General features: G+C 40.7%; 1 protein-coding gene across 1 annotated transcript; it reads right to left on the reverse strand.

Annotated features, from left to right (window-relative positions):
• Positions 1–44849: 44849 nt before the first annotated feature.
• Positions 44850–59721, reverse strand: Tsen15 (tRNA splicing endonuclease subunit 15). Its single transcript, XM_051185967.1, has 5 exons — positions 59534–59721; positions 56813–56894; positions 56406–56541; positions 45880–46021; positions 44850–45405 (listed from the first exon to the last, which is right to left on the reverse strand). Exons 1-5 carry the CDS (start codon positions 59660–59662, stop codon positions 45385–45387), a joined length of 510 nt encoding a protein of 169 aa, XP_051041924.1. The 5' UTR covers positions 59663–59721; the 3' UTR covers positions 44850–45384.
• Between the last annotated feature and the right edge of the window lie 8836 nt (positions 59722–68557).

Below are 68557 nucleotides of genomic sequence, written 5' to 3' on the forward strand. Positions count from 1 at the left end.
TCCAGAAGCAGAGAGAGGAGGAAGCTTCATGCTAGCCAGTGCTCATCTTGATTTCTCTGCTATAGACACTCCAAGATCCCCAAACCATAGCATGGTACCACACACCACAGGCAAGTCATGTTTTGGGGATATTAGAGTTTACACACCACGAAACAGATTCTAGAGTGAACAGCAGACCCCTGCCTCCATCCTTACCTGAGCTTCAAGGCTACCATGAGGATCTCAATACGCCATGAGGATCTCAATACGAGAATCAGGTTACTTTGCTATAGTAATGGGAAAGGTTGTCTCTGTGGGTTGAATCTGAGCATTCTATCTCTTTGCAATGAGGTTGAGATAGAAAAATTTCACACTTTATGGGACTTGATATTATGAGTGTTGCTGTCTTATTAACTAACAAGTTCATCTGTCACCTGTGGTGATATTTCACTTATTATATAACAAATAAAGCTTACCTGAAGATCAGAGAAGCAAAGTGGCCAGAGTTCTCACCTCTACCAATGATCAGACCAAAGGGGTGATCCACCGAACCTCAGATTACATTTCCAGACTGCATTGCTTCTCACCAAATCTCAAACTACAATGTGTGTGTTCCTATCTCTTCCTACCTTATATTGCTCTCTGCACCCAACCATATCACTCCTTTCTCCACCTTCCTAGTGCCGAGATTAAAGGTGTGGCATCCAAGTTGTGGGATCAAAGGTACGAGCTCTGTTTCTCTTTTAGACTGACTTACTCTCATGTAGCCCAGGTTGGTCTTGAACTCACAGAGATCCATCTGCCTCTTGTCTCCTTAGTGCTGGGATTAAAGGGGTGTACCACAACTGCCAGGCCTCTATGGCTGTGGCTAACTTTGCACTCTTAATCTTCAGGCAAGCTTTACTTATTAGATCATAAACAAAGTATCACCACAGCCACCTGTGTTAGCTTCCCATCGCTGTGACAAGGAGATGGAAATGGTGGTTTTTATTTTGGCTAAGAGTGTCAGAGAAGTCAGTCAATGATTCCTTGATCCTATTACGTTTGGGCCTGTGGCATTTGTGGCAGAATCACATTGCAGGGACAGCTTCTCACCTCAGCATGGCAAGTGGGGAAGAGAGCGATGGGGTTGGAAACCAAGGAAAGAAGCACCAAAGTATTCTTAAAATATGTGCTCCTAGTGAATCACTACCCCCAACCACGCCACCAGCTGGAGACAAGGCCTGCCACATGGGAGACTTTGGGGAACAATCCAAATCCAAACTAGGACACACTCTATTTGTAATGTTAGCACAAGGTTGATCATAGATGAGTATATTCATGTACAGTGCCTGCTTTAGATGAATGTTGCTCTGACTTTTATGGCGGAACCCTCAGTGCAGCTCTTCCCTCATCTACTCTTCTGTGTCTCTGAATATGAAAATCATAAATTCTCTGCATAAAATCACTTGAAGAACTTTTGAATATAGATTCTTGTTCCCTACCTTAGACCCATGGAATTAATAACCATCTCTTGGAATAGGGACCAGAAAGCTCCACTTGGTTGATATACCCAAGTGATTTTAGTCTTCTTGGAATTTGAAACTACCAAGATGGTGTGTTTATTGGAGATGAGATCTCTGCCTTTGTTTCCATGTCCTTCTGTATGAGCTGAATATAAAATCAATCACACCATCTAGAGCATCAAGTGATGACTTCTCGAGGCACAGTGGAGTATCTATGGGGCTGACACCAACAATACCAGGTGGTCTGAAGACCACCCAAACCCTACTGCATTCCAGTCTTGTTTTGGACACTCACCTCATAATCTGTTATGATCAATCCCCAGCCTGCAGTAGCTGGGGGAGCCTGCCCAGCTACCAGTGTGAAGGTAAGGATGTAATGACTTCACTAAACCCAAGATAAATAATAAATGGGTATTTATCGGGGACAATTACACAGAAAAATACTAAGAACCTCAGGAGCGATTCCCTGCCCTCCCTACCCGATTGGCTGACCCACCAGAAAGGAAGTGCTAAGGAAAGCCAGATCTCAAGCTTCTCTCCATCTGCTTCCATCCACCTGAAGCCACACCCAAGGGGGTGTGGCCACCGTTATGGGTTCTCAGACCAGAGGCCTACACCAGTGTTCTTCGAAGGAGATCTGTTTGGAAAGCCTGGTGCCTGTAGAATACATCTGCCTCTCCACCAATCAAATCAACACTCAGCAACCATGAGTCCTGCTGCCTTATGACACAAATGATCTGATTCCCTGGAATATCAGTTTATCACCTGATTATTTCTGAAGCTCAAGCCCATCACATGAGACATTTGGATTTAATCCCTTCCCTTCAGGTAACCACACTCCAGAGCGGACACAGCATGTCTCCTATTCTAAGTGTGAGAAATTTCCTTATCTTCATAATAAAAAAGTAGAATATAACAAGTATTTACACATCTCTAGGACCCTATGGTTAGCTGTCTAGGAACTTCCACACCTATTATCAGCATGTCTCCAAGTGGAAATTAGAGAAAATAGACATCTTTTTGCCCTATAAAGTTTATAAGACCCATCTAACTCTAACAGACTCTGGACTGACAAATGCATGGTTCTCCATACTATGCCTCCTGGGTCCTGGGCTTGTCATGCCATTTGACTCTGCCTCCAGTCTCTAGGGACCAACCAGGAGCACTAACTTTGGTACCACACTTTGAATCTGGAGTCTTTTGCTCTTCCAGCTTTGCAAACTTAGGGTAACCCATATCATGGGAGTGAAGTATGCATAAAACACCAAGCACTGTCCCTGGAATATCGTTATCAGCCCAGGGTCATTATATGCTTGGCATACATACACTGTTGTTATTAGATACAGTCATTTACTGACAGCCATGGTGGTCATTCGGACCCAAATGGCTAAGATTCTACATGAGTCTCACAAGAGTCTATTTCTTCTCTGGTATGCCCTTTTCAGGGAAGAGGATAAAGTAGTTATGATGTTCTATTCTTGTCTTGTAGGTTTTTCTGGATACACTGAGGAAATCCTTTGGAATTTATTCTCTAGTTATCAAGAGCCTGCATTGTGACCATATGATACTGTGTTTGACACCAGGAATGTAATTCTTCTCCAAGTATCAACACCATGCCTATCCTAAATCAAGTGGCCTAGTTACTCAGTTTTGTTCATTTGCTTCTTGGTCAGTCTCAGCAGTATGTGTCAGCTGAGTATGCTAACTATGATCATGCCAAGAAAGAGGGTTAGATGAATTTCTCTGATTCTGCTTGGCCTGATGAAACTGTCCCTGGCCAATTTCTTAACATCAAAAAGTTTGGAATGAATATATTAAGTGCAAGGAGAAATAAAAATTTTGGCAAACTGGGGGACAGGTGACTGTTGCAGATGATGTCATATTAACTTTGGTTAATTACATTCATGGAACTATATGAAGCTGTCTCTGTTGCTGCTACCTAACACATTCTTTATCCAGATGTATCTCTTACCAGAAATATAACTGACCCTCAGGGATACTATAAAATGAAGGAGAATAAGCTGTTTTCCCAGCTAAGAGACACAGGATAACAAGTGCAGGACTAGTCTGTAGCACAGGCCATGTAGCACAGGATGAAGGATGCTGGGCCTGAAGGAAGTTTGATCCTCTTCTTGCTTCATCCTCTCTATATCTAATGCCATGGAAATGGCAAGAGGCCTGGAATTCTTCAGCCCAGGCAAGACAAATGAAGCATGGCACAATAGACTGGAAACAGAGGAGACCATGGCCTGCAGAGATGGGACCCATGAGGGGAATGTAACTTTAAAGAAGAGCTCATTAGAAAACAAATTTAAAATATGTTCTTGACAGCACCATTTTTAAGGAAAAACACAGAAGCAAGAAGCATAGGAGGGTACATGAGAATCAGAGATGCAATGGTGGGGACCATAATGGAATATTACACAGCTATTAAAGACAGCAAGTTTATCAGCTGCAATGCAGAAATGTTCATATAGTACAGTATAGGGACACAACAATCACAGTTAACATTGGTCTACATTCAAATATTAAACAAAGTGGTATGAGATTCCTAACAACCTGAGAGATCAAATTCTTAATGGACTTATCATTTAAATAGACCATATTTCTTTAACAAGGGCATCCCCTTAGCCTACAAACCTTCCTTCAGCCTCCTGCACTGGCCCCATACTTCTGAGCCTTCTCCTTAACAGAGTCAATGTGCTTCCTGAGGCCCTCACTCTGTCTGTTCACATCTCACAGCACAATCCCCTCCTTTCTGTGTTTCAGCCACATAGCTCTTTCAGATCTGAACCTCTGAGGTCTTGAGATCTATGCACTCCCTACTGCCTGGAGGTTCCTGGCCTCAAGTCTATGAAAGTCACAATTTTATGGTCACAGGGCTTTACCATTATCTTCATACCTGGCAGCCTGCTTGGTTAGACTCAGACCACTTGAAAGCTCTGTAATTATATGTGAATCATGGTTTCTCCTAAATAGATGGGAAGGTTCGTGAGGAATGTGATGCTTAGCTTTATGCCAACTCAATTGGAATGAAAAGGCTCACATCCCTCGGGCAGGAGAATTCTGCTCTGACTTCTTTGGGCTGAGACACTGACTTCTTCCCATCTCAAACCAAACCCGGCTGACTCTCAAGCTTGCTAGCCTTTGAACAGTTGCTCCATTCTTCTGGGCTCTCATGAAGCTATGATTCAGCCTGCAAATTTTACCATTAGCTCTGATTCCTTTCGTTGAATATTTAGCGATAAATACATTCTTTTGTTTGTGTCTTTCAAGAGGACCTGCCTGATATAAGAAATACTATCTGGACTGCTTACAAACATATACCAACATAGTGATTGCTCAGACTGGATGCATAATAAGACTTTATTGAATAAATGTATCAACAGATAGATGAACACAGAGATGGGGATACAATTCAGCGATAATAATGATTTTACACAATATATGCAGCATATGTAGGTTATTGAACATTTATACTCATTTAGTGTGGCCACATCTTTTCAGAGCCATTTAAATTATAACAAGCATTTTTTTTCTCATTCTTAGACCTCTATGAGATTGACACTCTTCCAGCTTCACAACTGAATAAAGGGGAGAGGGGTCCTCAGAAGTTAACAAATTTGCCCATGTTCACACAGTGGCTAAAGGACAGAACAAAGTCTGGGATGAAGACAAACAAGGTTGAACTTAGACCTTTTGGCACTGTGGCTACGTGGACAGCACCCTGGCCACTACAAGCTGCACTGGAGAGTATTGGAAAGCTTGAAGGGGACAGAAATAAGACTTTGCTTTATCTCCCTGCTGCTCCTCGGCAATGGTGAGAGATAATGGTGCTCTAGTCTGGGAAGGAGATACTGGCCCTGCTGGTAGAGTTGCAATGGTGAGGAGTGGTTGATGAAGTTTAGAAGTGGCTCCTTGTTCATTTTTTCATATGCAGTCTGCAGCTGTTATTGCCTCATTTTCAGGGGTATTCTGCTGATCATACAGTAGTCACACCAGTCTCTTAAGCAAGAGGGTCGCATTGTCTTCATAGTCACCACACCTACTTGTAACATAACAGAAAGGCTAAAACATGAGTTGGGCCTCAAGGTATGGTCAGAAAAGCCAAAAATATATGCCCAAAGGGTAGGCATGATGGGGAAAGGCTACTACATAAAATAACCAGGAAGCAAGTGGTTTACTCTCAATTTGACACAGATGATCTTTCCCTGCAACACATGCATGTACTGCACACTTTTCATCATTTCAACCTCCACAGCCTAGTGAAGCCTTCATCTTCTTCTTAGCCCTGTCATCATCAGCTATCTCTACAGAGCCTGATGACAGCTGTATCTACTGGGGGAAAACACAGCCTCATGTTTCTTCCTTCAGAGCATCCTTAGCCTATGACATATACCACTGCCTAATGAGATGGGCCTCTCAGGCCAGCATGACAGGGACCAGTTACCTCTTCCCTGACAACAGCTGGAATTCCAACAGCTGCCTCTAGGCAAATGGCATGCAGTAGCATATGATAGGCCAGCGGTAAGATTTATGAAATACTGCCTATTAAATAATAATAATAATAATAATAATAATAAATTAGCTGAATGCTCATTTCTTCTCTTGTAATCTTACAATATTAAATTACTAAGTTTTATATTTGTATTGCTAAAGTAATAACAGTTAATTACTTGAGAGTCATTGAAACAACTCTAATAATGAAAACAAATTAGAACAAATCTAGTAATGAGTTACTGTTTTTATACCTTGTCTATTTTCCATTTTCTACCTCTATATTAATAAGCAGAATAGAGTCAAGAAATAATCAGTCATGATAGAGTTGGAAATCAGGAAATGAAGTCTTTTGCCAATGATACTGTAACTAACCATGTGGACTTAAAATCTCCTTGCTTTGCTGGGATTCAGTTTCCTGTCCGCAAGCAAGGAAAGAATGATTTACAGCCAGGCGATGTGGCACTTGGGAAGTAGAGGCAGAAGGATCTCTGTGAGTTCGAGGCCAGCCTGGTCTACAGAACAAGTTCCAGGAAGGCTCCAAAGCTACAGAAAATGTCTTAAAAAAAAAATGAAAAGTAAAACAAGAAAGAATGATTTATACTTGCAGGTGGAGGAGGCCTCTTCTTTCTACCAAGTGCCCTGGGCTTGTTTTAGCACCCTGCTTCATTAGTGGCGATCCAAGTTCTTGTTTGGGGTTATGATTATTTTTGTTTCTTTTTTTTAAACTCCATGGCATTATCATCCTCCAGTTCTCAACTTGTCACCCCTCAGAGAAGGTTCTGCATACTTCTACTGCTTAAAGGTAAAATAGATGTAGATGGTTATGTATGCATGCATATATGCGTACCTTCTACTGTTTGAAAGGTAGAATAGGTGTGAAAGGACACGGCAATTAAAGAAAGAAAGATCTAGGAGGCTAGAGAGATGGCTCAGAGGTTTAGAGCACTGGCTGCTCTTCCAGAGGTCCTGAGTTCAACTCCCAACAACCACATGGTGGCTCACCCAATCTGTAAATGAGATCTGGTATTCTCTTCTGGTGTACAGGTATACATGAAAGCAGGATGCTATATTCATAATAAATAAATCTTTTTTAAAAAGGAAGGTTTAAGAAAGAGACAGAAATGAGAGAGTTGTGTGCTATTTCTAACTACCCAAGAAAACGTCATTTTTAAGTGTCTATAAAGCTTTATTAAACTTATCAAGGATTTACCAAATCATGTTTGTCAATTCTACAAAGCAGGAGCCATTCCAATCATTCTGTTCACAAGACAATGTAATTAGGTAAACTATAAAAGTTGCAAAAACACCTAATAATTTCATTTTTATGCTAGACTTTTCCCTTGGTACCAAAAAAGCTCCTGGTGGAAATAAATAAATATCCATCAGATGTATAAGAAAAACCCTACGGAAATGCTAATTCATCAGAAATTAACATAAACATTTGCTTCTCCTTTCTGCTTTTATCATTTTCTAGAAACAGAACTAAAGGTGAGCTTCTCAGTTAGCTAAAATTCTCAGTGCTGTGCTCAGATGTAAAGAGCATCGGTGCTTGAACAAAACAAACCCATTTTCCTTTAAAGGCCAAAAAGAATAACTACCTTTCCCACCATCATTCTTGGCTTAAAATCAGACACTGTAAACCAGCCCTGTACGTAATGCATGCTGTCTGTGGAGAGACAGAGTGCTGTTTCACTAAAACACACAGTGACACACAGACACAGAAAGAGAGGGAGACAGAGACAGAGACAGAGAATACTTAGACCAGGCTTAAGCCTGAGTAAGTACTATTCAATATTTGACTTCAAGGGTTACACATATTCTTCAATTCCCTCCACTTTGATATTCTGTGATTTATTTATTTATGTGTTTTCCCCCTAAGAGAGCCTGAGAGAAGTCTAACATGTGATTTAAACAAATCAATCATGTAACTCTGTGTAATAAACTCCACTGAAGTGTCACTGAATCCAGTCACGTGTATGGAATTTGCACTCTGTATGTGTCCATTCTACAGACACTGTTATTCTAATTAAACTGATTCTGCATCAGACACCAATGAAGTGTCTCTGTACCCTCCTCCCTCACTCTTGGGCCTCATGGGGAAAATAAACCTTGGAACTTGCTTTGTAATGATTGCTTTATAGGAAAACTAAAGTTACTTAAATGTTTAACATTCATGTGTACAATTAAAGGTGATAAACTATTCTCATGGGATTATTTTTAAAATCCTTAGAGAAATTTTAAGTGGTATTTAATACAGTCCTATATACTATATACAGCCTGGATACTATATCCTCTTCAGTTTCTTATTGACAGTGTTTTACTCCATGATTAATAGTTCCAAGGCATAAACTAAGGGAATAACTTCTCTAATCTAGATGTGTAGCCTCTCTGAAGTTATTTTATTCTCAGTTCCCTGATGGGAAATGTGTTTGCTTTCTTATGTCTGGAAAATGCAGTAGTTATTCCATTTGGAATTCATTTATTCTCCCATCAGAGAAAGACCTCATCTATCCTTTTATCATGCATGAAAATGAACTGTTAGCATAGGCGTTGACAACAAACACTTCCCAGTTCTGTCTGTGTGTTTGTACGTGTGTGTTTTGTTTTGTTTTTGTTTTTTGTTGTTGTTTTTGTTTTGGATTATTATTATTATTGTTGTTGTTGTTGTTATTATTATTATGTAGACACTGTTTTGCCTGTATACCTTCACACCAGAAGAGGCACCAGATCTCATTATAGATGGTTATGAGCCACCATGTGGTTGTTGGGAATTGAACTCAGGGCCTCTGGAAGAGCATCCTGTACTCTTTCTGAGCCATTTCTCCAGCCCCACTTCCTAGTTTTATAGACTCCTTGATGAATAGCATTTTCTCCCTCACTGTGAGGTAAAGGATCCAGTATAATAAAACTTTGTTACATATTTCAAAATACTTACCAAGAAATTTAAGACCCAGACAGAAAAGAATACCCAGTAGAACCTGTTTCATCACCCACAATAGCAGAAAATTTCTATTTTTCACACAAGATCACATTGGATATAATCCTTGCACATAAATGGCTGAAGCAGGAGAATAGCAAGCTTGAGGCTAGCCTGTACTACATAGGTTCACCCCAATAATCTTGGCACTTATAAAATGTCACAGGGAAATGTTAATTTGTACAATCTAGCAAGCAGCATATTAATAATTTTAATAAAAGATGATCTTGGATCATTTGTTCCCCTTTTTCAGTTGACACAAATATAATTTCACATGTAGAATACAAAGTGAATTCCAGTTTAAATTTGTATTGTTGATATGTAAATTATGATGTATTTATTGTAGCATTTCAAATGAATAAAAGCTAAGACCAGTGTCAGGGTTTTGAAAGACGTCATTAACTTAGAGCAGCAGAGGCATAGGCACAGTCCATGTATTGTTATTAAATACACACAGTATTAACAATGGAAAAAGCCATTGCAGTAAAATATTTGGAACACTGCCACCTTTATTCTCTACAACATATGCTGTGGTGTTTTTGATAGAATAGTGAGTGAAAACTAGGGTGAGGCATAGAAATGGAGAGTGGCGGGTAAAGTTGACAACAGAAGAGAGAGAGGAAGAGGGGAAGGGAGGAAGAGAGGGGGAGAGAGAGGACTGCTAAAGTGTGGAAAAGTTTGGCTCCTGCAGCAGATGATTTAACGTTATTGTCAAATTGCTGGTTCAGGCTGACTCAGAGCAGAAAGTCCTGCTCCAGAATGCAATGTGCTCCTAATGTTACGAACAACAACTGCAATTTAATTGCTGACTGTAAGACAAGCTTGCTCTTTGGAACCATACTCATTATTAAATAATAATTTTCATTTTCACTATATTCTTTCATATCTCCCAAAGAAATGTGAACAAGAATTCATAAAGCCTCTAAGAGCCCCTGCTGTCTGTACCAGGCAAAAACAGCCTCTCCACTCACCTTCCTTGCAATCGCCAAAATGCTAAGGCATCAAGTAGTTTAAAAGAGAACAGGCTACTAGCAAACAGTCACCGAGAGAAAAATCAGTGCTTACCACTACCTTTTCCTATTAAGATGTAAGAAAACATAAAATCTGAAATCAGTAAGAGAGCTTGAAATGAAAAATCATAATTATCCTTTTAAATGTGTCAGAAGCATATAACAACAAAGAGAATAGAATTCAAACAATGAAGACAATGGTTGGAGGTATTACAGAACGCTGAAGGAATCTGTCATATTGTAGAAGAATAGATAAGTGACAACAGTCTGAAGTGAGAGCCATCTGTCACTTCACACTGTGCACAGAAAAGTTCGCAAGAGGTCAATGGCCTCAGATAGGATCTCACTAACACCACACTTGATCAGGGTGTGTGGAAAGTAGACAAGAAGACAACAGAAAATAATTATTTGCAGTTGCAATTGCAGAAGACTTGGGGGCCCATCATTATTACATGTACAAATTATCTAGCTGGATCCTTTTCCCAGATCCTTTCCCCATGAATGTTGGCAATAGCTGCAACTCCAGCATAGTATTGGTCATGTTTGCTCACATCCCCCTATATCTGTTTGCTTCCCCCAATCAGGCCAGAAATCCTGTAGGAAAAGACCTCATTGAGCACCATAGCTTCAATATGTGGAGTATAACAGACCCCTGATTAATGATTCTGGACAATAAGGAATGAATGGAGAATTCACAAACAAGTGATTGAATGGTCAAGATGTCATGAGCGTACCTGAGCTGTTTGCATTTCCCTAGGGAGGCAACATTAGTGCTGGACCTCCAATTGGAACAAGAGACCAAAATGGTGTGTTGATCTCATCAAAGAACCCTTTTGGTTTTTAATCTCAACAGTCTCAGTTCCTATTCTGTCTCTGCCCTAATTTTTCACATAAAAGACACCTTTTTTCTTTGAGTTCTCACAAACTGTCCTTGGTGGCTAGCCAAAACTCTAGGAGCAAATGCATCCCTTCTGGATGCTATGAGTCCTACTGACTCCTCCGATGGGAGAAATAGCTGTTGAGAATGTTCTCCAGCATTAGGACTCCAGTCAAAGCTGTTTTGTATAAAATATAAAATGTTTTCATTAAATGTTATTTATTTTTAGACCCCTGCACAAGTGTTTTATAAACCAATCTGATGCAATTCAGTGTGTCTTCATTTTTTCAGACTTTCAGAAGCACAACCAAGCCAGAAGGAAAGCTACTAAAATAGTCTCTAGTATCCTATCCACTAACAACAGAGTGGATAACCTAGCTACTCTTATTTCTTTCCCTTTTAACTTATTTATTTATCTATTTATTTATTTGCAGGGGGTAGACAGGGTCTTTGTAGGTAGGTAGCCCTGGCTGTACTAGAACTCACTATGTAGACCTGGCTAGCCTCAAACTCACATAGATCCTTCTGCCTTTGCCTCCCACGTGCTAGGATTAAAGGTGTACACACCACACCTGGCTTCACTTGTTATTTCTGTGGTTCTACTGAAAACAAGGGAAGATGGTTCCCTGAAATCTCTTACAGAGCCAGCTCAATAATCCAAATATTAATAGCCTCACTTAAATCACTTAGATACTTTCTTGAATTCAAATGCATTTTCTTTATTTTAAGTCAGTTGGTTTTTTTTCCCCTTGTAGTGATGGAAAGCAAACATAATCTTACAGTGTCAGGCAAGCAAATCCCAGCCCCAAGTGGAATTCATCTCCCCCTTACAGTTCCTCCAGATGAGTCTTCAGATTGATCAGAAAGTCACCCTGGGAATTTCAGCCACAGTAGACAGTTCAGTATCTTCTTGTACGTCCCAAGTATTTGGGATCCCCATCTGTCGCCAGAAGTTAAGGAAAGAATTGTAGGTCATATGCCTATTATCACTATCCCTAGGTTCACTTCAATGAATATTCCCAGGATTAAGAACCCAAGAGAATTATTACAAAACCAGTCACTTTAACTAGTCACTTAATCAGTGACATGGACAGGCTGAGCTACAGCTTGGTCATCTAAAGTCTAAGATTCTGAATACACAAAATTCTAGTCCTTGGATTATCTCCCCCCCCAACCCCTCTGTGTATGTGGGTGGGGGAAGAGATCACCAGGGTATCAGGATTTCAGTAGATATTTAAGTAACCACCAAGTACAAGATCCTTTGAAAATTAAATAAATAAAAGCAGGTTTGCCAGAGGTGCTGGGGTACTCAGCAATGACTTTTTACACAATCCTTCCCAGGCTGGGAAATATTTGCTGACTTTTAACTACTAAAAACAATGGATATTTATGTGAGGGAAGAGATATTCAGAAAAATGAGTTAGTTGTGAAAATGTAATACTGTTGCCTCATTATCGGGGCCTAGCCTAGAAAATCAGAAGCTAGGGTGATATATAAATGACCTCAAGAATACATAGAGACTTAATGGGACATTTATTCTCCATTAGATGAGAGAAAGAAAGGAAGAAAGAAAGAAAAGGAAATAGGGAGGGAAGAGAACTCAGATTTTCAGCTCAAGAGACAACCAGACATAAGAGAGCATATAAAGCTGGTATGATGGGAGATGTCATTCTGTATATGTTTCTCATACTGGTTAATAATAAAGTACTGTTGGCCAATAGGAAAGGAAGATAGGAGGGACTAGGAGACAAGGAGGAAATAGGAAGTAGTAAGGAGGAGTCAAGATGGAGAGTCTGAAGAAAGCAGTATGCTGCCGGCTCCCCGGTAAGAGAAGTACATAGATCAGCAGAAATGGGTTAATACTTAAGGCAGAGCTAGCCGATAAGAAACAAGTAACCGGGCCAACAGCATTGTATCAAATACAGAGTCTCTGTGCATTATTTGGGGCTTGTGCGGCGGCGGGACAAGACTGGCGGCGGGCGGAAAAACCGTACTCCTTACACTGGTATGTGCCCCTTTCCTTTATAAAGCAAACAAAGCAGTGTTGGTGTGTGACTGCTGCCTTGGGGAGTAGAGGAAGGAAAGTGAGCCACATGAGCTGCTCATCAGGAAGACACAATCTAGTTGGGAAGATGGGACGTTATCTCACTAAACGAGGTTAACTCAAGAAAATGGCTCCAGATACTGTGTGGGTATCCACAGGGCCAAGCACAAAGGAAGCCAAACATGGGAGGGACTCCCTGACTCTGGCATGGTAGAGATTCTCAGAGAATGGAGAAAATGTAAGTCTCGGTGTTCAGCCTTGAGCAGTGAAGTGGGTCTGAGGAGAAATGAGACAGAGGAGAAAGAGGGAGATGAGGAGGAAGGAAAGAAAGAAGGAGGAGCCTGCACATCAAGAACGGTTAGGTTACCAGGTGCATGAGATACCTTTTGCAGTCACAGTGAGGACACAGAAAAGTACAGTAGTGCCCGAGGGGAGGGGGAGGGAGGATGGTTTCGTTTGGGAAGACGAAATTATCCTGTGTGGATGGTAGTGATGGTGACATTGCCATGTGGATGTGCTTACAGCCTCTGAAATCCACACTCAAAATACTTAAAGTGATGGATTAGATGCTGTGTGAATTTTTGTAGGTCTGTCCCCAGGGGAAAGGAGGTGGGTTTATCCCAAACTCTCTGAGCCAGCAAATGAGGCAGGGGCTTTGTGTAAAACAGAAGGAAAGCTACTGGATGCCCAAGCGCTGCCACTAAATGCTATTTGGAGATGAAGCAATGGTTGGGCATGCAACAGCTTTCCTCCTTTTTTACACAAAGCCCCTTTCTCATTAGGATGCCATGCTCCAGTGGATGGCCTTCCACCCTATGCTCTGCACTGACCGGACTTGGTGGCCTATGAAAGGAGGACATGAAGTTGGGGTGGGGATGGTGGTGGAGGTCCGGGAGGAGCTAGAAGGGCACAACAGGTTGAGAAGATCAAAATGCATTGTATGTATGTATGAAATTCTCAAAGAATAAATTAAAAACCAATTTCTACTATAAAAGCCAGTTACATTCCAGCTTCATTAAAATGAGCATAGAATTTGATGTTTACGAGAGTATACTATTAGCAAAGTTTCCACTTATATTTAAGAAAAAGAGAAGGCTATTTTGTTTTGAGTGTTCTCCTTCCATTACTTTTCATGTTTACGTATAAGGACACAATGCTGAGATAAAGATGGTTGACATGGCCATCTTCCATGCATTTAAAGAGAGAAAGAAGAGTAGAACTTCTACCTGGAGAGTAACAGCCTTGCTACTGTGCTAACAGGCCTTAAGAACAATGTACGCCTCACTGTTAAAGCCACTTTCACTTTGTATTATACATGTAACTACTTCCAGTAGACTTTGGTATTACAAAAACAGCCCTTGGGCACATTGCAAGGGCTATAGTTTGAGCTGGAGTTTATTCTTCCTCGCTGTGTGGAGCAAAGAAGAAGATATATACAGCAGGACATCAAGACAAAAATGAACAGCAAGAAGAGATAGGGCCATCATCAGGTGTGAGCTGGGAGCAAGCAAGCAAGAAGCTGGTGTTTTCCCATGTGTTAGAAACATCAAAACTTTCTTGTTTCTGAGAAAGGATATCTATAAAGGAAATGCTGGGTAAGAGCATAAACAAGGACTGACACCAAGAAGGATCTAGAAACAGGCAAACAACAGCCTAGCAGAGTTATGGGCATAAAACTAACAGTAACTTACAAAGAGGACTGGAAGAATGAAGAAAAGGATAATTGTGCCATCTACAACAGACCGTTGTCTTTTCTCAACTTCATAGATATCACAGATTGTCTGCTGCACTCCACTTTTCCTATATCTGAGTGACAGTGCCTCTCAACACATTGGTATACACTACTATCAGGTCTATGTAGTTTATTTTGATTCTTAAAAGAAAGATTGTGGTCCTCCTTTATCATCTTTTCACCCATGTTTAGCATCTTTTTGAGGATATGTCCAACTCGATGTTTAGTAAGCACATTTGTTAGGTGGTGGCACACTAGCTGCCTCCAGAGCTGGTTAAACAGGCACAGACCAGAACGGGGACACAATTCCATCTGTTCACTTAAGATTCTGGCAGGCAGGTCCAGGCATAGGGCAAGCTGCTGAATCCTAGATATTCCTGTCCCTTGGCACTCTTAACAGGACCCAAAAGGCTGCACAAGGCAGCTGTCTATTAGAAGGGGCTCTTTGGTCCGAGAACTGGAGTGAGAGGCCAGTTAGTATATTAATGTGATCTAACTCTCTCCACATGCACCACTAGGTATTTTGTTATTTGCTTATATTTTAAGGGTCATTCAAGGTTCCCCATAGGAAGCCTTTCCTAATGCCTTTTCTAAGGACTGCTTATAAAAACTAAAAGAAGGCACAGTTATGAAAGAATGCATACACATACCCTTCTACCACAAACCCTGGTGGATTAATGCTGGCCCCACCCAGAAGGGATTAGTGACCCTTCCCACAAGTCTCCACTTCCATTTTAGGACTTAATTCCCCATGCATCTGATTCTGCTTAGGGACATTTTTTGATTGTTTGTTTTGTATTTTTGGGGGTGGGGGGAGTGATTCTCTCAGCATCTAACCAATGGGATGTTATTCCCTTGATAGCACACAAACTCTGCATGAGTGGTGGAGTCCCAGAGGAGTTGTATTTTAGAGAAAATGAATTTCTTTTGAAGTGACACAAATGAACCATGTTTTACATCAGCAAGATTTCTTTGTAAGACTTGACTTTGAAGAAATGGCTCTCCAAGGAGTGATGGGATGGTTCTGGTGGCCTCCTAGAGTCACGTGACTTTTTGGGTTTTTTTTTTTTTTTTTTTTTTTTTCAGGGATCTAAAGAGAAGCACTGTGGAGCAGGAAGGAAAGAAGGCCCACACCTGCTGAGCTTCAGAGGTCAACAGGGATCACAGCAGGGTTAATCTTCATTCCTGGTGTTTCCTCGTGGCATAGTATTAAACAGTTAACTAATTTCTCTTGACACCTACCATATAGGGTTGAAGTGAGGTAATGTATAAGTATCTAAGATAGCAAAAGGGGCTGTATTATAAAACTGGATTGATGAAATGGAGATCTTGACCCTGTATCATTAAAAGCTATGGAAGGTTCATATGAAGGGGCAACCTGTAACACATGCAGCCCCTTGGGTCGATTGATGCCACAAGATATCCTCTTGGCCAGATAATCACAGATCGCCAAGCCACGTGCATGGCCTAAGCACCTTCACTGAAGAGAGCTGTCACACAATGTCTACTTTATATTTTGACAGTCAGGCAATGTAGTTGGCCCTTTCTCAAGACATCTGTAGATTCCAAGTTTGTTATAAATGAGCAGTCTGGACAGGCAAGGAACTTTCTCCTAAGAAAATCCATAGGTAAGGATCCAGCATGAACATATGTGGTTGGTGTTTGTTTACCTGAAGTCTGCATGTTCACATGAAGGTGTGAGTGAACTGCCTGTCCTCCCTTTGCTAAGAAAAGGAAATGAAGCCAATTTTTATTAGCACTGAACCTAGACTCAAACACGGTGTTTTACTACCTTCTTTGGGGTAATGATGATAATAAGGCTCTGCTTACACATGCATTTCTGCTTCATTTTCCAGATTTTACATTAACTGGCTGTTACACTGCTGTGGTGAAACAATGTAACCAGGTTACATCACTGTGATGGAACAATGTGACTGGGTTACATCACTGGTGAAACAATGAAACCCAGTTACATAGCTGTGATGAAACAATGTGACTGGGTTACACCACTGTGATGAAACACTAGGACCCAAGCAACATAGGGAGGAAATGATCTATGTGACTTCACTTCCACATCGATGTTAATCATTGGAGGAAGTCAGGATGGAACTCAAAACATGAAAGGAACCTAGAGGCAGGAGCTGAGGCAGAAGCCAGGAAGGAGTGCTGCTTACTGGATTGCTCAGCCTGCTTTCTTATAGAAACAAGGACCACCAGTCCAGGGATGGCACCACCCACAATGGGCTGTGCCACCACACATCAATCACGAATTAAGAAAATGCCTACAGCCTAATCTATGGATGCATTTCTTGATTGAGGTTCCCTCCTCTCAGATAACTAAAACTTGTGTCACGTTGACTTACAACTAGCCAGTGACTGCCTGTCACCCCATACTACCCAGACCCCACTTCCCAGTTCTCCGATATTTTCATCTCTTCCCCTCTCCTCTTGTTTTCCCATCTAAGTACTAATCAGGCCCACACCTGCTCAGCTTTGAATTGGATGAGATCTGGCCTGTTCGGAGAAGTCTAGCCACAGGTTTTCCTCATTTCATTCCACTGCCCATATCTTTCAGAGAGAGTCCAAGGCCTCCTCCTCTTGGAAATCTCTAATCCTACTTATTCTGCTGTTTGTTTCACACCTCCTACCCTCTACAAGCCACAATCCTACACTAAGGTTCTTCTGTTGGTCCATTTCTCACTTTGCATGTGCAGCAGTCTTTTTCTTTAAATCAATAGAAAGCCCCATTAGACCTGAGAACTCAGCCAGCTTCATTTGATCTGTTCACCATGAGAGGTAGGCTTGTTAGTACTGTGCTGACCACACTGACATCATGATGGCGGGTTTAATTGTCCTCATCTCTTGTGGACCAAAGGTTTAGCACAGCACATGGCAAGGAGAAGGCAACTGATAATACTTGTTGAAGAAATAGGTTTCCTGATGATAAACACACTCATTTATATAATGAACATATGGAGTGTCTACTCTGGGTACTCAGGATGCAAAGATGAGCAAATTGTTTCTGTCAGTTGGTCTCTGGGCTGCAGGAGTTTGAGACAATTCCTTTTGTAGCACAATTTGGGCCTCCTTGTATATATTAAGAATATAAGCTCTAAACCAGCACCATTACTTAAGCCCAGTTAGTAGCAGATAGAAGAAAATCAGAGACTGTGGGTATTCTAGGGAAGACTTCATCCCACATAACCCTTTATCTCTCCTAAGAAGGCAACCCTTTAAGACTACTACTAGCCCCATTCTTTGAAAGTAACCCTTAACACAGTAGCCAGCATATACTTCCCCTGCCCTGCTTCCTGTGATGTGTGTATGAAGAAACCAGAGCACAGCTCTGGGACCTGCTTTTAGGACGGTGCACTTGGACTATATCCCAACACGTTTTAAACAGATTTTTGGAAAACAATATGACAAATGTAGAGATAGTGTTCCAACCAGATAACAATATGTATTTCATTTAATATAATGATCTTAATATCACCCTGTAAATATGTAATGTTGTCATTGCTTCTCTTAAGTCACTGAGCTTCTTGGGGTCTGATACAAACTGACTCCATTCCACAGTATTATCTTCAGAAACAGGGAAATGTGGGATTTGGTGTTCATTTTCTACATGCTATGGACACTAATGAGAATCTCTGTTAGACCAATCTCCCAACTCTTGGGAGGCAGGTGTGTTATTATGGAATGGGTTTATGTATGGATTCATCAGTGGCATATTCTTAAGCATATGAGACTTTTTTGTTTCTTTTCGTTCATCTTTCCTTTCTTTTTTCAAATAGGTATATGAGGAAACTCATGAAAACACTACTAGCTGCCTTCATCCATACACCCATTATCATATGTTCATCATACACAGTCATATATGTTCATCATATACCCATCAGCTGTACATCACAAAGACTGCTTTTCTCAGATTAACCTGCTGTCTGCTTCTTTTTCTTCAACTTTCCTCCCACTTAATGCTTTCCCGCCTCTGTTCTCTCTTTCCCTCCCTCTCTTCCTTCTCCCTTCCCTCCCTCCTCCCCTCTCTCCCTTCTCCCTATGGACATTGCTATCTTCTTCAAATCCTTTCTCTATCCCTGTCTTTCTTGGCAGCTATATGCTAGTATATCTCTGCTTTCCTCTCGAATCTGAGCCTTCTGAAGGTACAATCACTATCTCACTTGCCAAGACCTTTGAGATGGCTGCATGTGGTAGATGTTGAAAGAAATTTGTTTGAATTTATTGAAAACATTGACATATTATGAACAAACACTTGGTGTTAGAAGGTATAAAATATAAGTGAGTTTAATTATTCCAATTTGAGAACAAGGGGTTCTTCAGACTATACATGCATCCAGTGGAATCTGGGTCATGGAGGCATGACAGGAAAGAACCCTGGAAATTTCAGCTGAGCCTTATGGGCCCTCTGAGGACCACTGGAAAACACTAGTTTAAATGGGTTAAAAACTGACAAAAATCCTTCAGCTGGTTTCAATTAAGCCAAAGTAACCCTGCCCTGAATGTCAGAGGTCAGCACATAGTTTCCCCCTTTCTCATTTATTGCTCCCAGAGATGATCCCAGAGGGTTCTGTTTCTCAAACTGATTTCTGTATCATCTCCTCTTGCATTCAACTGGAGTGTGAACAAAGGTAAAAACAATCAGACTACTTAAGAGGCCTCTTCTGCTCTCCTGCCCGTCTCTCAATTTTCACCCCAGAAGTGCATGTGGAGAGTCCTGTTAGGAGGAGTCTGAGGAAGAATGGTGTCAGGGTCTCTATGAAAGAACAGCGTCTTGGATGTGCTCTGTCCCTGACATGCCTGTGCACATGTAACCGGTCTTCTAAAAACAATGGAGCAATCCTATGTCAAGGCTAACTCGGACCTGAAGTAGAGGCAGTCTGGCACTTAGCCCTGAATTTCAACATCATATAGTCTGGCCTGCTTTCTAATTGTATCATCTCAACTGCATAGAAGAAGGAACAAGTCTAAACTTTTTATTTTTTTAGTGCCCCTCTGAGCACAGGTCTAATCTCAGGCACCTCAGCCTCAAAGTTCAACCTTAGCTGGCAAACATTTGCCTAATGGCTAAAGTGTTAGCAAAAGCATTTTCAGTCTCTCAGAGGAAAGACATGGTCATACTATTTGACACAAATCATTGTGGCATATAAAAAATTGGGATCGGAAACTTTTAGTGGCTGTCTTTCTAATGCCCTCACTGTCTCATGAGAAACTTGATGCACATCTGCAGCTGTTTGGCAGTGGAGTTCCAGAACCCTCTGTCCTCATGTTGCGCTCCAGGCACTGTCTGATCTTGGTCACTTCCTAAGAAGCCTTTCCCCTTGGTCCTTTTCCTCCCTTGAGATATTCTTGAGATATGATGCTTTTCCTCCCCAGAGGCCACCTCCAACCTGGCATTTGGTACCTCAGCTTCCCCGGGGCTTCAGTGTTCTTAATCCATCTCTTACCATCTCCTTACTTGATGTGACCTTCATTAAGACATCTTTGGTCCAAATTTCATCTTTCCTCTGCATGTATATTTCACTAGGATACTCCAAGTGTATTGATTGCCTCTTCAGGATAATGTGCTAACAATTCATTGGTGGCCTCTGGAACTGGTGACTGGGATTATAGGGATTCACATACACACACACACAAACACACACACAGGTATGTAGATATATGGTAGTAATCATCTGATAGTGGGTGCATTTGTCAGTGGGCATTAAGGTGGTAGTGAGTGAGAAAGCAACCATTCCAGACATCTCACAAATAAGCCTGTTCCCTCTACAGCACCAAACTCTGGTAAAATACAGACCTCCACAATCATCCAGATCATCCATATCCCTTGGGCATTCTGTTCAGAATGGAAGGGGTCAAGATGCTTCTGGTCACCTGTCAGTGGCATTCCCAGAACTAGCCTTCAACCACAGACTCTAGAGAGATTGAGAATAAAAACTTAGGCTGCCCCTCCCCTGGGTGGGATTATTCTGTGTCACATGTTTTAAACTATGACTCAAGTTTCCCCCCTGAATTCCAGTCACTCAGTACAAAGGCTGGTGTTAGAACATGCTGGCTATTGACTGTCTCCTTTTTTAAATAAATATATTTATTATTTTTTTTCTTATTTTACATATAGATCCCAGTTCCCTCTCCCTCCCTCCCATCCCCCCATCCCCTCCCATTCTATTCCCTCCCCTAAGACTGTCTGGTCTTACCATGTCACATTATCAAGGTCACATAGTGTGTCCTTACTTGTAATGAACTACTTGTAATGACATCTTTTCTCAAAGGTTTACAACAAGCAGAGAGGTGGGCAGAGGAACAAGGCAGTGTACAGCAGGCCCTACTCTGTCACCATGCCACGTGATGCCTAGCACCCAAGTGGCTGTCTGAATTGGGTATGGCTATTACAGTTCTTCAGACTTTATTCATATGTAAAATAGGACAACTTTTGCTGTACCAAAAGATCATTCCAGGTATGATAACTGTCTTAGTTAGGATTTCTATTGCTGTGGAGAGACACCATGACTACACGACAACTCTTATAAAGAAAAACATTTAATCAGGGTGACTTACATTTTCAGGGGTTTACTGGGACATAGTGGCATGAGGCAGACACAGTGCTGGAGAAGCAGCTGAGTGTCCTACATCTTGGCTTACAGGAAACAGGAAATAGTCTGTATCACTAGACATAGCTTGAGCGCATATGAGACCTCAAAGTCCTCTCCTGCAGTGACACACTTCCTCCACAAAACCATACCTACTCCAACAAGGGCACATCTCCTAATAGTGCCACTCGATTTGGAGGCCATTTTCCTTCAAACCACCACCATGATAATTGCCAGAAGGATGCAAAAAAGGCTTACATGAACTCAACGTGGCTCAGCAACACTATTCAGGGATACCTAGGGTGTCTCACTCAAATCTCCTGAATCCAGATGAGTGTTTGTAATGGGTACTTGTCCCACCCATGACCTTGGGCTATCTGGCGATAGAGGTGGGGCTTCTTGTTTTCTTTAAAAGTATGAGGGGAGCAGTCTTGTGCTCTCTTGGGTGGTCATCAGAGATTGGATGCTTTCTTGGTACTGATTGGAGATCAGAGCTTCAAGCATCTCCAAGGCAGAAGATCAAGGTTCTCTACCTTATTGTTATTTGTGTTTCCCAATAGATATTTGATATCCTTTTATTCAGGCTCTTGTGGACTCCCTTACCACCACCTACAAGTGTTAAATTCAAAATCCATATTTAATAAAGGTAAATGGAGCATGTGACATGTATTATGGAATGCCCATCAGAATCTTGAGCAGTGGCCTAGACTGAAAAAGTCACTAGGCTTACATCTGGTACAATATTTCAAAATTAAAAAACAAAAACAAAAATATGTTAAGACAGTGAAGCCAGAAAACACTTCAATTCAGAGTTGCAGGTAAAGGACAGTAGCTCAGGGGACTCGAGGATTTGCATCTTGAATGCCAGCTAGAGCCCCTGCTTTAACCACTGCACATTACTTTCCCTAGCAATGCAATCCCCTAGCCAGAGGAATGGAGGCAGCAAGGAGCTTAGATCCTAGTAACAAGGGAGGGGGCAGCTGTTGTTCATCATATCATCAGTAAACATGGGCAGCTCATTTCTCCTGGAATACAGTCACAAATGGTTGTAAAGGACCCACCCTAAAAAAAAAATGGCTATTATTTAGGGCCAGGTATGATGGCACACACCTTTAATTTCAGGACTAGGGAGCCAGAGACAGATCTCAGTGAATCTGAGCCTAGACTGATCTATACAACAAGTGCTGAGCCAGCCAGGGCTACATATTGAGATAGCTAAATAAATAAATAAATAGCGATTAAAAATGCCTTACCTAAAGCCATTTTTTTAATCCCTACAAGACATTTATGGGCTTTTTCTTATCTCCCTCTTATACAGATGAAAACAAGCAACATACTTAGCACAGCCCACAAGTAAGTGGCAGGGAGAAGAGCCAATTCTGATCTCTAGACCACAGCCATTCCATGACTTTTCTGTTTCCTAAAGGACAGTGTGTGTGCTGACTATTGCTACAAGGCTCCCCTAAAGTTCCAGGTAGAGCTAGTGTCCATAGCTCTGCACGCTTGGGCTTTGAAACCTTAAAAGGCCTTTTAACCTCAGAACGCCTGCTGCAATTGGCTTCTGCTTTGGACAGCTCTGCAAGTCGGTATCATTTCTCTTTGCTTCCCCATCTTGGCACCAGGGAAGTTGCAAGACAATTGATTGGAAAGTGAATCTTATATTATTCTAGTCTTGTCCATGGTGTTGTCCCTTTCTATATTTAGATAAATGCTTTGCACAGCCAAAGAGGCAATAAAAGCAAGCTATGGAGATTCTAGGCTGGTACCAGGACACAATAACGAGCTGCAAGCTCTCATGTTTAGCCCAAAGAATGAGTATTCCGAAACAACAAAAGACAATAAAAAGAAGCTATATCGGCAAACACACTGGTGCGCTTAAGGTCTTGAGCATCTCCTAATTGTGAGTAGGTGACAGGCAGGGTGTACCAGGAAGTTCCCTGTTCTCTCTTTACATAAACAGGCTAGAACATAAACATTGAACAGCTTGTAAAGTCAGTAGAGAACAGAGCTAGAGAGCGGCAGGTAGCCTGAGGCACCATCTTGATGCCCAATATGTCAGAGACTAAACCACAGGCCAAATTTGAACCTTGATGTTTTAGAAAGACAAAAACAAGTGAGAAGCGTGAGACAGGAGAGCCGAACTCCGTTTGTTAATTTGAGGGCTCAGTGGACAATCCTATTGAGAACTCTGCTCTGTACTCTTGGGGAGTGTTGCAATCTCTCCATTATTTACAGCAACGTGTGTTTCAATTAACTTCATCCACTGCAGCTGTACCTCTGTACTCTTTTCTACTAAATGCTAAAGTGCTTGAGGGCAGAAATCGTTGCCTGGCTATTTCATAACCTCTCTACAAGCCAGATTGCTGTCTGCTAGATGGAACTATTTCAATGAAGCCACGTTACTCAAACCTGGTGGCAAATATGTCATCTTCAGACTGAATTTAAAAAAAAAAAAAAAAAAAAAAACAGTTTGCTTTTCAATCCTGGGAACCATCAAATTTCTGAACTCTGCCCAGTCTCTTTTATTTCTACAGTCATACAAAGCAATCCTTGCCTGAGCACATCCCTATCTGTTACACCTTGCTAACTGCCCTCGCTAACAACCAATCTCTTTGGAGATGAAAGCTCGTCATGCACTTGGCCTAGACTTTTCAATTATCACCAGCAGCAGATTCACCAGAAGCTCTGCCACCCCCCCCAACAGATCTCCATTCCTCAACCTTTCATCTTAGTGTCTGCGCCACCTCTATCCAAGTGATAAGCCAACACAGCACATTTTAGGTGTTTGTTTTTTCCATTGATTCCCAATTCAAAGTGCCAGTTTCTAAATTTACCAGGTAATTAACACTAGCAGCTTTAATAAATAAAATTTCAAGAATCGGTTTGATTCTTCCTTACAACATGTGGATATTTCTGGTTGGTAGGCATCTGTCTTTTGTGTGCTGAGTTAGGGACTCTGGGAACCCATGCATCTTTCAGTTCTAGCATCTTCTAGAGTCTCGTTGGCTTCTTCTTCCATCCAACAGGAAAAGGGGGCAATGGAGATGGCATGTTATCATCTAAGTTTCACCCATGTTATCTAAAGTTCTAATGCTGTGATGGACAGCATTTACCACCCATCGTGTCATCTATCCGAACCCACATGTAAGGAAAAGCTAGCAGGCATGGTTGTCACAAAGTTTAATAATTATAGTTGAAATCTCTTCAATATTTTCACACTGCAAATTATATATATTATTTTATATAACAACCCTGGAAAACTAAAAACTATATAAATGTATAGCTCAGTCTGAGCCTTGGTGACTATAAGTACTATATAACATTGGATTGTGCACACAAGTGCACACACACACACACACACACACACACACACACACACACACACACACAGGGAGTGAGTGCTCAGAGGACAAGTAACTTGCTCTAAGACATACAAGGTAATGGCAGGCCAGGATATTAACCCACACTCCCATCACTTCTGAACTCTTTCACCCTCTTTGCTCCACAGAGCAAGAGACACACAAATGTATGTACTGGCACTCGGGAAGGGTTATGAACAGTGACTCCAGCTGGATTTTAAAAGTAAGGATCTACCCAGCCACAATGACACTGAAGTTAGTGACTTCGCTAATTGGAGATCTACATGCAAAGGTACAGAGGCCTTAGTAGGCACAGTCCCTCTTGAAAGACTCATGGAAGACACAACTGTGATGTTTAGATGCCATTAACCTGTTAAATCTTAGTTACCTCTCTCCAAAATTCCCCGGGGGAGCCATATACCTACAGAAGAGTAAACAATGGGAAGGGAAGCCAGTACCCCATTCCATCGAAGCTCAGTTCCTGCCGTGGTTTAAATATAGTTTGCACACTTTGAAACTCACTGGACATTTGATTGTGATTGTAGCGGTGCTGGCAGGTGGAACCCTTAAGAGGAATAAATATTTTTCTCTGAGGCCTGATTTAACTCTCAAGGCAGTAAGGTCTCCCTCTTGTAGACTGGATAAGTTACAGTGAAAGCAGTCTTTTACATAAACATAAACACCCTCCCCTTTATTCCAGGACACACTCACCAGAAGCGGAAGAGATGCTGACACTGTGGCAGTATGTTCCAGTCTCCAAAATCGTAAGCCAAGATTAACTTCTTCGGTCTGTAAGATACCCAGGCTCAGACAGCAGTGGGGCTAGACTAAGTCAGGCCCCCAACTCCGGGAACCCCTGGAGCCTGGCAGGAGCACTAGGACAGGCAGGGAGACTGTAAGTGGGAACGTCATTCCTGCCACCTGCTCCAATCCAACTTCAAGATTTCACCAGTCTTCACCTGCTGTGAGAGAAGAGCAAACAGATGGGAACCCCGGAGATGCAACAGTGTAGCAGAGTGCTGGCTGAATGCACAAAGGGTCTCTTTCCTCCCTAGTCAGACCACATAGATGCAGAAAGTCTATTGGCTGCTTCTGCAGCAAAAGTGAAATGTGTGCAGGGGGAATTCATCTTTGCATGTGGCCTTTGGCTTCCATCAACTCTACGGTGGTGTTTTAGCTTCTTGTAACTATAACAAGGATTTGTATATGACCTGTGTATGTATGTATGTATATAGGTGTCAATTTGACTACATCTGGACTAAATTAACTAAAACTCAAGTGGCTGAGTACACCTATGAGGGGTTTTTCTTAATTAAATAATTTGAGACTCACTTTTAATCCAGCTCTTTTTTTATTAATTTATTTTATATAACAAAGTCCATTTAAATGAAAATAAACATTTATAGACAATATTTGGGAATTTGGGCGTTGTTCTTTCCAAACTACTTCCTGCTGGTAAGGGGCGCTGTCATGGGAATTCGAAGAAGATTCAGAAATCCTGGCTGAAATCTGTAAGGCTGCTTTGTCCAGCTGTTTTGAATGTAGGATCACCTGGTACTCTGTTTCAGGCGGTCTGGCTTGATCAAACCACATTAGTCTGGAAGGAATCCACAGCTTTTCATTTTCTGTGGAAACAAAAATAGAAATCCTTTTCCCCAGTAACTTGTCCTTCAACTTAAATTTTGGAGTCAAAGCATTTTTTTTTATTTAATTTATTATTTTACATATCGATCCCAGTTCCCTTTCCCTCCCTCCCTCCCTCCTTCTTTCCCTCCCTTTTACCCTCTCTGCCCTCTCACATGCATTCTAACCACCCTCCCCTCCCATCCCCCCACCCCAATTCCATATGTAGGGGAATGCCATCCAGTTGGGGTCATGTAGATATGACAGGTCGTGTGAAGTAGGGACTAGGACTTCTATCCTGTCTCTAGGTTAAGGCAGTTATCCCTCCATGGGGGATATGTTCGCAAGGTCCTTTTGTGCACCAGGGATACATCCTGGCTCCACTGTCTGAGGTCCCTTAGTCTGCTCAGTCCTTCTGGCTGAGACCCATATTCACGGGGGGCCTGAGTCAGTCCCATGCTGGCTTCCCAGCTATCAGTCTAGTGGCCGCTAGCTCCTCCTTGTTCAGGTAAGCTGTCTGTCTGTGTTTCTGCCGCATGGTCTTGTCCTCTCCATCTGCATCTGGGTTCTAGTTCGACTCAGTGTTTATGTATGGGTGTTTGATCCTGTTTTCAACAGGCATTAGTTGAGGGCTCCATGGAGAAGTTAGTTGTTGATCTCACTCTCCGGGAAGGGCATTTATGATAGCCTTTCCACAGAAGCTCAAATTGTTAGTTGGGAGCAGTCTTGTAGTTCTCTAGACCTTTCTTTGTGTTCAATTTTATCTTCAAACCAATATTGGCTCCCTCTTTTATGTTATCTCTCTCTCTCTCTCTCTCTCTCTCTCTCTCTCTCCTGTCTTCTATTCCTAACCAGGCTCAATCTTCCTGGTCACACATGTTTTCCTTTCCTCCCCCTCATTTTCTCCTACTTCTCTCTCCATTCGCTGCCCCCCCACACTTCCCCTGAGCTCTGGGGGACTTGTCCCTTCCCAGTTCTGTGAGGGACTTTATATGAATCTCTTAGAATACACCTTGTATCCTAGTTCCTCTGGTGGTGTGAATTATAGGCTGGTGATCCTTTGATCTAGGTCTAAAATCCATATATGAGTGAGTACATACTGTGTTCCTCTTTTTGTGACCGGGTTACCTCATTCAGGATGGTTTCTTCAAGTGCCATCCACTTGCCTGCGAATTTCAAGATACCATTATTTTTTTCTGCAGAGTAGTATTCCATTGTGTAGATGTGCCACATCTTCATAAACCATTCTTCAATTGAGGGGCATCTAGGTTGCTTCCAGGTTCTTGCTATTACAACTAATGCTGCTATGAACATAGTTGAACAGATGTCTTTATTGCATGGATGTTGATCATTTGGGTATATGCCTAAGAGGGGGATTGCTGGGTCCTGTGGTAAACTAATTCCCATTTTCCTGAGGAACAGCCATACTGATCTCCAAAATGGCTGTATGAGTTTGCACTCCCACCAGCAGTGGAGGAGTGTTCCACTTTCTCCACATCCTCTCCAACGTAAGTCATCATTGGTGTTTCTAATTTTAGCCATTCTGGCAGGGGTAAGATGGTATCTCAAAGTTGTTTTGATTTGCATTTCCCTGATAGCTAAGGATGTGGAGCATTTTCTTAAGTGTCTTTCAGCCTTTTTGATTTCCTCTATTGAGAATTCTTTCTTCAGTTCTGTACCCCATTTTTTAAATAGGGTTATTTGGTGTTTTGTTGACTAGTTTCTTGAGTTCTTTGTATATTTTGGAGATCAGCCCTTTGTGGGATATAGGATTGGTGAAAATCTTTTCCCAGTCTGTGGGCTGCCGTTTTGTCTTGTCCACTGTGTCCTTTGCCTTACAGAAGCTTCTAAGTTTGAAGAGGTCCCATTTATTAATTATTTCTCTCAGTGTCTGTGCCCCTGGAGTTATATGTTCAGGAAGCGGTAATCCAGCTCTTTTGAGGTGGGAATATACACCTTAAGCTGGGCCACACCTTCTGGAGGCAGCCTATATGTGGAACAGGGAAGAAGAAAGCTATTTCTTCAGAATTCCAGTGTATACTGAAAGCCAACTGAGGCATCCAACCGCATGTACTGAACAGCTACTGGATTCTTGGACTTGCTATTGGTAGACAATCATTGTTGGACTAGCTGAACCATAGCTTTAAGTCACACCAATAAATCTTCCTTATATATTATATATATATATATATATATATATATATATATATAGAGAGAGAGAGAGAGAGAGAGAGAGAAAGATAGATTGATTCTATAAGTTCTGTTCCTATAGAGCAGTGGTTATGGATATTATATGCTATTGTGTTGTCTTTAAATTGCTCAGTTGCTAAGGAAGGAACAACAATTGCTATAATACACTTGATTATCAATGCTTCTAAATTAATCCAAATTATATATTTTAAATATACTTTGACTTCAAAATTTAAGTTCAAGGACAGGTAACTAGGGAAAAGAATTTCTATCTTTGTTTCCGTCCAGACTAACATGATTTGATCAAGCAAGACCCCCTGAAGCAGTGTCCCAGGTGATCCAACATTCAAAACAGCTGGAACAAGACTACTACAGCTAGAATTTCTACATCTTAGGATCCCCAAGACAATGAACCCTACCAGCAGGAAGCAGTTTGGGAAGAACGACACCCAAATTCCCAAATATTGTTTATAATTTTTTCATTTAAATGGGGTTGGTTATGAATGGTTAATAATCACAACCAATCTCTTTTTAAAGGTAAAAAGGGAATTATGGTATAGAAATGTATACTTTGTTTCATTTATTGATACCATTTAAGGTCAATTTTGTGATATGTATATTTCTCCTCTTATTTAGGTATTGTGTTTATATAGCTCAATTAGAAATGTGTAATTTAGTACAGACTAGATAGTTACCTATATTAGTCAAAACTTTAGTTAGGTTTTACCTGTAATAGTCAAAATTTATAGTTAAGTTAGTTAGGATTTCTAGATATACAGAGATGTATTTGAGATGAATAGTCATTCTTCAAACCTTTCAAAGAACTACAAAATATGGCATTTAAAATGGTTTAGGGTTTTTCTTAACAGTGAGACATTACTGCTCCTGACAACACCACCTGCATCAAAAAGATGAACATTGAAGAAACATGATATAAAATTTGCTTTCAATATGGTTAGATTATCCATTTGGGCAAGATACTGCTATTGTCTGTACTGTTTAACTTTATGCTGTATAAATTGGACATGCAGGACCCACAGGAAAGTGATTGTTGATACAACATAGACATTGCTACAGGGTTCCTGCTTCATGGAAGAGTCTGCCAGACAGTCTACGGGACACAGAGAAAAATGACTGACAAACTGCCAATATAGATGGACAGTTTAAAGTTTCCTACTTTGCTGAGGAGTCTCCCAGACACACCATGGCCTATATGCTGAAGATGGAACATTACCAAAAAAAAAAAAAAAAAAAAAAAAAAAACTTCAAGTGACTGATCAGGTAGCAAGATGTCTCTATCATTTCTAGAGATTATATATTATTCTTCTGTGGTCTTTGATGAAGTTGAAGACAGATAGTTATGGTTATAATTTTCCTTAGCTAGGATTAAAGGTAAGTTACATATAGGACTTTAGACTCATAAAGATAGGATAGATAATGTAATATTTTCTTTAAATCTTGCTAAATGTTAATAGACTAGATATTGTTAACTGTGGTTCTTATTTGATAACTATTTTGTTACATATTTTGCTATGTTACAGTTAAAACCCTTCCTTTTATTTTAGATGGAAAAGAGGAGATGATGGGAGATATCATTCTGTAAATATGTTTCTCATATTGGTTAATGAATAAAACACTGCTGGCCAATAGGAAAGCAGGTGTAACTAGGAGACAAGGAGGTTTCAGGAAGAGGGAGGAGGAGTTTCAACATGTAGGACCAACAGGGTAGAACTCCGGATCCTCTCTCCGGTAAGATGAGACCACATGTAAATACTTAGATTAATAGAAATGGGTTAATAGTTAAAACAGAGCTAGCCTAGAAGAAACTAGTAACTGGCCAATAGCATTATATCTAATACAGTGTCTATGTGTGTTATTTGGAGCTGGCGTGGCTGTGGGACCAGGCCAGTGGGAAAACCTACTCGTAACAGTTCTCAACTTTCCTAATGCTGTGACCCTTTAATATAGTTCCTCGTGTTGTGGTGATCCCCAACCATAAAATTATCTCATTGCTACTTCATAACTGTAATTTTGATACTGTTTTGAATTGTGATGTAAATATCTGACATGAGGGATATCTATCATTCTCTGTGGCGACTTCTCTACAAAGCTGCCAGACTATTTAAAGTAAACCCCATATTTAAAAGCAGAATGGAGCATCAATCATTCCTGGAGTTATTCTGACCCTGGATGAAGAGTGTTGTTTCTTGGTCTGGGCTCTGGACTCTGAAGAGATGGCTCAGTAGTTAAGAGTACCTGCAGTTCTTGCAGAGGACCCAGGTTTGGTACCCAGCACCCACATGACAGATCCCAACTGTCTGTTACTCCAGCTCCAGGGGATATGCAATTCCCAAATGGGTTGAAAACCAGGGCTCTAGAGAACTCTGGCTAATACAGTATATATTTTGCATATGTGGTATATGTATACATATGTATGTTTGTATGAGGGCACATGTATAGCTATATGCTCACACTTGTGAATGCCAGAAGAGAACATTGTGACCTTTTATAGCATGCTCTGCTTTTTTAGTTTGACACAGGAACTCTTGCTGAACATTAAGCTGGGCTGGTGGCCGGAAGACCTAGCAATCCTCCTGTCTCTACCCATCACAGCAATAGCATTACAAGCCCACATGACCATGCCTAACCTTTTACATGGCTGCTAGAGATTTCAGATCCTCATGTTTGTACAGCAAGTGCTTTTGCCCACTGAGTCATCTCCCCATCCCTGTGTAAGGTCTTTGTGTGAGCATTGTGAATTGCTTTTAGTGAGTAGAGAGCCATCTAGCACAATTCAGTATCCTAGATTGTCACCACATAGAATATATAGCATATAGAATCTATAACACATACAATATGAAACATACTGTCTACAGCATATAAAATCTATAGTATATAGGACATGCAGCATATAGCATCTGTAGCAAGTAGAATCTATAGCATGTGGACCCTGTAGCACACAACATCTGTAGCAAATAGAATTTATAGCATGTGAATTCTGTAGTATATAGAACCTGTAGTAGCTCCGACCTAGAGACTGCGAAAAGGAGGAGGCATAATGAGCACTGTAACACCCACCAGGGATGCCCAGGATGTCCGTTCATTCTGCACATCCCCCTCCTTTTTCTGTCTTCTACCACCACCACCACCACCCCCGACACACATTTACTTACTTCTTAAATTCGATGTTTCTTTTGACTCCACTTTGAGCATTGAGAAGAAAAAAAATGTTTTAAAGGTTTGTTTATTTTAAGTGTTTGAGTCTATTGCCTGCTTGAGTGGTGCTTGCAGAGACCAGAACAGGGGCATCATCTCCCCTGGAGCTGGAGTAACAGACAGTTGGGAGCTGTCATGTGGGTGCTGGGTACCAAACCTGGGTCCTCTGCAAGAACAGCAGGTGCTCTTAACTGCTGAGCCATCTCTTCAGAGTCTGGAGCCCAGAGGGTCAGAACAACTTCAGGAGTGATTGACATTCCATTCTGCTTTTAAATATGGGGTTTACTTTAAATAGTCTGGCAGCTTTGTAGAGAAGTCACCACAGAGAATGGCAGATTGTATGAGAACCACCAAAATTGTGGGCCTGGTCTGCCAGGGGAACACTCCATATTCCATACAGTCACTGGCTTAGATTCCTACAAAAGTGAAGGGTCTCAGTATGTTACACAGCTCTGCCTACCATTCTAGAAATGAAAGGAATCAACAAGAGGGCCTGACTCATTATATTTTCTCAAGAGTAAAAACAAACAGTCAAGAAAACAAAACCCAATCCAATGAACATTGGTGGTGAGTCACAGAACATAAGGGAAAAACACACACTACATATGACACACTGGCTGATATGAGTAAAACAGAATGACATAAAATCCTCCCCTCCTCTCCTTCCCTCTCTCCCCCTTGATCTCCCTCTGAGTGATGTAGACACAAGCTACCCTATGGAAGGGCCCACGTGGCAAAGAATTGAGCTGCCAGCAGCCAGGCAAGTGAGCCATCTCGGAAGTGGATTCTCCTGTTCCAGTTGGGCCGTCAAGATAACAGCCCCAGCCAATGTCTTCATTGCTGCTCCATAGAAAATCCCAAGTCAGAAGAACCATGTCCTGAAACTGTTCCCTATCTCTGAACCACAGAAGCCTTAGGATATTGTTTCAAGCTGCTGAAACTGGGGACATTTGTTACACAATAGATAACTCTAACACACATGGCCTTCATATGCTCTCCACCTTCATATGAGGGACATGTAAAGAGGAAAGACAAGAATGTAAAAACATTTCTTTTTCCTGCATAATATCAAGATCTGCTGTAATAGTATACTATGAAGTTTTACTAATATCTCCTATCCCATTACCAAGAGGCTATAAAATTAGTTTATTTAGAATTGTTAAGACTTTGGAATTCAGTGCATTAATTAAAATATGCATTTCCTGTTTTTTATTAACTTGCCAAAACATCTTAGTATAAATGTAAAAGTGGTCAATTTGCATGAAATAAAATTGAGACAATCAAAAAGAAATGCTAAGTCATCTGATGTTTGGTTTCACTGGGGAATAATGACATTTTAATATCACTTATTTTCAGACTTCTTGCATAGATCAAATTATCCTTCATATGCAGTTTTAAGCCCTCCTTTTATCACACAGTGACCTTGCCTCTCAGTTCCAGACCTCTTGACTTCAGCTACTGACTCCCAGGTCAACTTCTAGTCCAAACTGCTTCTTATTCAAAGACTGTTCTGTGGACCTGTTGTGCCAACATCATCTCAGAACTCTTCAGAACTGCTGAGCTCCAGACCCTACCACACTCCTATCACAGGACATTTGCACTTGCCCTCCCTCTGGTTGCAAGGACAGTCCTTCCATTGTTTGCACGAACCATTCCCCAATGCTTTTTCATTTCTGTTCAAATGGTTCCTGAAAAGAAAAGCAATCCCTAACTAACCAAACCATAGTTACATCCCTATCATGTTCTATCCCTGTTATCAGTCAGGGTTCTTTAGGGTAATAGAACGTGAATGAATGTATATAGAGAAAGGAGATTTATTAGAATGACTTATAGGCTATAGTCCAGCTAATCCAATGGTAGCTGTCTATGAGCAGAGGGTTCAAGAACACAGTAGTTTTTTTCAACCGATGAGGCTGAATGTTTCAGCTGGTCTTTAGTATGTGCCAGATCACAAAGAAGTAGACTCTAATGCCAGTGAAAGATGGATTTGCTAGAGAGGTGAGAGCAAGTAAGCAAAAAGCAAAGGCTTCCTTCTTCCAGGTCCTTATATAGGCTTATAGTATGAGGTGTGGCCCAGATTAGAGGTGGGTCTTCCCACCTCAAGGACTAAAGGTGTGGTTTCCCATCTCCAAGATCCAGATCCAAAGTATCTTCTCACCTCCATGATACAGAAGAGGACCCTCCCACTTCAAATTAAGCAAAAACCCCTCACAGGTGTACCCTCAATGTTGGGTTTTAGTTAATTCTAGATATACTCAAGTTGACAACAATCCCCTACTGCTCCACTTTGTTTTACAATATGATATTGTTTTAGATAATCTTTTTTAAAACTTCCTTTCAAACATGTTTATGTAACTCTTGCTATGGGTTAGGCACTATTCTAAGTTCTGCGGACACAGTGGGGAACAGATCAAAGTCTCTCAATCTCTTATTGTATTAGAGCATGCAGACACAAGTTAGTATTTCATTAAAAAAAACTTTTATATTGATTCCAGTTCCCTCTCCCTTCCTCCCTCCTTTTCTCCCTCCCTCCCATGCCCCCCACCACCACTACCCTCCCATCCCATTCCCACACACACACTCCTCAGGGACTGTGATGCCTTCCAGGAGGGATCAACACAATCTGTCAAGTCATTTGGAGTGGGGACTAGGCCCTCCCTCCTGCCTCTAGGTTAAGGGAGTATCGCTCCATGGGGAATGTGCTCCCACAGTCCTTTTGTGCCCCAGGGATACATCCTGGTTCCACTGTCTGAGGTCCCTTAGACTTCCCAGACCCCGTGTTCAGGGGGTCTGAGATGGTCTAATGCTGGTTTCCCAGTTATCAGACTGGGGGTTCATTAGCTCACCCTTGTTCAGGTCAGCTGACTCTGTGGGTTTCTGTAGCCTGGTCTTGTCCTCCCTCTCTGCATCTGGATTCCAGTTCTGCTCAGTGTTTAGCTGTGGGTGTCTGCTTCTGTTTCTATCAGCTACTAGATGAAGGCTCCTAGCCATTTGGGCAAGATACTGCTCTTTTCTATACTGTTTAACTATATGCTTTATAAAATAGACATACGGGACCCACAGGAAAGTTACTACTGAAACAAGATGGACAGTGCTACAGGGTTGATACTTCATGGAATTGTTGGCCAGACATTCTGCAGGACACAAAGAAATGACTAACAAACTACCAATATAGGTGGAAAGTCTGAGATTTCCTGCTTTGCTGAGGAGTCTGCCAGACACACTGTAGCTGATGGGCCGAAGATGGAACATTACAGAAGAACTGCGGGTGACTGACCAGACAGCGAGATGTCTTTGTCCTTTCTAGAGTTTATATACTATATACTTCTGTGGTCTTTGATGGAGTTGAAGACAGATAGTTATGGTTATAGCTTTTCTTACTTAGGATTAAAGATAAATTACATGTAAGACTTTAGACTCACAAAGATAGGGTAGATGATGAAATATTTTCTTTAAATCTTGCTAAATGTGAATGGACTAAATATTGTTAACTCTAGTTCTCATTTGATAACTGTTTTGTTATATATTTTACTATGTTGAAGTTAAAACCCTTCTTTTTGTTTTAGACAGAAAAGAGGAGATGATGGGAAATGTCATTCTGTAAACATGTTTCTCTCATTGATTAATGAATAAAGCACTGTTGGCCAATAGGAAAGCAAGATGGGCAGGATTAGGAGACAAGGAGGATCCTGGGAGAGGTAGGATACAGGAGAGTCGTGATGTGATCTCAGGAGAAGAGGACAGGAGTCTGGCATTCTCAGTAAGATAGGACCATGTAGAAATACATATATTGGTAATCGGGTTAATAATTTAGACTGAGCTAGCCATTAAGAAACTCTAGACACTGGTCAACACATTATAACAAAAAACAAAAAACAAAATACAAAACAAACAAAAAAAAAACCAAACAAAAAACCTAGATATTTCTTCAGGAAAAGGCTCAAATGCAGAAGGCTCAATGCTGGGTCCCAGGACTTGAATTACCCCTCCCCTCCCCCCCACTTCTTGTTGAGGGAAGTGCTAATGTGCTTTTGTGCTATGCTGGCCTGGTTAGCCCAGTTGGTTTTAATCCTAACAAAATTGCCCCAGGACAGCCTTCCTGCATTGGATAATGTCTCTGACAACATGCACACATCCTCTTTTCTAGCAGTGCTTGTCTTGCTCTCATGCCCTTAGCTGAATTTCGAAGCTTCTCACTATGGGACTGTTCTGTTTTATATCATTGTCACCAACCCATGGCGGCAGCAGTCATAGCTCACAAAGTCACATAGTCAGTTCTTGAAGCAATGTTGCGGTGTCCTTTTACTGTCTCTTTCTGTACCTTTGCTGTGGTCTGTTTTGTCCACTCCAAAGTCCATGTGTGTAGTAATTCATGCCAAAGCAAGGAGGGTATTGAGAGGTGAGACCTTGAAGAAACAGCAATATTTATGAGTATAATGAATGCTATTGGAAAAGGATATTTGGGTACTTCTTGGTCTCTCTTATCCCTGTGCCTTCTACCATGGAGTGATGTGGCAAGAAGGGCTTTCCCAAGCTCAAGAACATGGCACAATGAACACACATCCTTTATAATTACCCACTCTCAAGTCATAATAGCACAGCCACTTCCCTACCCTACTTCACAGCTAGATTCCATTCTTTGAAGAACCTGACTTCAGTCAGTTGTGTGTTCCCTCTGAAAGTGGCAATTTAAATGTTACCAGGAAGTCCTTGGAGATTGCAAGGGAAGGGAACATGAATGTTTGTTATATATCAGTCTTTCTTCTCAGCAACCATTTCATTATGTGAAGAAACGCCACTCTGGAAAGGTGCAGTGTGTCCTTCCTTTCACAGATAAGAAACTGAGGCTCGAGGACATTATATAACTGCCCAGCCTCATGATGGATGGCTGTGTCCAAAATTGCCTTCAAGCTCCCCAGCTGTAGAGCTTCAAAGAAACATGGTCTCCTTAGAAAATTGGGAGATTTGTAAAAACAACAAATGTGAGTGCATAGAGAACAAGGTGCCAGAAAGGACGGCAGGAGAAGACCCTCAACCACAGCTTACCAAATTCATGACTACAAAGCATCTCAAGTCATATCTGCACCAACCCCTTCAGTTTATAGAAGTCAACTATCAAGGCCAAAAGAAGTTAATAATATTCATTTGTATCTAAATGACTGAAAGCCTACTGCCTATGAAAAGCAAACCTATGTGATTACAGTTACAAGAGCCAAACTACCCAACAGACTTACTTGAGATGGGAGAAAAGATGAACAACTTTTCACAGTTTCCAAACACTTAGCATCCACATTTGTGGCCCACAGAAATGTGGCCACCATAACTCATCTCAAACTGCTGGATAAATAAATATAAGTTTCATCATAAGAGGGATATGTAATCAAATAGTGAGTTTATCAGGTACATATATTTTGTATGCTTGATTTTTTTAATTTCTCAAAACTACTAGGTATAGGGTCTCACAGCAATAACATGTTTACAAAGGAAGACAACTGGGATATACTCTCTTTTGCTCATGGCTCAAGTAACAAGGGGCTCCATTTTTTTTTTTAAATGAAGAGCAGAAAGGACAGGTCCTTGCTCTATCCTTTGAAGAGCAGGGATGGCACTGGGTGCTTTCTCTGTGTTGAGTACCATCGGGTAGAGAACATCACACGTTAAATGAGAGAGGATGTACACTCTCAAGACTAAACAGTTCTTGTGAAAATAAATATGCACATCAGTGGTAATTAACACCTTCTGTCTGAAAACACAGCAGGGTAATATTTTGAGGTATGAAATGATGTTTTCCCTGCTCAGTTATTCTTGTTACCTGTGACCCTTCTTCTGGGCAGCATTTTTGGCACATTGCCTTATGGGATGGATTATACTACAGAACAAAAGAGGTAAATTCTTGGCTTTTGATTTTGAAAATCTGAAATCTTGGCAAAAACATTATATGTGGAAGAAAATAGAATCCAAATTAGCCAAATTAGCCAAAGTCAATTTTCCTACCCCACTTCTACGATAAAATTGGAAGATTAAAAAAAAAAAAAAAACCCAAAAGAGAACGAAAACACAAGAGTCAGAGCCTGGAATGGGTCGCTGAGCAGACACTGTTCTATCCCCTCCATCCTGACCTGGTCCAGAAGAGAGACAATAGACATGGCAAGGGAAATGAGGAAATATGAGAGGACTCTGTGGCCAACATGGACCTCTGACCCACACCTCCTGCATCTGTTATCTTCCAGTGTGGGCAATGTGTCCACAGACAAGGGTTCTTAGGCTCTTCACCTGTGAGTTGTGGTGCCAGCGGAGGGCATCTACCTAATAAACTATCTAGATGGAAAAGGTAGCCCTGATAAATTATCTAGATGGAGAAGGGGCCAAACGGCCTGAAAGTTCCCCACATGGAACAAAACCAAGTGTCTCACTGGGACCCAAAAGAAATGGCTGAGCGAGACCCAGACCTGGAAGCCCTTGTTGTCTGGACAGAGGTTGGGAGTAGGGGTGGGATTGGGAGGAGCCACAGTGATTTATGTGGAGGGGCATTCAATACCAATATGACTGATGAGAAACTCCAAGAAGTGATGTCTGCCACATCTCTTCCCATCCCATGCCAATGGGTCCCCACATCTCCCTGGGTCCCTACAAATACTCCAGGTTCATGGTCCCACCCAGATGATGATGCGTCCTAGAAGAGAAGCCACCAGGTTCCTCATAAACCCAGCCCATCCATGCACTCACTGGTAACCAGCTTCCTTCAGAAACAGTCTCTTCAGGATCATGCAGTGCAGGCTCAGGGCTTGCTTTCTTCATTCTTGGGAAGCAAAAGCTCAAGCTAACATATGTAACGGCTCCTGGGACCATAGGCTCCTAAGACACAAAGGCTCAAACTGGAGCACAGGAGTCGGGAAAGGTTGTTGCCTGAATTCGCCTCTTTTCTGCATTTTCCTAAAGCAGCCTGTTTCCTACTTGGGTGGATTTTAGGGCCTTTTCTCCTTGCAGTGGCTTCTCATTACTTCCCCACTGTAACCCCGGCTCTGGCTTCCTCAGCCAGTCAGTTATTAAATTCACTCCCCTCTGCCTCTCCTCTCTAATCCGTACTTCAAGTCTCCTCCCAGCCCAGGAACATGGTAGAATTTCACCTCCCTTTAGTTAAGTTGATCATGGCCAGTTACCTAACTTGCTTTGGCCAATGAAATATGAGCTGGAGTGATAGCAGAATTCAGTAGTCTGTGACATATCAATAATTTTTTCTTCCTGTCACTGGAACTGATACATCCCAGGAGGAGGAGGTTCTATCAGCAGTGGATTCCCAGAGAAAGGATTCCTGGCCAATGTGCAGTGTAAGTTTTCCAACCCACCCTGAGAAATGACTTGGGAGCCTATCGGGACTCATGCTCTTATACTGCTCCTCTGAACTCTCAACACAAGCTACTGCCACTATCGGTGGTCTCCAAAAAGTAAGTGCAGCCACTAGGAGTGAAAATTCGGAGCCACTTACATCCAGCTGATTCAATGTTGACAATAATCAGAAAATATGTAGACCTGTCCTCCAAAAATTCATATATACTATTGTGTCTTATCCACGAGGGCCGTACAAAAAGTACTTGTCAGATAAAATGAAGTCCTAACTTCGAGATTAGGAAATAGAATTACAGCAAACAAATTAAAGGACATAGTTGTTGAAATCAGTACTATGTCCCCGTCTATTCTGTGCCCACACCAATTCCAACTCCTACAAGTGAAGGCATTTTCTAAGCTCTTTGCCTACTCTTGAATTTTGTTTTAAGCTTGTGGAAGGATATGGACATGAATGTATTTATCAAACTGTAAATATAGTGCCATAAACACAATTTTAAGAGTTATCTACACCCAGCTTAACATATCCATTTGTTCAACATGATGAAGAGAGAACATGACTGATGCTCAAATCATTCCCTAGCCCCTCCTGGGCCACCTTTCCTCCAAAGGCTCTTTGACATACATTACTATGTTTCTGTGTGTCACTGAGGAGAGAAGCAACATGGCATCCTAAAAGGAAAGGTGAGGCAGACATTAGACATGGCTCTTACCCTAGTGATCCACCTATTGCTTGCTTCCACAGGAAGTCTTTACTTAACTGCTTAGGTGCTAATTTTTCTCCATCTTCAGAGCACAGAATAATAATAATAATAATAATAATAATAATACAATAATAATTAATAATAAAATTAAATAGCATCAGCCTTCTTGTGAGAATCAGGATGAGGGCTGAGAGGTACTTAGTGAATATAGCACAGCACACTTACAATTTAGAATAGTTGTTGCCCTTCCTTTATAGTGCTCTCAGCTTATGTCATACTTAGATTTTTCTCCTCTCTAGAAGGCAATAAACTACTTGAAAAAAATTCACATTTCCATTTTTTTGTTGCTTTTAATTTTTATTCTTCTCTCATTCATTATATCCTAACTTTTCCCCTCCCTCCACTCTTCCCAGCCCCCCCCCCACCTCCCAGCTCCCCCAGCTTAACTCCTCCTCTGTTTTCACTTGCAGGGGCAGTGGGGGGGGGGGCGGCAGGCCTCCCAGGAATATACACTGAATACAAATCACATGTTACAGCAAGACTGGGTAAAACTCTCATATCATGGCTGGACATGGCAACCTGTAAGAGGAAAAGGGTCCCAAGCACAGGCAAAAGAATAAGAGACATCCCTCAGTTTTACTGTTAGGAGTCCAACAATGACACTAAACTATATACCCATAAGGTATATGCAGAGGACCTAGCACAGACCTACATAGGGTCTGTGTTTGTCACCTCAGTTTTTATGAGCTTCTGTGAGTCCTGTTTAGTTGATTCTGTGGGCCTTGTTTTCCTGGTGTTCTGGACCCCTCTGGCTCCTACAATACTTCCGCCCACTCTTCTTCAGGGTTCTCCTGTCTCTGTTTAGTTTTTGGGTGTGGGTCTCTGCATCTACTCCCATCAGTTACACCTCTGATGACAAATAGGCTAGGCACTGATCTATGAGAATAGCAGAATATCATTAGGAATCATGTCATTAGTCCCCACCCCAGTCCTGTTTGGTTCTATCCTGGGTCTCTGGAATGTCCTGACTCTGCTTCCTGACCATCGAGGCCATGTCAGGCATGGACTCCCTCTTGTGGCATGGGCCTCAAGACGAGTCCATCCCCACAAGTTCTGTACCACCATTGTCCCAGCAAGTCTTGCAGGCAGAATAGATTATAGGTTGAAGGTTTTGTGGCTGGGTTAATGTCCCAGTCCCACTGCTAGAAGCCTTGCTTGGTTATAGAAGATGGCCATTTCAGGCTCTATAGCCCCCATTACTAGGAGCCTTCACTAGAGTCACTCTTGTACATTCTAGGAAGTTTCTACTGCACTAGGTTTCTACAAATGCTCCCCACCTGAGCCCTCCTATTCCAATACCCACCCACCCCCTAGTTCATCCACGATATCTATTGGATTTCCCCCTCCCAGGGAGATCCATATATTCACCCCAACACACACACTTGAGCCCTCCTTGCTACTTAGCCTCTCTGGGCCAATTGATTATAGCACGATTATCCTTTACTTAACAGCTAATATCTATGTTTGTCCTCCTGAATACAGGTTACTTCACTCAGGATGACTTTTTTCCTAGTTCTATCAATTTGCCTGCACATTTCATTATGTTAATTTTTTTAACAGCTGAGTGGTACTCCATTGTAAAAATGTACCATTTCCTTTAACCATTCTTCTGCTGAGAGATATCTAGATTGTTTCCAGGTTCTGACTATTATGAATAAAGCATGTGTGAACATGGCTAAGCAAGTGTCCTAGTGGTTAGGTGGAGTGTCCTTTGGGTATATGCCCAAGAGTGGTATAGCTGGGTCTTGAGGTAGATGGATTCCCAATTTTCTGAAAAACTGCCATATTGTACTGGTTTGCACTCCGATCAACAGTGAAGGAATGTTCCCCTGGTTCCACATTCTTGTCAGCATGAGTTGTCACTTGTGTTGTTGATCTTAGCCATTCTGACAGGTGTTAAGATGAAATCTCAAAGTAGTTTTGATTTGCACTTCCATGATGGTTAAGGATGTTGAACATTTCTCAGCCATTTGAGATTCCTCTGTTTAAAATTCTATGTTTAGATCTCTACCCCATTTTTAAATTAGATTATTTGGTTTGTTGCTGTCTAGTTGCTTGAGTTTTTTTCTTATATACATTTTGGATATTAGCCCTCTGTCAGATATGGGGTTGGTGAACGTCTTTTCCCATTCTGTAGGCTGCCATGTTGTCCTTTGCCTTACAGAAGCTTCTCAGTTTCTTGGGGTCCCACTTATTATTCTTAGTGCCTGTGCTGTTGGTGTTCTGTTCAGGAAGTGGTCTCCTGTACCAATGAGTTCAAGGCTATTCCCCACTTTCTCTTCTCTGAGATTCAGTGTATCTGGTTTTATGATGAGGTCTTTGATCCCCCTGGACTTGTTTTGTGCAGGGTGGCAGATACGGATCCACTTGCAGTCTTCCCACGCAGCTGTCCAGTTAGACCAGAACCATTTGTTGAAGATGCTTTCTTTTTTCCATTATGTATTTTTGATTAAAATATTAGCTAATAACTGATAAATTAATAAATGAATATTTAATGAAATAGTCTCTACGCAGTAGCCCCAAAACAAATGTCAATCTTTAAATTTCACTTTCATTGATTTGCAGGGAAGTTTCCCAGAATCATCCAATAATATAGTTGAGCATTATGACAACTCCACTGACATATGATCTGTCCATCTTTTTTTCATTTGTCAGCACAAGCAGCTGTTACTCATTGCTGGAAGGGGCCCAGTGGCAAAAAATAAATAAAATAAAATAAACAAAAAACAAAAAAACAAAAAACACCCCAGCATAGTTATTGTCCAGAAAGAAGGGGAAAGAAGAGCATATTATTCTGTAAACAGGTAAAATATAGCAGGCTGACAACCTCTCCCGACAGGAGCTCTCTATGTTTGGCAAGAAGTATTGTGCAGCAGTAGGGAAGTGGCTTCCTGCTGGGCAGCAATGGAAACGGTGACCTCACTGAGGAAGTTAGACAGAAATGCTCTGAACAAAAGAGATGAAATACCATGAGTGAAGCTTTAAGTTGTTTGGTTTCAGGCTTGTAAAACTATAAAGGTGTTCCAGCGAGAAAGGAGGGAGAGAGGAAAAGAAGGAGGAGGAGAGAGAGTGAGAGACAGAGAGAGAGAGATCACATGAACTTTGTGTTTGCTCATCTACTGAAACCTATGAATTCCCAAATGTCCCTGCCCCATGCTGTCTAGAGCAGGCAAATCTATGGCTCAGGGAGTCTCCTAAAGAGGCCCAGCAGGAGAAGAGCCCCTGGACCTAGGTGACTTCATGCTGCCCTGATCCTTCCCAGCAGAGGGCACACCAACCAAGGACTGAGGAGACAGCAGCAGAAAGAAATCCCACACAGCCTTTTCCTCTCCTTCCAGCTGGAAAGGAAGGAAGCTTAAATGGGTTATAGTAGCAGTCCATGTTTTTTACTATAGGTATGTGTATACCTATGTCAACAGAGTGTGTTTGAGACCTGAGGCCTCAGGCCCGTTACTAATTGTTGCCTCAGTTACTAATTGATCCTGAAACTCACTGAATAAATCAGGCTTCTGCAAGCGAAAATGAAATACATAACTGCATATGGATCTGAAAAAGAATGTCTAGAAAAAAAAAATATCTCTCCCACTCACCCCTTCCTCAAAAGGCTTTTGCTTTTAAATAGGGATTTCCATTTTGAGCAAGCCTGACTCGAGTCAAGTTTAATTTTAGAGGCCTGTCAGAAAGAGGGGGTGTGGGTACATAAGACTTATTTGTATTTTTATTTAGACTACTTCCCACAGATTGAAATAAAAATTCAGGGGACATTTCTCAAGAAAAACCTCATGCTAATTCAAGCCTGCAGTCTGGATATGCGCTTAGCCTACAGCACCCTCTTGTGTCCATGTGGATCGTTTAAATTTGCCTGGGGAGGGGGGGGGGGGAAGCAAACTACTAAGTCTCAAGTCTACAGCAAGCTTGGTTTGCTAGTCACCCAAAGTGCCAGTTACTGTGGGACCTGCAACCGGTTAAAGCCATGGTGTCCTGCCGTTCTTAAGGATTCTTGGTCTAACTGGAGAATCGAATGTAAACTCAATTACAAAGTTACTTAACCCAACAGGCCTCTTCACCTATTTTTTGTTTTGTTTTGTTTTTTTCCTACTGAGACACAGACAGGTGCCTCTTTGCAACCAGTGATGCATCATTGGGCTGGTGTGCAGGCATCTGGCTGGCTTTGGTGGAACAGCTTTAAGTCACAGGGACCACTCTGAAACTGAGTCAATACCCCAAGCAGTACTGTGAAACTGAGCGCTGGCCTTGGCCTTGAAAAGCCATGTTGGTCTTGTTACCCAGATTGACTCACTAATCTGACACTTAAGCTTCACATTTCCTTCTGAAAATGTAGATTCTTTACATGTGACCCAATGCAACCCTGTAGGAATTAAGGTGAGAATTCACACCTGAAGACTTGAGTCCAGAAACTACCACAGTGGAGTCACAGATGCACCTTCTTAAGCCTTTGGGGGCAGCAAAGGGAATCTGACACTGAACATTTTTCATCAAGAAAAGTCAAACTCAGAAATGGTCAAGGGAGTACAGATAACTGCAGACCAAGAGAACCCTGTTACACTCTGTCATACTTACAGCTTTTGTCATTTTTTTCCCCACTCCCGTTACTATTGCTTCCTAATCAGTCATGGGATCCAGTATAGGTAGAACTGGACCTGTGACTCACTTAACTGAGGAACAAGGCTTACATTACACAAGATAGCAAGTCCATCCTGCTGCATCTCTTGTTGGCTGTGCCGGGATAGTTCACATAACAAGGAGCAGAACACAGCCTCTACCATACCTGTAGAGGCCGAGAGTATCAAGAGGCATGGGAAGCTGCAGACAACCAGCTAAGGGAGGAAGTGGCTTCTCAGCTGGGAGTGTAGCCAACAAGCCCATGCCTAATTCACTGACCCATAAAAATGTTAAGCCAGTAGTGGTGGCCCATGCCTTTAATCCCAGCCTTCAGAAGGCAGAGGCAGGTGGATCTCTGTGAGTTTAAGGCCAATCTGGTCTGCAGAGTGAGTTCCAGGACAGTTAAAAATGTACACAGAACCCTGTCTCAAAAAATCAAAAACTTAAATAAAATGAAATAAATGTGCTTTTACAAGATGCTATTTTTAACATGCAATGACAGATGATTACTATAGGTTTTTTATTTTAAAACATTTTATTATAAAATACAAATAACAAATGAAATGTCGAGAGGAGACAGTTATCCATTCACTGCCCTGCCATCCTACTATAACCACAGTTAGTAATTTGATTGTCTACTTTTACAGCCGGGTGTGTCCTTTGCTTCCATGACCATTTTCTAATGCTCTTATGTCCAATTTTTCATTGTAGCATTTTCTCAGGTGCTATCCGTGGGTACCTGACCATTGACTCCAGGTGTGGGATGATAAGCATATACAGGTTCCCCCACACTGAACATATCCTTGGTATAAACCTGCATATAACTGTAATGTCTCTGATAAGAAAGCTCTAGGCTAACTACCCTATATTTGCAAGCAATATAGATTTTTCCACTTGAGAAGGTTTTATGCTGAAAGAAAGCTTATGGGTCATGACTAGCTAAGTCAAACCTGACTACCTCTGAGACATAAGATGAAGCAGATTGATGGCCCTCAAATCCAGTCTTTCACGAATGAAATCAGCATCAGGACAGATGTCATCTTCTGAGAGAAATATTCTGTAACACAAAGGAAGAGGATCAGAATGCACCTAGTAGAGTAAAATTAGAAAGATATTTCATATAACTATTCGAATTAGGCTGACAAATGTAGAGAGAGCATATGTCAAATATATATTAAAATGCTACTGACAACATCAAGTACCAGTATTTTATAAATAAGTGTTTTGATGAAAACTATTACTGGCCTTTGCATTTCACCTCAGTTACTCACTCAGATGCATGATGATGTCACAAAAACCACTCTGGAAAAGTAAGAATTTCTCCAAAGAGTAGGAAAATCAAATTATTTCTTCAAAAAAAAAAAAAAAAAAAAAAAAAAAGCTAGGAACATGCTGCATTGCATAAAACAGAGATAGTTTTCTGAGGAATAAAAAGCAAGCATTTTCTCCCTTGAAGTAGAAGCCAAGGGGCCTGATCCATGCCATGCTTTTCTCTTCCATCAGTTTTCCTGTCAGTTACTTCAAAACTGACCTGCGGGTCTGGCAGCATAAATCCATCTGTAAGTTTATAATAGACTATTGTGGAATCCGACTCCACTATGGCCAAAGTAAAAGACATCGGCAGTTCTGGGTCACCTTGCAATTTTCTAGATGCCTTCAAGATTTCCCTTATCCTGAAAATGAAGACAAAGTGTGTGTGAGACTCATAGTCATCCAGTTAATAATAGGATTAAGCAGTATAAATTGAGGACACTGCTAAGGCAATGTCTGAGACTCGAACATAAACATCTAAAGCTGTCTTCTCATTTAGAAAGACCTACCTACTCAGATTAAGTGTATCTGGAACTTAAAAATACAACACTAACAATGGTTTGTGCATCTAATGGCTAAGGACTACAGATGTTAATTTTTCAGTTCCCCAACTTGGGAACTTAGTGGAACAAAATGACACTCAGGTCTATTACTTTTAATAGCTAGTAGGGCTGGTGTGATGGAACACACCTGTACTCATAGCTTGGGGGGAAGGGAGGGCAGCGAGAGGAGGGGCACAGAAAATTAGCGATCATCCTGGTTTACACAGAATTTTAGGCCATCTGGGGCTTACACAGTGAGACCCTGTATCAAAATATCTGAAAAGCAATGACTAGATTATAATCAACATGTCCTCTTGTTTTCCACATATGGTTTACAACTACTATTTTTGAATGGTCACGTATTGGCCTAAATGTTCTCCTACTGCTGTTAGATTCTTCCAGTTTTTGTTAACTTGGGGCAGGCAAGGGGGACACAACATCAATAAAGATAGGCTGTAGGGAGCATCTGTCTGTATGTGGGCATTTCTCTTCATATATTTCTGGTTAGTCTTTCTACATATCAGAATTATTAAACCTAAAAGAGACAGTACTATGATTTTCATTGCATAGTTCAATAATAAACCAAGATTAAAAATAGGAAAAAAAAATTTAAATTTGATAATGGTAGCATTTCAGTTTGCTTGTCCTAGGAAATAATTCACCAAATCTGATTCTAGGTCTTCTAAGTAATACTAGTTTTTGTTAACTGCAAGCTAAAAATCCTTATTAACTACTCAAGAAGGAAGGGCTGTGGTAAAAAATTGGGTAAAAAAGTAACATCCCTGGACACTTTTTTAAACAAGTAAATAAAAAAAAATGATTAGCTAGCTTATCATAAAGCAAATAATTTCCAATGGTTAAGATATTGGAAGGTAGAAGGTTTATTAGCATATTAACTTCTACCATAGAAGAATATACAAATGGTCCATGACTGTAACTGCATGTTTGGTAAACATACTTACTATTATACAACAGTAAATGTCTCCTGCCAATTTTTCTATTTAAGTGACTGAATAACCCTGTCCTTTAAGGGTTTTTTGTCTTCAATTTAATAGGAGGGAAAACACACTACAGTCTTTTATACTAACAGTCTCAAGATTTCTGACACTGATTTCTAAACATTATTCTTTGACATCATTTCCCTGCTCAAAAATTAGTTTATTCTCCCCTTACTTTTTCTTTAAATTGTCATACATCCTGCTTTTTAAAATTATTTTATGTGTGTGAGTGCTTTGCCTACACATATGTCTGGTCTGTTACTCCTGTGTATGCTGTGCCCAGAGAGGCCAGAAAAAGGTGTTGGATCCTCTGGAACTAGTTACTGCTGGCCAACTGCCATGTGAGTACTGGGAACCAAACCCAGTCCCCGGTAAACTCAATAAATACTCCCATAACCACTAAGCCATCTCTCCAGCCCCTCATATTGTTTCTTACTATGCTATAAAGCTGGTGAATTAGTTTCAGGAATTCTTTAATAAAGACAATATTTTCCACAAACATTGCTGTAAATTGAAAATAGTGTACCCCTAAGTCCACATTAGATTATTTAAAGCTGAAATGAAGTGACCTTTAGCTAAGGGTCGCAAAGTCACAGAGCACAAGTATTACTAATAGTAACTATGCCAGCTTTCCTACCTTTAGAAAATATTTGATATCCATCCTTACCTCCACGGTTATTGCTAAAGTAAATAGTAACATTAATCTAAACTACAAAGGCATGCTGGCTATTAGTAGGAACATAAAAAATATTCACTTTTTGAAGTAGCCTTAAATCCAGGAACTTGACTTAGCTCTTAAAGGCATTCTACTTCTGTTGAATTGTATGACTGAGGTACAGGCCTGCTGATATGCAGTTTGGTACAGAGAGATTCAGGAGAAACCTTGGTGAGGACTTTGTTATTCTGCTAGATGGAATGTGTAACAAACCCATATCTAAATTAGTAGTTAAAGAAAAAAAGATAACATTTATAAGCTCGACTTTGAGTCAGTATTTTCTACCAAGATGAGAAAAAATAAAATAAAATAGACTAATAACTAAATAGCTAATTTTTTTAGTCATAAACATTTTCTGTCTTTTTTGTTTGTTTGTTTGTTTTGTTGAATTTTTGAGACAGGGTTTCTCTGTGTAACAGTCCTGGCTGTCCTGGAACTCAGCCTCCACCACCGGCAATTTTTTTTTTTTTTTTAATAACATATAAAATTTTAGCCAGGAGAATAGGTGGTGGTAAACACCTTTAATCCCAGTACTCAGGAGGCAGAAGCAGGTGGATCTCTGTGAGTTCAAGGCCAGCTGATCCACAGAGTGAGTTCCAGAACAGCCAAGGCTACACAGTTAGACCTTACCTTAATAAATATACAAATAAATGAATAAAAAAAAAATTCAACAGAAACTAGAAAAAGGGAAATGTTCTTATCATTATAAATGCCATGTATCAAAACTGTTTAGCTAATGCAGTTAGTAAAAGATAGCTTTCCCTTTAATATAGAACATGCTAAGACTTCAGCTTCTGTTGAGAAAAACTAAGACCAACAGAAGTGGGACAGCAGTGTGTGTGTGTGTGTGTGTGTGTGTAGGAGCATGCGTTCATGTGAGTGTGTGCATGTTGTGGGTGTCTGTGTGTTTTTCCTAAGGTAGTGGACAGTACATGGATTTTATATTTCATACTACAAATGAGGATAGAAATTTCCACTTCAGTCACTATTGTGCTCTGATTCTCAACTATTTATTTTCAGAATCTTAAACAGCAAACTATTTTCAGGCTTACCCCTAAGGTTAGAGAATTAACTCAGAGTTGTAAAGGAGGTTTTGTTTTCAGAGCTGAGGGAACTTACTGCCCAAATTAAATGAAAGTCCCTATTTCTGGGCTCTTGTTTATCCCTCTTGATGGGGAGTGTAGGAAAACTACCAGTACATCTTCATAGTGGATGGATAAAATGGTACCTAGCTGTTACCTGACCACATGTGGGCAAGCTTACAAAATGCCTTGTTCAAAGTCTTGTCTAGTCTACTCTGAACATGTATTTACTTGGAGCATCATCTTCCTAGTCAAGAATTTGTTTCTTTATGGTATAATGTATGAGCTCATAAAAATATTTACACTAACAGGCCATGCCACCTTAGTCTCGTGAAAGTCTATGTACAACAATGACGATTCTGAAGTTCTACTTTAGAGTCATACATGACTGGTAAGATGCACTGAAGGGTAACTTAATTTTTGATAATAAGAACTCTTATTTTAAAACCAGAGAACTCTACATCTGAACATGTCCTCTACACTAATAAGGGTTTCATTTTTTTCCACTCAGTGAAATCAAAGGGAGAAATTCTCAACTAAAGAAAAGGGTGTGTCAATAATAATCATAGCTGTTGATTATCAGTAACATTTGATGCTGATGGCAGACTTCCCCTTTTCGTAACTTCTTCACAGATGAACTCTATACGATGAAAAGGTGGTCTGGTTTTTAATAAATTGATATAACCAATTTGACAACCACCCTAAATAAAGACAAAGTTAACACTATGTGGCTAATGTCCCTAGATCAAGTTATTTATGCCTTTTCTATAAATCTCAAATTTGATTTTTCTCTAATGATATTAAAACAGAGACTGGAATCTTTAGAGATCTGCAGTGAGAACAAGCTGAAGAAAATATCACTCTTAACTAAAAATGTTGAAATAAAATGCACCATGAACTAAAACTCATATTAATTTCTATCCACAGAAGTATCTCCTGATCTCCTCAGTTGGCTACGCAAGGATATATATGGTGTAGTTCTACCTACAAAAGGCACTGATCCCTTCATCAGCCTCTTGCCTGAAATTCACTCAGAACCAGAAACACCAAAAAAGCTGTGTTCTTCCATGGACTCTGTCCTTAATAAAAGTTCCAGGGAGAACAGGCCACAGCTTTGGGAATCAGGCCAGAACTTCCCAATTTAAAAAAACAAAAACAAAAACAAAAACAAAAAACAAGGCAGCTGAACTCTCAGCAGATTTGCTGAAGAATCAAGTGCCTGTGTGCCTGTATGCCTGTGTGGTTATTCACCTCATTGGGAAGAAGTCATTCTGGAAGAAGGGGGAAAGGGTGAGAGAAAGAGAGTGAGAGAGAGGCAGGGTTGGGTTTCAGCAGCAAGCAGTGGGTCCCAACAGAGGCGGCATGAGGATTGTGTCTTGATTGCCAAGGAAGTCAAACTGTACAAGTCTTTTTTATCAGCTATTAGACCTCAGGCTTCGAATAAGAGTAGCCACTAAATAAACTTATAAAAATGCCATGCTTTCAAAAAGGACTGTTTTTAAAGCACAAAGTCATTATTCAAGAAAATAATGTAGCATTTAAGTATTAAATCTCAGCCAGATGAGGAGGTGCATGACTATAACACTAGTACTCAGGAGACTAAGGCAGGAGGACCATCGTGTGTATGTGGCCAGCCTGGGCTACAAAGTGAAAATCAAAGCAAGACCTGTCTTGAGAAAAAAATTAAGTCAAATAACTAACAAGAATTAGAAATGATGTAAAGACACGTAGTTCTTCTAACCTTTTATTTCCTAAGACAACACAAGGGGACAGAAGGTGAAAGGGCAAGATGCATACAGGTGAAAAAGAATACAATGAAAGGTAAGGAAAGCAAGGCATTGGTGAATTGCCTACACTGCAGTTACAGCAGGAAGATGGGGAATGCTGAGGCTCTGCAAATGAATGGTAGAATGCAGACATACTCTCCTCTCTCTCTCTCTGTCTCTCTCTCTCTTTCATAAACTTGAAAGGATATATGGTTAATATATAGCCTTACATTCTTTAGTGTGTTACCTATCAAGTCTCTGCCTCAGAAACCTAGTCACTCAGCAAATAAATACTGGCTTCTGTGTACCGGGCTAGGTACTGGGGTTAAAGCAATGGACAAAGTGAAGTCTCTGCTTCCATGGAACTTCCTTTCTAGTGAAAAAACACAGACAGTAAGTAAACAAGTAATACCAAACACACAATATGTGAGTGTCAGTTACTATCAAGTGTTACAATGCAACACCTCAGTGAGTCTAGGAGAAATGATAGCTCAGGCCACAGTGAGGAGGCTAGGCAGAAACAGGAAGGGCAGGAAGACACTGACAGATGCATTTTAGGGAGTAAAGTACTAGTGATCATTTGTCAAATTCCTTACTCTCTAATTCATGGAATATTGCTTCCAGGGAAGGTTCTTACTGTCTCTCTTCTCCCCTCCTCACCCACTACACATCTCTCCCTTGCTCTGCCCACAAACATATATGAACTCCAACACAAAATACAGAGCACACGTACTAGCTGTAGGCAGCTATTGCCTCTGCCATTACTAAGACCCAGTCACAACAACATTGTCATCATTTTCAGGTTTTCTTAGGCTCAATACTTTGCTTACATCATGACTTCTGCTAGAACCCTTCTCTACCTCAATGTTTGTGCTTCTTTCAAATGACTTATGCTCTAGGGAGTGTTCCCAGACTCCCTATCCCCTCCTATACCATCTACAGAGATTAGGTCTCATCCTCTGGTGAGGTGTCCTTGGTGTCCTAAGCACTGCAGGACTAGCCAGTCCAAGCAAACATGACTCTGGCAGGCCTTGCCCTTCTCCCCCATTTCCTCTGCCTTGCTAAGATCCATTAGATTACATTCCTTTAGCTAGCCACCGAGGACTGTTCCCTTATTTGACCACTTACCCCCTCCTGAGGTTGACTACCAAGGTCCACCTATGAAAGTATTGAATTCCAGCAAACAAAAGCCCAATTAAAATTACATACCTCATCCTAACACGGGCTTTCCCCTTTCTACCTTTATAAACCACCATTTTCCTATGGGCCACATCTGTCTCCTCTCTATCTAGAGGTAGACCTTTGTCCTTCCAGGACAAAACTCCCTGTCCCTTCTTCCTTATCCCCGCCCCCCCGCCCTTCTCCCTTGTCCTCTATCTCCTGTCTCTTACTCCCTGCCCTCTGTCCCTCTGGGGCAAATAAACCTCCTTTGTGCTGAGAACTTGGTCTTGAGGGTCCCAAGCTGATACTGATTCCTTATAGACACAGCTCTCAGTTCATTAAATCACACTGGGTATAATCTGTCCCTCTCAGCCCTGGACCCTGAGCATCTTGTAGGAAAGGTCTGTGATACTGTGTACCCTTGATCCCAGGCATCCAATATAAAGGAGAAAAATCATGAGCAATCTGAAATCTATCTCATCCTCTCCCCACAAGGTCTTTCTATTTTGCCTTTCAACAGCCTATAATTATATTCAAACTCATTTATATTCACTGTATTTAATGGTTAAAGAATAGTATAACTATATACATTTTTTATATTCTTAATACTTTAGTGTAAGAACAGTAAATAAAATTTTAATTTTTCCTATACAGCTCAGTGTTTTAAAGTATCAGCTCTTCTTCTCCCTGTAAATCCATTAATGCAACTGTCATATGAATAAATAATTTATCCATTTATATTGTGTGGGAGACTGCTGTGATATCTCGCTGGGACAACACTAATAGTTGATAAAGTACTTGTGTAGGTAATCATGTCTCTTAAAGAAAAATTACTATTGATGGTTTTTCAAAGGCTATGTAGAGAAAAGAACTGTAACAAAGAAGAAAAAGAACTACAATTCATGTGATTCAATGTAGGGAGAAAGAAAGTGCATTCTTCTGAGGATACCTTAGAATCCTGAACTTCATTTGAACAGAAAATAAGCTGAGGTGCCACCCATATGGACACACTATGTTAATTTGTGTGTCTGAAAATATGACAAACTATTTTACATATAGACCCTCAGCCATTTATGTATTCACATACCCTGTAATGGAATCTGCTTGTCTAGTGCAAGAGACTATGAAAACAAAGCCACCAGGTCCAAAGCCTGGGAAAATAAGTAGGAAATGGATGTAAAACAGTCTAGAAATCCTGAAAAATGTAGCCAGATATACAGTGACATTAAGAACTGATATGAAGAAGTACCCAGAACTATTACCTTTTAAGGAAGCAGCAAATATGCACTCTATAGCATAACGTAAAGAATGAGCCATGAAAGTACATCTGTCAGTTTGCCACTCAACACTCAAATAGTGAGACAGCTACTGAAATGGTTTAAACTGAAACAGTAGATTGTTGTTTGTCTACACTGACTGAGTGTTCTGTAACTACATTGTAGTTCATATAACTAGAGTTAGTAAGTGACAGCTGCCAAGCTTTACAAATTTGAAAACTTGGACCATATATAGGAGCTATCATTGTAAATACATATGAAACTGCATGCCAACAGACTGTTTATTCCTTTAGCTCTGTGGTTTAGTATGTTTCCCATTTCCCAACTAATATAACGTTATTTACAGTTTTGTTAGGAATATGAACATTAAGAACAGCAGTCTCAAGAAGCTAACCAGCATAGCTCCAGAAAGTGCCTCAACATGTTCTGTGATATGTGACACATTTCTAACAATAGGGGCCAGGCAGGCTATTCTTACAATAAAAATAGTATTCTTGATAATATGTCTCATTTGCTCACATTCCCACATAACTTCTTGAGTGGCAGTCAAAGGGGAAAGCAGCTTACTATAAAAGCAAGCATAGTGGTTACTTCTGTGAGAAGGAAAACTATTCCACACACTGGGAAGGAGTCTGAGAAGGCTTGAAAAGTTCTTGGTCATGGTTATGCGAGTTGGACATAGATATTTTATGATAACTCAAATTTGTAATTATGAGCTTATGTCATAATTACATATTACTATGCAATAATTCTATATCTGATTTCTGAAGCACAAGCATGCAGGCCTAAGTCTGATCCTCATAATTGCCATTAAAGAATAAAACACACCAAGCAATGGTGGCACACGCTTTGCACGCCTTTTATCCCAGCACTTGGGAAGCAGGGTCAAGGGAGGTAGATCTCTGAGTTCAAGGCCAGCCTGAACTACAGCAAGAGTTTCAGGACAGCCAGGGATATACAGAGAAATCCTATCTTAAAACAAACAAACAAACAAACAAACAAACAACAGATGCAAACAGGAGGGTATGTGCCTACAATCCTAGCACTGGTCCCTAGTCCTCAGTGGCCCACCAGCCTAACCTTCTCAGTTGAGTGCCAGGCCAGTAAAAGTCACAATAACCATTTATATAATCTACATTAATGTTTACTAATGATATACGGCATAGCTTCTTCTCCTGTATTGCCAGCTGAAGTCTAAACTGATAGCAATTCTTCAAGGACACCTCAGCAATAATGGTCACGAGGTAGGTATCAATGCTGTATGCCCCATCATTCCACCTCTGGGCTTCCACCTTAGGAAAACTCTCAAGCCTGAAACAAGGGCTGCCTATAAGGCTGCTCATTAGTGCAACATCCACAACTGCAGCAAAGTGAAAACAGTGAAAGCCTTCATGATCCAGAAAGAACCCCCAACACACACACTTCCCACCCCTAGCCATTCACCTGGCCCTTCACTCACTTAGGCAATCTTACCAAGCACTGACTAGATACCGCATGAGACAGCCACTGTTAGTGCTGTTCGGTTACTTGCAGATCCCCTGCCACTGTGGTTCTCAACCTTCCTAAAGCTGTGACCCTTTAACTCAGTTCTTCACATGTGGTGATCTCCAACCATAAAAAGGTATCGTTGCTGCTTCATAGCTGTAATTTTGCTGTTATGAATCATGATGTCAATATCTAATATGCAGGATATCTGATATGTGACCCCTGTGGAGGTAGCGACACACAGACTGAGAACATGGGGTTAATAGACTTCTCCTGCCCTAAGATCAAATGTTTATCAGTACTCCATTAGCATTGTTACTCAATTACCTAGTAATAAAGGATACAGACAGAATCCCCAAAACACATTCAAAGAAATATCTGAACAGAGGACAATTTTGTTATTACTCCATCCCACCCAATAATAACTAAACCAAAAAAAAAAATTATTTTCCAAATCAACATTTGATACTAGAATAAATATTTCTTTCAGGAAGATATCTTGATCAATATGCCATCCCCAACACATAACATTTGCTCAATAAATATATACTGAATGAAACTTTACTATTCTAAGCAATATTATCTGACAAATGGCATCCATATCATAATGAAATAAATAGTAGAAGTCAACAGAAAGAAAACAATGGCAAATATACAAACCCACTGAAATTTACTATGTTCTTGAATGAAAAAAGAGCTGCTGACAAAGTCAGGGAGGAGACTTTAAAATTTCTAGATTCAAATAAAAATGAAAACACAACTTAAAAGAACTGAGGGATATAGCAATTAGTTTAATTTAATTTAAGCTGTAAATGCTTAAATTAAAAAAAATAACTTAATGATGTACCTTAAGGTTTGAGAAACATAAGAAAAGCCAAACTCAAAACTAATAGATGGAAAAACAATAATGATGGAGCAAAAATCAATGAAATGGAAATAAAACATAGACTATCAAGGAACCAATGACACTAAGAGCTCATTCTTTAAAAACATAAAACAAATTAATCTGAGAACTAATCATTCTGGATATGAAAGGTTGATACTATGACTCATACTAATGAAATTCAGAGGCTCATGAAAATCTAGATTCCAATAAATTGGAAAACCTACAGATAGAAATACTGTCTACAAATAGAAATCAATAGAAATATTGTCTATCAAACTTAACAAACCTAATGGATACAAACAACTTAAACAGATCTATAAAGAGTAATGAGACTGAAGCAATAATCTCCCAACTGAAATAAAGCAAAAACTACAACATGGTTTCACAGCATGTGTGGAATTTAAGATAATAAGAGGTGATAAATGAGAACAAGCTGGAGAACTGTTGTAAATGAAGGCAAATGGTAGTTACTCATAGGAAAATGGGAGCTCTTTTCCCATTGTATCATTTTTTTTAAAACACTAAAATTTTTGGTACTCTTTTAAAAGTTAAAAAACAGACCTATACTTAGAATTCCAAGCAGGAAATATGCCTTAAGCTAGACACAAAGATGATTATAAAAGAAAGAACAGACACACGTGATCATAGTCAAATTAAGATGTTACTCATTTAAAACATACCTTAAAAACAGTAAGGAGAGGGTTTAAAAACGGAAACACCCAATAAAAGATTACGGATAAAAACATATAAAGAACTTATAAAAGTGAAGAAAAAAGAAATCACAAACCATTTAACAAGCAATGGATCTATTAAACTAATACTAAAAGTACTCACCTGTTATGGCTGAGGGAGGCAGAAATGGGTGTAGGAACCACAGTCTGTAGCCCCTCCCCCTCTATCTCAGTACCAAGGAGGCAGATGAGCTGTAGTTCTGGTATTCCTACACAGTTTACTTCATGCCAGCTTTTACCTGAAAAAAGGCATCAAGGATGCATTCAGTGAAACAAAAGATAAGCATTGAAACTTTGAATACTCAGTAAAGAAAACCATTCATAATATAACCTCTGATCTTTTCAACAACCTTGTAATTCCCAATGTAAATGAACAAAGAAGGGTAAAATTAACTGGAAACATTACTAGTAAATGAAAAATGTTTATTATATGTGAACAATGCTATATGACAACCAAATTTCCCAACCTCCCACACCCCAATAACAAAGCAATATAAACAAACAACTTACTCTCCATGAGATCCAAGTAAACCAAGAATGCTATATAAACTTGGGTGGCATCTCCTATATCTAATTCCATCATTTCTAAGTACTGAAAATCAAAACACAATTGTTAAGTAGAGAAGGAAAAAGCTCACGATTTTCTTTCATTTAACAAATATTTACTAAATGCATGCATATAAATATATGTATATAAGCTATATTCCAGATTTAATGGAAGTTAAAAGAAATGTAAGGTCTTATTTCTGCCTCTAAAAAAAATATCTACAATTGTTAAACACATGTATACAGCCTCCTTTGCAATATCCAAGACATTATCCTTATCAATCACAAAAATCTAAGAATGTTGAAGTCCCTTATATAAAATGAAAGAATGTTTGCATATAATCTACATAATCCAAGAGCTATATAATGTTTAGGAATAATGACAATAAAAGTTTGTATTATACATAGAGGAAATTTTTTTTCAAATATTTTCAACTCAAAACTAATAGCAGATTCTCCACATATGGAAAACTAGCTATGCTTCAGACTGTTAGGCAAATGACAGTTGTAAGACTGTATGAGTTATAAAACAATGCTAGAATGTTGGAGGGGACTGCCCAATGTTTCATGACATTTGGACACAAAAATATGAAGAGTAATGGTGTAATTATGGAAAGTGAGAATAAGCTACATATATTCAAGAGTCTATAAAAACACATATCCACCAGAATCAGAGAAAATTTAAATATGATTTTCATTGGGTTATGTTATGGGATGCCTCTATTTCTCTGATCTTTAATTTGCATACAGAAGAACTTCTACTAACTTTCTTAGCACTCCCACAAGTGGGAGTTATTTGAGGTTTAAGAAGCAAACAACTTCTTTCAGACTTGCTGCTTGTTATAGGAAAAATTCAGAAACCTACTTCCGCAGAGAAAGCCTTGAGCATCCAAACCTGTCAGTGGGCAGGTATATAAATGGAGCTGATGCATAGATATCTGCAGAACCTTGGTGGGAGAGGCAGGCCTGATGTCTCCTCCTCCTATCCGATGCATGGGTACACATACAAGTTGGACAGGAGGACTTTGTGTATCCCAAATCTCAAGAAGTGTGTGACAATGGTACTGAGACATAATTTTGGGTCAGGCTACAAGGTCTGTGTGACAAAGCCAAACATGTCAAGTACAGCAGACTTCTGACTCAAAGAAGAAAATAATAAGCTTGTAAATGAGAAAATCCAGTAACATCTTACTAAGCAGTCTTCAAATTAAGTAACTAAAGGGTATAACTGGAAAACACACATTTTTTTTTCTCTTTTATATCAATTTGCTGACCTTGGGGGGGGGAGGGGGAAACATCAACAGGAAGATTTGATAGTAGTTCTATACAGTCATTAGCTTCAAAGGGAAAAGACCCTGCAAATAAGGAAATTGTCTAAAGACACATCAGACCTAGATGCAGTTTTAAAAGATTACTAATAAATACTTTATATATAGAGTTTTGGTATGTCAAATATCTTACAAAAAATGTCCCTATGAGGTTAGATACTACTATCACCCCATTTTGCATTTTTGTTTGTCTGGTTTGTTTTGGTTTTTTGAGACAGGGTTTCTCTGTGCAGCTTTGGAGCCTATCCTGGAACTAGCTCTGTAGACCAGGCTATCCTCAAACTCAGAGATCCGCCTACCTCTGCCTTTGCCTCCTGAGTGTTGGGATTAAAGGTGTGTGAGCCACCACCACCCGGCTATCCCCTATTTTTAAATGAAGAGACTGTGATATACTGAAATAAGAAAAAAAAAAAAATGAAGCACAAGACACAATGAGATCAGCCAAGTCAAAACAAATCAAAGTTGGTGAGTAACAAAAATAAGATTCAAACTGGAGAAGGCTGAATTGGAATTTAAGTTCCTAGTCACTGTCTCTTCCTCTCTCCCCCATTACTATAAATTGTTAAATTTATAACATTTCCACGCTATTGTTTATGGAGAAGATGAATGGAAGAGAGCAAGAAAACACCAAGCTTCAAGAAGTAGGGAAAGGCTCGTATTTTCAGATTTTAACTTTCAAATATTTCCTCCCCTTGATTATTTTAGACGCTTATCTGAGTTCATAACGCAAAAGGAAAAGTTGCCATTTTATTAATGTACCAATCCAGTTCTCAAGATCCTTATGCAACCTGTATTTATTACCAGCATACTGCTTGTGGCTTTGCGGATACAAACCCACCAATTTCCCAGGCAGAGGCTAGCAACAGGCTATCCTTTTTTTCCTTGAGGCCAACACAGAAAAACTCGAAACGTGAAAAGCTCTGCCCTGTGCAAGAACACGTACTCAAAGTTTCAAATAAATCCGAAAAACTGAGTTTCTGTTCCCATATAGAATGAAGATGCACACGCTTTGGGCCTAAGACTACTACGTGTGATGGGCCTGTGGAGCCCTAGATCTCAGCCATAGCCCACAGATCGGCTAACCGTGGATTCAATCAGTTCATCCCAGAAAGGACTAGATAGGAAAACAGGTATTAGTGGAATGCTTATCAGAGGCCTCTGCATAGGAGCGGCTTTGACAGAGTGAGAGGCATGGTGTTAGTCATATAAACAAACAAAAATGATACTGCGGGCCATCTGCGGCCCTGCAGTCGGGCCGCCCCCGCCGGGTCGCCGGCGCGCGTCCTCCGCCGGACACGGCCCAGAGGAGCCGCTGTGAGGGCCGGGTCGGCGCCCGGCTGGCCTCGCGCCTCCTGACCTTAGGGTGTGTGCCCATCCACGCGTCCTCGGGAGCCCACGTGTGGGGGGTGGCGCCGCCAGCGCGAACGGGACCCGGGCCAAGGCCGCTACAGCCCGGGGTAGGCTCGGAATCGCCGCGCTCCTCCATGACGCCCGCGCAGAGAGCCCTGGTGTCCCGCGAAGCCCGCCGGCCAGAAGCCAAGCCCAGCGCGCCGCAGTTCCGCTTCCCGCCGCGCACTCTGGGCGGAGAGTGGGGCCACGCCCCCTGCCCGGGGGCTCTCGCACCTGCGCGCACGCGCTCTGGTCCCTCGCCCCTCGCTCCCATCCCAACCTCCACCACCACCTCTCCTCACCCGCTCCCTCGCCCTTTATATATTTATTTATTTTCTCCCAATCTGGGCATTAAGTCCGTATCCTCGCCCTAGAAATGAAGGATTCTATCCTGGTCTTAAATTTCTGAGAACAGGAAAAGGCCCCATTCAATTCCCTACCGTCCAAGTTTAAAATAAAAACATAGTTTTAGTGCGAGCTCACCTTTCAAGATTAGTAGAAACATAGGTGTAGATCGATTATTGACAACTAATGTAAACGTGTGACTTAAAAGCCAAAGATGAGTAGTAACTTTCCACTGATGAGTAGGGCATGGCAAGTGAGTGGATTGACCCTGAGTACAAAAGGGAGCTAGTGGAAGTTCCTGGCATATTGATGGAGGACAGCAGACTGAAGAGAAAATGGGTAGAAGCAAGAAATGGTTACAAAGCCACTATATCAAGCAGAACAAAAAGGCTTCCAAAATTAAAAGTACCAGGCAGGGTACTTCAGTACTTCAAAGCACAATGGATTAAGAATCTTGTGTTGTGGTAGCACACAACTTTAATCCGAGAACTCAGGAGGTAGAGACGGGGATCTCTGAGTTCAAGGCCAGCCTGTTCCACAGAGCAAGTTCCAGGATAGACAGGGCTACACAAAGAAACCCTGTCTTAAAGAAAAAGAACTTTGTACTGAAACAGACCTTTCAATGTGACAATTACATACATCAGCAATGAAGTGCAACCAAACATATTTTCAATGCAAGGAAATATCAAGAGTCAAAATTAGGCAAGGAAGAAAGGTAAATCCAAATGAGCATTCTATAGTGAAGGTTACAATTTCAGAAGTAAAGATTTTCAGTGGGCGATTTTTGAAAGCCAAAATGGAATTATGGAAGAAGAATTAGGTGAAGCTGAAGACAGTGCAATAGAAGTCAGGAAAAGTGAACAGCAGAGTGAAATTTTACTTTTATAAGGGGTGAATGCTTGTAAACCCAGTAGTCGGGAGGCTGAAACAGGAGAACTGTGAAACTGAGGTCAGCCCAGTTTATAGAGTGAGTTCTAGTGCAATCTGGGCTATGTAACCAAACCTTGCCACAATAAACAAACACACAGAGAATGAGTGAAGTCTTAAGGTTTGCCACAAATTAGTGTACTAGCAAAGAGAAGAGGGTAGGAAACGCTGAAGAAATGATAGCCAAAATTTTCACAATTTTAATGCAACACATTTAGCAGTAAAAATGATAAATGAATAGCAATTAAAAGAAGCATGAGTTCACACTGCCCCAAACTGTTGGAAATGAAAGAAAAAGAGAAAACCTTGAATGTATCAGAAAACTAAATACAAGGAAACTCTACCTACAAAGGTTCATAAATTGCCCTTGAATATGTTATATCTAGATGAACTCATTATCTTTGCCTCCACAAAACAGCTATTAAGTCCCCCAAAAGCAAATAGTATTAAAATTAGAAGGCTCCCTGGAGCACCAAACACGGGAACTAGTACAATTGATTAGAAATGAATAAACCCTTCTTTCTGTCTCCTAAAGACTTAAATCAGTCAAAGAGTTGATAACATTTAGTTGCTAATCTAAGAAAGGGGATCCTGTAATTCAGGAAGGATATCTAAAGAGATTAGAACCTATGAGAACAAGACTCCAAAAGACCTTCAATGAAAGATTTTTTTCTACCTTACATTTAAAGGTTAAAGGGTAAGTAAAGGAGTGGAGGGGAGAGAGAAACCTGAAAGAGTAAAGAAAGCACTAGAAACTTTTTAGTCAAGTAGATTAAATTCTATTGTCTAGAAAAATAGTGATATATTCACACTTATATAGAAAGTGCCTCTTACTTTTAATTTCACTGTTGAATTTAAGAGTTGAATAAAAATGGAGTTTTTGCTGCCACATTAAGAAATGAAGACTTTAAAGTAATTCTTGCTGGTTAGGAATGGCTAAGAATGAACAAGAAGAATTCAGGACTCCCAGAGAACTTAGACTCTTGTGGCAAGCTTAGAGTAAAATCTACCAGAAAGCAAGATAGAGTTTCAGCTCCAATAGTCTGCAGGAATTGTCCATTTGTAAATGCTTCAACAATTCATTAGATTAGAGTCCTGAAGGGCTTAGAAGAAAAATTGAAGGTAAGTAAGTAGCAGTGAATCTGATTCCCTCCTGAATATTACATTTGGAGTAGTCTCTGGCTCTTGCAGAGCTGATTTCCCAGGTCAATATCTATCCAGAGATATTCAGTTAGTCTCAAGAGAAAAAGTCACCAATAGATTGTGCTGCAAAGTGTTGTTTCCTAATAGTTGATGAGCCAGTTCTGAAATAGTATTTAAGAATTTTCTTACTCTAAAACATGGAGTAAACTGCTTGAGAAAATCTGCAATGAACAGAATATGATGGGTTTGGGGGAGTTTTTTTGTTTGTTTGTTTGTTTGTTTTGGGGGACAGGGTTTCTCTGAGGTTTTGAAGGCTATCCTGGATCTAGCTCTTGTAGACTAGGCTGGTCTCAAACCTGCCTCTGCCTCCCGAGTGCTGCAATTAAAGGCATGTACCATCCAGAATATGGTGAAAGGGCACACTGTATGTGTGTATACTACCAGTACTTGGGAAGCTGAAGCAGAAAGAATCTGAGTTTAAAGCCTGATGGAGAAACATCACAAATGGATGATAAATGGGTAATTCTGTAGATGAAGAGATGCATTTAATGCTTAAATAATAACTTGTGGATGGAAGTTTCTGTTCTGCCTCGTCCCATAGTCATTTTGTCCCAAATAAACACAGAAAGGCTTGCATTAACTATAAACTGTTTGAACAATAGCTCAGGCTTCTTATTGGCTATCATAATTATTAACCAATAACTATCAATCTTCGTATCTCCATATGGTCTTGGTTTACCAGTATGCCAGATCTCTTGCTTCCTAGGCAGCTACATGGTGTCTCTCTGACTCCACTTACCACCTTTCTCTATTCCTGTTTGGACTTTCTTCCTGGCTTAATCCTGCCTGTGCATTGGAAGAAACAGCTTTATTTATCAACCAATAAGATAAACATATATTCAAAGCATACAGAAGGAATCCTCCATCAACAACAAGCTTTGTAAATATGAAAAGTTATCAAAATCAATTTATAGCCCTCTAAGCATCTCATCTCTGCTCTTGCTTACAAAATATGGGGGGGGGTGTGATTGTGATTAAAGTGGCTAAAAAGTCTCATATATGAAGGGCAGGTTTGGACAGGCTGGGAGGAACCCCAGGAAAGAGGTGATGTTACAGCCTTGCCTTGAATCCAAAGGCAGTCTGGGAGCATGGCTTCTTCCTTGTTTTGGAATCCCATCCTTTCCACTCTACCTTATCAGATTAGATCACATTACAAAGAGAAATGTGCTTAGCTTAAAGTTTACTGAATTGATTGTTAATCATATCTAAAAGGAAAACTCCTTCACAGCCATCTCTATGCTATTTGGACTAAATAATAGCCCCCCCCCCCGCCTAGCTTGCGCTGGCACATAAAAATTAATCACAGGAAAAATAATTCCTGAGTAACCTGAAGCTGAGCCTGCTGTTCCTGCCTGGGGAGAACACATGTGACAAGAAGAGACACACAATGGGCTTCATGTTGGTGGCCATTACCTGTTTCTCAAGGCAGGTGCTGGGTACTCATTTAATTAATAGTGTTGAAATTAACACATTGTTTTTAGATTACATTAGTTTATACTACAGCTTGTATTTAATAAACACTTTATAGTGCACAAAAATAGTTTGGTGCTTTTGTAAATAAAATACAAATATACATGCTTACATAATAGCTGGCTTTGAAAAAACATCAAAATCAAATCATAGTCTCCAACACATCTTATCTCTATTTGGTCAACATCTGCTTCCAAAGTGAGTTTTCAACCCCTCTAAAGAAAGCTGACTATAAACCCACACTAAATATATACAAATTGAAAACATGATATTAAAATTCTTTGAGGACTTGAGAGACAGCTCTGTATATAAAATTCCTGCTGTTTAAGGACCGGAGTCTGGGTACTCAGCACCCATGCAAAAGCTGGCAGAGTGTGATGTATCTGTAATGGGAGACTGAACGGCTTGCTGACAGAACTACTAGAAGGAGTAGAATGTGTGTTCAGTGGAGAGCAATTGAAACTGAGAGAGACAGCTGCTGTCAGTCTCTGACCTACACATTCATTGAAAAATAAGCTAAGTTCTTGGATAACAGAAGGAAATAAAGAGGTAATATGGTGTCTTAGTTTTAATTCACTTAGTTTGCAATAAGATGAGCAAATGACCAAATGGCAAGTATTCCTTAAAGAAGAGGATCTTAGTTTTGACAGTTAAGTGGACACTGGACAAGGAAGAAAAGAAGAGAAAACATCTCTGTGAAACTGTTCTAAAAGGTTCTTATCACTACCACCCCTGTAGAAGTGACCTCACCTTCCTCTGCTGTAGCTGGAACATACTTCTGCCATGGTGCTCCCAGGAGATGTTTCACTTAGTGTTTTCTGCAAGCTGGAGAGTCTCTGAAAGTGAGGATATTTTCTATTTCGGTGAGGTGTGGAACAGATTTTAATCTGTTAGTTAAGTATGAACACCATAGAAAATGGTTACAGCAGGAGACAGGGTTTTAACCCATTAGTTATTTAAGTAAAACACCACAGAGATGGGTTAGGGCAGGAGACAGATTCTGAGAATGAAATTGCCTGCAGACTACACCGACATGGTAAAAGAGAGAACATATGGAAGTGACTGAGAGAAATTGGTACCAGGAGTGGGTATTGCTGTAATAGTCCTGTTTGTTGGAGGAAGACTTTAAGACTTTAAACTAGGAATGTTTGGACATTTTAAGCAGGAATTACTTGACCATCCTAGTAAGAGTATGGAAGATGCTGAGAGTAATGTAAATTATGATAACCTGGGTCAAGAAGTTTCAAAGGGGAAAAATATTAGTAATTAGCCTAGATACCATTCTTACATTATTTTAACAAACAGTTGACTGCTTTTTACCCTTGTCCTAAAAATCTTCCTGAGGCTAAATTCAAGAGTCTTGGATTAATGGCATTGGCAGATATTTCAAGACAGCCTAGTATTGACCATGTCCTGTGGTTATTAGTAGTCACTCTCATGCAAATCTGTAATGAAAAAGAGCAAGCTGAGCAACGAAAATACACAATATACAGTTTGAGGAGGAAAGGGGCACCAGGAAATGTATTATAGAAGACAAAAGTTCCAGTGCTGAAGACGATGCATTTAAAGAAGAGCCCAATGCTGAATGGAACAAAGGGAGTGGTGACCCCAGGACAAAACCCCACCCAGCTAAGCTTCCAACTTGTGAAAAGGAATTTAAGAAAAGCTCAAGCAGTAGAGGAAACAACTGGCAACAGAAAGATGATGCAAATGTAATATTACAAGGGGAACATGTTCCGCCCCATGAAGCAGTAGAACTTGGCAGTTTAGCCACTTGGCTCTGGCTCCAGAGTCAAGAACACAAGAAAGGGAATGCAGAATTTTCTTTCATGGCTAAGGAAGGCTTCGGAGGCCAGGAGTGTGTCAGGGATGTCACTGAAAGTAGGCTCAGAGAGGCCATTACATGAAACTGATTTGAAAACCCAAGATGTTGGAGATCACAGGCTACCTGCCGAAGAGAGCTGCAGACTGGATGTGGAACCAGCCCAAGTGAGAATAATATGCTACACTTTCAATAAAGCTAGAAGGAATTGGAGACCTAAAAAGCACTTTGACATCAGACTTGGAGATGCAGAATTTGGAGTTTGCCCTGCTGGATTTAGGACTTGCTCTGATCCGATATTTCCTTATTATGCTCCATTTCTTCCCTTTTGGAATGGTAATGCTATTCTGTGCCTTTGTGTGTTGGATATATGTGATTAGCATTTTAATTTTGATTTTTACAGGGCATTACAGTTAGATTGTGTTGCTTCTCAAAAGAGACTTTGAACTTGAGACTTCTAAATGGTGTTGAGACTGTGAAAGACTATGGGGACTTCTGAATTGGGCCAAATGCATTTTGCATTACGATATGGCTATATGCCTATGGAGGGCTGGAGTGGAATGTGGTGGCCTGAACAAGAATGGCTCCCATAGGCTCATTCGTATATTTAAATACTTAGTAACCAGGTGTGAGGACTATATATGGAATCCATTCCATCTTGCCAGAGAGCTCAGAGCATTTCTATTGTTCTTAAGACATTTAGTTCAGGATGCCTGGGCCTTGGTGGTGAATGGCTCTTACCTAAAAAAACAATAGGCTTTGGCCCAGATAGCTTTACACTCATCCTGAAAGCAGAGAGTACATGAGCTTGTGGAATGCCTTCAGGATTAGGGGAAGTGGTTGCTGTTTGCCTTTTATACATAATAATACAAGTCTTCTGTGATTGACCCCCTCCTTTGGATGATTACTTAAATTTGGAGGGATAAAATAAACAGGGCTTTCAGTATGGACTGAATCTGCTCTCCTGACGACTATCCTGTGTTTCCATCTCTTAATTCTATTAGCTAGCCTTTCCTTCATCCACACTCCCTGACTCAGGAATGGACCCAGAGATGCTTGGCTGGTTCTGATTGCAGACCAGAAAAGACAGCTTCCAACAACCAGAGAATGGAACTGTTTGAAAGGATTAGAAGAATTGGGAGGCCTTGTTGGAGTAAGTGTGGCCTGTTGGAGGAGGTGTGAACTTGTTGGAATAGGAAATGTTTCACTGGGGATGAGCTTTGAGATTTCAAAAGCCCAGCCAGGCCTAGGTTCTCCCTCTGTGGATCAGGGTGTAGCTCTCAGCTACTTATTTCTCCAACACCACATCTGCCTGCTACCATGCTCCTACCATGGTAATAATGATTAAATATCCGAAACTGGAAACAAGTTCCAGGTTAAATGCTTCCTTTTGTAAATGTTGCCTTGGTCATGGTGCCTCTTCACACAATGGAACGGTGACTAAGATAGAAAGGAACTTGCAAATAAGTAGAATCTGAAGGTGTGGAGCTTGCATAGCACAGGTCTTGAAAGCTGAGAACCCAAAAGAGTTCTTTGCATTTGTAAGGACCAGACTAACCTCAGTGGGGAGAGCTGGCCAAAGTTACTCTTTGCTATGGCAGGAGAAAGGGAGATAAAGAAGCAGAGGAAGGCAGTGCTGACTCCTCTTCCTCAGAGCTTGACCAATAGAGGGCCACTAGGAGACAAAGGTTACAATCCTTGTTGTTTCACAAGCAGGGTCTCACATAAGCCTGCTAAGACGACTCATACCTCCTTAGTGTTAGAATGAAAAGCCTGGCCACCATGTCTACCTATGTTTATAAAAAGGGTTTGGTTTTTTGTTTGGGGGATTGTTTTTTGTTTTGTTTTTGTTTGTTGGTTGGTTGGTTGATTGGTTGGTTGGTTGATTGGCTGGCTGGTTTTTCGAGACAGGGTTTCTCTGTGGAACAATCCTGGCTGTCCTGGAACTCACTTTGTAGACCAAACTAGGCTCAAACTCACTGAGATCTAGCTGCCTCTACCTCCCAAGTGTGGAGACTTAAAGGTATGCTCTACCACGGCCTGGCTGTAATATAAAATATTTTTAAGGATGTATGTTACGAGTAGGCTTACCAGCCAACCTGGTCCCACAGCTGTGTTAACCCCAAATAACACACAGAGACACTGTATTAAATACAATGCTATTGGCCTGTTACTACTGTTTCTTATTGGCTAGCTCTGTCTTAAATATTAACCCATTTCTATCAACTTAAGTATTTCCACGTGGCCTTATCTTACCAGAGAGAGGGTCTAGAGTTCTACTCTCTTGGTTCTACATGTTGAATCTCCTCCTGCCTCTTCTGGAAACCTCCTTGTCTCCTAGTCCCGCCTATCTTGCTTTCCTATTGGCCAACAGTGCTTTATTCATTCACCAAATACACGAAACATATTTACAGAATGACATCTCCCATCAAATGTGAGAAGAGGCTAAGTTTTGGAGTGAGGGAAGGGAGCTGCTACATGAACCAGGTGAAAGTTCAGAGACCAGAGCAGAGCAACTCGAGGCCTTCTGAGAGTTGCAGAGAAAGAACAACACAACTAGTAAAAAGATGCCTCAGGTCAGAGCTGGTTGGCCTGGCTGCGATGGTCATGAGCTTCCAGGGACCAAAGTTCAGCCTGCACATAATCAAAGGCTATGCTTTTCATGCCACAGTTACTCTGGCTCTGTGTTATCTTCTAGAGTAAATAATCTCTGAGAGAGGGAGTGGTTTCATTTCACCCTTTCTTCTGGGTTTCATTCTCTCTCTTCCCTTTGGCGTGTGGATGTTCCTACTCTTGTCAGTTTGGGTCATTATCGGAGAGGGGCACATGAAGTTTTTCTTCCACACCTCCTCACTTAGGAAGGGACTCCTGGGGCTGGAGAGATAGGCAGGCTGTTAAGAGCTAGCTCGTACTGAAACCTTATTTGAAAGAAAGGCAGAAACGGGCCCCAGAATAGTGTTCCATTAGGACCTTTTATTTTTTTAAAGTCAGTATTAGGGTGTTTATTCCATCAAGAATGAATTTCAGGAGAAGTGTTTCTGAAACATAAGCATTTGGCCTCTGTGAATGTTAAAACATTGTTTCTCACAGTCCTGGGTGGTGTGGGAGATGTCCCATTTCAAAACTCTAATCTGTCAATAGGTGCATTATAAAATCCTGGATCCATCGCGTCACTATGAAAGACTTCAGACTGTGGTTTGCAAAAGCAGAATAAATTTTCTTGGG

This window comes from Phodopus roborovskii, unplaced genomic scaffold (genome assembly GCF_943737965.1).
Source record: "Phodopus roborovskii unplaced genomic scaffold, PHOROB, whole genome shotgun sequence".
Classification (NCBI taxonomy): domain Eukaryota; kingdom Metazoa; phylum Chordata; class Mammalia; order Rodentia; family Cricetidae; genus Phodopus; species Phodopus roborovskii.

What these genes read in the sequence shown, in the direction of transcription:
- Tsen15 (XM_051185967.1), bottom strand. Translation starts at nt 59,662, where the DNA reads ATGGAGGAGCGCGGCGATTCCGAGCCTACCCCGGGCTGTAGCGGCCTT. An exon ending in GGATGGGCACACACCCTAAG is followed by an intron (nt 56,895 to 59,533) that starts GTCAGGAGGCGC and finishes TTTGATTTTCAG; the next exon opens with TACTTAGAAATGATGGAATT. An exon ending in GCCTCCCTCAGCCATAACAG is followed by an intron (nt 46,022 to 56,405) that starts GTGAGTACTTTT and finishes CTTCATTTTCAG; the next exon opens with GATAAGGGAAATCTTGAAGG.